Source organism: Garra rufa, chromosome 12 (genome assembly GCF_049309525.1).
Source record: "Garra rufa chromosome 12, GarRuf1.0, whole genome shotgun sequence".
NCBI classification, from domain to species: Eukaryota; Metazoa; Chordata; class Actinopteri; order Cypriniformes; family Cyprinidae; genus Garra; species Garra rufa.
The window spans coordinates 23,493,624-23,565,712 of NC_133372.1; positions in this window are offsets into that span (position 1 = coordinate 23,493,624).

Below are 72,089 nucleotides of genomic sequence, written 5' to 3' on the forward strand. Positions count from 1 at the left end.
AATGCAGTAATGCACATCTGAAGGTGTTAGAAGAGTTTTGCATGAATTATTATGTTAGAGTCTCAAAGCTCTGAAAACAGCGTTTCTGCTCCGGACAAACCTGGTTTGATGCAATGTTACTGAAACTATGTCAAACATTAAAAGTTTGTCATGTGCATGAATAAAATGCTGTTTGCAATGCAGTAATGCACATCTGAAGGTGTTAGAAGAGTTTTGCATGGATTATTATGTTAGAGTCTCAAAGCTCTGAAAACAGCGTTTCTGCTAAGGACAAACCTGGTTTGATGCAATGTTACTGAAACTATGTCAAACATTAAAAGTTTGTCATGTGCATGAATAAAATGCTGTTTGCAATGCAGTAATGCACATCTGAAGGTGTTAGAAGAGTTTTGCATGAATTATTATGTTAGAGTCTCAAAGCTCTGAAAACAGCGTTTATGCTCCGGACAAACCTGGTTTGATGCAATGTTACTGAAACTATGTCAAACATTAAAAGTTTGTCATGTGCATGAATAAAATGCTGTTTGCAATGCAGTAATGCACATCTGAAGGTGTTAGAAGAGTTTTGCATGAATTATTATGTTAGGATCTCAAAGCTCTGAAAACAGCGTTTATGCTCCGGACAAACCTGGTTTGATGCAATGTTACTGAAACTATGTCAAACATTAAAAGTTTGTCATGTGCATGAATAAAATGCTGTTTGCAATGCAGTATTGCACATCTGAAGGTGTTAGAAGAGTTTTGCATGAATTATTATGTTAGAGTCTCAAAGCTCTGAAAACAGCGTTTCTGCTCCGGACAAACCTGGTTTGATGCAATGTTACTGAAACTCTGTCAAACATTAAAAAATTGTCAAGTGCATGAATAAAATGCTGTTTGCAATGCAGTAATGCACATCTGAAGGTGTTAGAAGAATTTTGCATGAATTATTATGTTAGAGTCTCAAAGCTCTGAAAACAGCGTTTCTGCTCCGGACAAACCTGGTTTGATGCAATGTTACTGAAACTCTGTCAAACATTAAAAAATTGTCAAGTGCATGAATAAAATGCTGTTTGTAATGCAGTAATGCACATCTGAAGGTGTTAGAAGAGTTTTGCATGAATTATTATGTTAGAGTCTCAAAGCTCTGAAAACAGCGTTTCTGCTTCGGACAAACCTGGTTTGATGCAATGTTACTGAAACTCTGTCAAACATTAAAAGTTTGTCATGTGCATGAATAAAATGCTGTTTGCAATGCAGTAATGCACATCTGAAGGTGTTAGAAGAGTTTTGCATGAAATATTATGTTAGAGTCTCAAAGCTCTGAAAACAGCGTTTCTGCTCCGGACAAACCTGGTTTGATGCAATGTTACTGAAACTCTGTCAAACATTAAAAAATTGTCAAGTGCATGAATAAAATGCTGTTTGCAATGCAGTAATGCACATCTGAAGGTGTTAGAAGAATTTTGCATGAATTATTATGTTAGAGTCTCAAAGCTCTGAAAACAGCGTTTCTGGTCCGGACAAACCTGGTTTGATGCAATGTTACTGAAACTCTGTGAAACATTAAAAGTTTGTCATGTGCATGAATAAAATGCTGTTTGCAATGCAGTAATGCACATCTGAAGGTGTTAGAAGAGTTTTGCATGAATTATTATGTTAGAGTCTCAAAGCTCTGAAAACAGCGTTTCTGCTCCGGACAAACCTGGTTTGATGCAATGTTACTGAAACTCTGTCAAACATTAAAAAATTGTCAAGTGCATGAATAAAATGCTGTTTGCAATGCAGTAATGCACATCTGAAGGTGTTAGAAGAATTTTGCATGAATTATTATGTTAGAGTCTCAAAGCTCTGAAAACAGCGTTTCTGGTCCGGACAAACCTGGTTTGATGCAATGTTACTGAAACTCTGTGAAACATTAAAAGTTTGTCATGTGCATGAATAAAATGCTGTTTGCAATGCAGTAATGAACATCTGAAGGTGTTAGAAGAGTTTTGCATGAATTATTATGTTAGAGTCTCAAAGCTCTGAAAACAGCGTTTCTGCTCCGGACAAACCTGGTTTGATGCAATGTTACTGAAACTCTGTCAAACATTAAAAGTTTGTCATGTGCATGAATAAAATGCTGTTTGCAATGCAGTAATGCACATCTGAAGGTGTTAGAAGAGTTTTGCATGAATTATTATGTTAGAGGCTCAAAGCTCTGAAAACAGCGTTTCTGCTCCGGACAAACCTGGTTTGATGCAATGTTACTGAAACTATGTCAAACATTAAAAGTTTGTCATGTGCATGAATAAAATGCTGTTTGCAATGCAGTAATGCACATCTGAAGGTGTTAGAAGAGTTTTGCATGGATTATTATGTTAGAGTCTCAAAGCTCTGAAAACAGCGTTTCTGCTAAGGACAAACCTGGTTTGATGCAATGTTACTGAAACTATGTCAAACATTAAAAGTTCGTCATGTGCATGAATAAAATGCTGTTTGCAATGCAGTAATGCACATCTGAAGGTGTTAGAAGAGTTTTGCATGAATTATTATGTTAGAGTCTCAAAGCTCTGAAAACAGCGTTTATGCTCCGGACAAACCTGGTTTGATGCAATGTTACTGAAACTCTGTCAAACATTAAAAGTTTGTCATGTGCATGAATAAAATGCTGTTTGCAATGCAGTAATGCACATCTGAAGGTGTTAGAAGAGTTTTGCATGAATTATTATGTTAGAGTCTCAAAGCTCTGAAAACAGCGTTTCTGCTCCGGACAAACCTGGTTTGATGCAATGTTACTGAAACTCTGTCAAACATTAAAAAATTGTAAAGTGCATGAATAAAATGCTGTTTGTAATGCAGTAATGCACATCTAAAGGTGTTAGAAGAGTTTTGCATGAATTATTATGTTAGAGTTTCAAAGCTCTGAAAACAGCTTTTCTGCTCCGGACGAACCTGGTTTGATGCAATGTTACTGAAACTCTGTCAAACATTAAAAGTTTGTCATGTGCATGAATAAAATGCTGTTTGCAATGCAGTAATGCACATCTGAAGGTGTTAGAAGAGTTTTGCATGAATTATTATGTTAGAGTCTCAAAGCTCTGAAAACAGCGTTTCTGCTCCGGACAAACTTGGTTTGATGCATTGTTACTGAAACTCTGTCAAACATTAAAAGTTTGTCATGTGCATGAATAAAATGCTGCTTGCAATGCAGTAATGCACATCTGAAGGTGTTAGAAGAGTTTTGCATGAATTATTATGTTAGAGTCTCAAAGCTCTGAAAACAGCGTTTCTGCTCCGGACAAACCTGGTTTGATGCAATGTTACTGAAACTCTGTCAAACATTAAAAAATTGTCAAGTGCATGAATAAAATGCTGTTTGCAATGCAGTAATGCACATCTGAAGGTGTTAGAAGAATTTTGCATGAATTATTATGTTAGAGTCTCAAAGCTCTGAAAACAGCGTTTCTGCTCCAGACAAACCTGGTTTGATGCAATGTTACTGAAACTCTGTCAAACATTAAAAAATTGTCAAGTGCATGAATAAAATGCTGTTTGCAATGCAGTAATGCACATCTGAAGGTGTTAGAAGAATTTTGCATGAATTATTATGTTAGAGTCTCAAAGCTCTGAAAACAGCGTTTCTGGTCCGGACAAACCTGGTTTGATGCAATGTTACTGAAACTCTGTGAAACATTAAAAGTTTGTCATGTGCATGAATAAAATGCTGTTTGCAATGCAGTAATGAACATCTGAAGGTGTTAGAAGAGTTTTGCATGAATTATTATGTTAGAGTCTCAAAGCTCTGAAAACAGCGTTTCTGCTCCGGACAAACCTGGTTTGATGCAATGTTACTGAAACTCTGTCAAACATTAAAAGTTTGTCATGTGCATGAATAAAATGCTGTTTGCAATGCAGTAATGCACATCTGAAGGTGTTAGAAGAGTTTTGCATGAATTATTATGTTAGAGTCTCGAAGCTCTGAAAACAGCGTTTCTGCTCCGGACAAACCTGGTTTGATGCAATGTTACTGAAACTATGTCAAACATTAAAAGTTTGTCATGTGCATGAATAAAATGCTGTTTGCAATGCAGTAATGCACATCTGAAGGTGTTAGAAGAGTTTTGCATGGATTATTATGTTAGAGTCTCAAAGCTCTGAAAACAGCGTTTCTGCTAAGGACAAACCTGGTTTGATGCAATGTTACTGAAACTATGTCAAACATTAAAAGTTCGTCATGTGCATGAATAAAATGCTGTTTGCAATGCAGTAATGCACATCTGAAGGTGTTAGAAGAGTTTTGCATGAATTATTATGTTAGAGTCTCAAAGCTCTGAAAACAGCGTTTCTGCTCCGGACAAACCTGGTTTGATGCAATGTTACTGAAACTATGTCAAACATTAAAAGTTTGTCATGTGCATGAATAAAATGCTGTTTGCAATGCAGTAATGCACATCTGAAGGTGTTAGAAGAGTTTTGCATGGATTATTATGTTAGAGTCTCAAAGCTCTGAAAACAGCGTTTCTGCTAAGGACAAACCTGGTTTGATGCAATGTTACTGAAACTATGTCAAACATTAAAAGTTTGTCATGTGCATGAATAAAATGCTGTTTGCAATGCAGTAATGCACATCTGAAGGTGTTAGAAGAGTTTTGCATGAATTATTATGTTAGAGTCTCAAAGCTCTGAAAACAGCGTTTATGCTCCGGACAAACCTGGTTTGATGCAATGTTACTGAAACTATGTCAAACATTAAAAGTTTGTCATGTGCATGAATAAAATGCTGTTTGCAATGCAGTAATGCACATCTGAAGGTGTTAGAAGAGTTTTGCATGAATTATTATGTTAGGATCTCAAAGCTCTGAAAACAGCGTTTATGCTCCGGACAAACCTGGTTTGATGCAATGTTACTGAAACTATGTCAAACATTAAAAGTTTGTCATGTGCATGAATAAAATGCTGTTTGCAATGCAGTATTGCACATCTGAAGGTGTTAGAAGAGTTTTGCATGAATTATTATGTTAGAGTCTCAAAGCTCTGAAAACAGCGTTTCTGCTCCGGACAAACCTGGTTTGATGCAATGTTACTGAAACTCTGTCAAACATTAAAAAATTGTCAAGTGCATGAATAAAATGCTGTTTGCAATGCAGTAATGCACATCTGAAGGTGTTAGAAGAATTTTGCATGAATTATTATGTTAGAGTCTCAAAGCTCTGAAAACAGCGTTTCTGCTCCGGACAAACCTGGTTTGATGCAATGTTACTGAAACTCTGTCAAACATTAAAAAATTGTCAAGTGCATGAATAAAATGCTGTTTGTAATGCAGTAATGCACATCTGAAGGTGTTAGAAGAGTTTTGCATGAATTATTATGTTAGAGTCTCAAAGCTCTGAAAACAGCGTTTCTGCTTCGGACAAACCTGGTTTGATGCAATGTTACTGAAACTCTGTCAAACATTAAAAGTTTGTCATGTGCATGAATAAAATGCTGTTTGCAATGCAGTAATGCACATCTGAAGGTGTTAGAAGAGTTTTGCATGAAATATTATGTTAGAGTCTCAAAGCTCTGAAAACAGCGTTTCTGCTCAGGACAAACCTGGTTTGATGCAATGTTACTGAAACTCTGTCAAACATTAAAAAATTGTCAAGTGCATGAATAAAATGCTGTTTGCAATGCAGTAATGCACATCTGAAGGTGTTAGAAGAATTTTGCATGAATTATTATGTTAGAGTCTCAAAGCTCTGAAAACAGCGTTTCTGGTCCGGACAAACCTGGTTTGATGCAATGTTACTGAAACTCTGTGAAACATTAAAAGTTTGTCATGTGCATGAATAAAATGCTGTTTGCAATGCAGTAATGCACATCTGAAGGTGTTAGAAGAGCTTTGCATGAATTATTATGTTAGAGTCTCAAAGCTCTGAAAACAGCGTTTCTGCTCCGGACAAACCTGGTTTGATGCAATGTTACTGAAACTCTGTCAAACATTAAAAAATTGTCAAGTGCATGAATAAAATGCTGTTTGCAATGCAGTAATGCACATCTGAAGGTGTTAGAAGAATTTTGCATGAATTATTATGTTAGAGTCTCAAAGCTCTGAAAACAGCGTTTCTGGTCCGGACAAACCTGGTTTGATGCAATGTTACTGAAACTCTGTGAAACATTAAAAGTTTGTCATGTGCATGAATAAAATGCTGTTTGCAATGCAGTAATGAACATCTGAAGGTGTTAGAAGAGTTTTGCATGAATTATTATGTTAGAGTCTCAAAGCTCTGAAAACAGCGTTTCTGCTCCGGACAAACCTGGTTTGATGCAATGTTACTGAAACTCTGTCAAACATTAAAAGTTTGTCATGTGCATGAATAAAATGCTGTTTGCAATGCAGTAATGCACATCTGAAGGTGTTAGAAGAGTTTTGCATGAATTATTATGTTAGAGGCTCAAAGCTCTGAAAACAGCGTTTCTGCTCCGGACAAACCTGGTTTGATGCAATGTTACTGAAACTATGTCAAACATTAAAAGTTCGTCATGTGCATGAATAAAATGCTGTTTGCAATGCAGTAATGCACATCTGAAGGTGTTAGAAGAGTTTTGCATGAATTATTATGTTAGAGTCTCAAAGCTCTGAAAACAGCGTTTATGCTCCGGACAAACCTGGTTTGATGCAATGTTACTGAAACTCTGTCAAACATTAAAAGTTTGTCATGTGCATGAATAAAATGCTGTTTGCAATGCAGTAATGCACATCTGAAGGTGTTAGAAGAGTTTTGCATGAATTATTATGTTAGAGTCTCAAAGCTCTGAAAACAGCGTTTCTGCTCCGGACAAACCTGGTTTGATGCAATGTTACTGAAACTCTGTCAAACATTAAAAAATTGTAAAGTGCATGAATAAAATGCTGTTTGTAATGCAGTAATGCACATCTAAAGGTGTTAGAAGAGTTTTGCATGAATTATTATGTTAGAGTTTCAAAGCTCTGAAAACAGCTTTTCTGCTCCGGACGAACCTGGTTTGATGCAATGTTACTGAAACTCTGTCAAACATTAAAAGTTTGTCATGTGCATGAATAAAATGCTGTTTGCAATGCAGTAATGCACATCTGAAGGTGTTAGAAGAGTTTTGCATGAATTATTATGTTAGAGTCTCAAAGCTCTGAAAACAGCGTTTCTGCTCCGGACAAACTTGGTTTGATGCATTGTTACTGAAACTCTGTCAAACATTAAAAGTTTGTCATGTGCATGAATAAAATGCTGCTTGCAATGCAGTAATGCACATCTGAAGGTGTTAGAAGAGTTTTGCATGAATTATTATGTTAGAGTCTCAAAGCTCTGAAAACAGCGTTTCTGCTCCGGACAAACCTGGTTTGATGCAATGTTACTGAAACTCTGTCAAACATTAAAAAATTGTCAAGTGCATGAATAAAATGCTGTTTGCAATGCAGTAATGCACATCTGAAGGTGTTAGAAGAATTTTGCATGAATTATTATGTTAGAGTCTCAAAGCTCTGAAAACAGCGTTTCTGCTCCAGACAAACCTGGTTTGATGCAATGTTACTGAAACTCTGTCAAACATTAAAAAATTGTCAAGTGCATGAATAAAATGCTGTTTGCAATGCAGTAATGCACATCTGAAGGTGTTAGAAGAATTTTGCATGAATTATTATGTTAGAGTCTCAAAGCTCTGAAAACAGCGTTTCTGGTCCGGACAAACCTGGTTTGATGCAATGTTACTGAAACTCTGTGAAACATTAAAAGTTTGTCATGTGCATGAATAAAATGCTGTTTGCAATGCAGTAATGAACATCTGAAGGTGTTAGAAGAGTTTTGCATGAATTATTATGTTAGAGTCTCAAAGCTCTGAAAACAGCGTTTCTGCTCCGGACAAACCTGGTTTGATGCAATGTTACTGAAACTCTGTCAAACATTAAAAGTTTGTCATGTGCATGAATAAAATGCTGTTTGCAATGCAGTAATGCACATCTGAAGGTGTTAGAAGAGTTTTGCATGAATTATTATGTTAGAGTCTCGAAGCTCTGAAAACAGCGTTTCTGCTCCGGACAAACCTGGTTTGATGCAATGTTACTGAAACTATGTCAAACATTAAAAGTTTGTCATGTGCATGAATAAAATGCTGTTTGCAATGCAGTAATGCACATCTGAAGGTGTTAGAAGAGTTTTGCATGGATTATTATGTTAGAGTCTCAAAGCTCTGAAAACAGCGTTTCTGCTAAGGACAAACCTGGTTTGATGCAATGTTACTGAAACTATGTCAAACATTAAAAGTTCGTCATGTGCATGAATAAAATGCTGTTTGCAATGCAGTAATGCACATCTGAAGGTGTTAGAAGAGTTTTGCATGAATTATTATGTTAGAGTCTCAAAGCTCTGAAAACAGCGTTTATGCTCCGGACAAACCTGGTTTGATGCAATGTTACTGAAACTATGTCAAACATTAAAAGTTTGTCATGTGCATGAATAAAATGCTGTTTGCAATGCAGTAATGCACATCTGAAGGTGTTAGAAGAGTTTTGCATGAATTATTATGTTAGAGTCTCAAAGCTCTGAAAACAGCGTTTCTGCTCCGGACAAACCTGGTTTGATGCAATGTTACTGAAACTCTGTCAAACATTAAAAAATTGTAAAGTGCATGAATAAAATGCTGTTTGTAATGCAGTAATGCACATCTAAAGGTGTTAGAAGAGTTTTGCATGAAATATTATGTTAGAGTTTCAAAGCTCTGAAAACAGCGTTTCTGCTCCGGACGAACCTGGTTTGATGCAATCTTACTGAAACTCTGTCAAACATTAAAAGTTTGTCATGTGCATGAATAAAATGCTGTTTGCAATGCAGTAATGCACATCTGAAGGTGTTAGAAGAGTTTTGCATGAGTTATTACGTTAGAGTCTCAAAGCTCTGAAAACAGCGTTTCTGCTCCGGACAAACCTGGTTTGATGCAATGTTACTGAAACTCTGTCAAACATTAAAAGTTTGTCATGTGCATGAATAAAATGCTGTTTGCAATGCAGTATTGCACATCTGAAGGTGTTAGAAGAGTTTTGCATGAATTATTATGTTAGAGTCTCAAAGCTCTGAAAACAGCGTTTCTGCTCCGGACAAACCTGGGTTGATGCAATGTTACTGAAACTCTGTCAAACATTAAAAAATTGTAAAGTGCATGAATAAAATGCTGTTTGTAATGCAGTAATGCACATCTAAAGGTGTTAGAAGAGTTTTGCATGAATTATTATGTTAGAGTTTCAAAGCTCTGAAAACAGCGTTTCTGCTCCGGACGAACCTGGTTTGATGCAATGTTACTGAAACTCTGTCAAACATTAAAAGTTTGGCATGTGCATGAATAAAATGCTGTTTGCAATGCAGTAATGCACATCTGAAGGTGTTAGAAGAGTTTTGCATGAATTATTATGTTAGAGTCTCAAAGCTCTGAAAACAGCGTTTCTGCTCCGGACAAACCTGGTTTGATGCATTGTTACTGAAACTCTGTCAAACATTAAAAGTTTGTCATGTGCATGAATAAAATGCTGTTTGCAATGCAGTAATGCACATCTGAAGGTGTTAGAAGAGTTTTGCATGAATTATTATGTTAGAGTCTCAAAGCTCTGAAAACAGCGTTTCTGCTCCGGACAAACCTGGTTTGATGCAATGTTACTGAAACTCTGTGAAACATTAAAAGTTTGTCATGTGCATGAATAAAATGCTGTTTGCAATGCAGTAATGCACATCTGAAGGTGTTAGAAGAGTTTTGCATGAATTATTATGTTAGAGTCTCAAAGCTCTGAAAACAGCGTTTCTGCTCCGGACAAACCTGGTTTGATGCAATGTTACTGAAACTCTGTCAAACATTAAAAAATTGTCAAGTGCATGAATAAAATGCTGTTTGCAATGCAGTAATGCACATCTGAAGGTGTTAGAAGAATTTTGCATGAATTATTATGTTAGAGGCTCAAAGCTCTGAAAACAGCGTTTCTGCTCCGGACAAACCTGGTTTGATGCAATGTTACTGAAACTATGTCAAACATTAAAAGTTTGTCATGTGCATGAATAAAATGCTGTTTGCAATGCAGTAATGCACATCTGAAGGTGTTAGAAGAGTTTTGCATGGATTATTATGTTAGAGTCTCAAAGCTCTGAAAACAGCGTTTCTGCTAAGGACAAACCTGGTTTGATGCAATGTTACTGAAACTATGTCAAACATTAAAAGTTCGTCATGTGCATGAATAAAATGCTGTTTGCAATGCAGTAATGCACATCTGAAGGTGTTAGAAGAGTTTTGCATGAATTATTATGTTAGAGTCTCAAAGCTCTGAAAACAGCGTTTATGCTCCGGACAAACCTGGTTTGATGCAATGTTACTGAAACTCTGTCAAACATTAAAAGTTTGTCATGTGCATGAATAAAATGCTGTTTGCAATGCAGTAATGCACATCTGAAGGTGTTAGAAGAGTTTTGCATGAATTATTATGTTAGAGTCTCAAAGCTCTGAAAACAGCGTTTCTGCTCCGGACAAACCTGGTTTGATGCAATGTTACTGAAACTCTGTCAAACATTAAAAAATTGTAAAGTGCATGAATAAAATGCTGTTTGTAATGCAGTAATGCACATCTAAAGGTGTTAGAAGAGTTTTGCATGAATTATTATGTTAGAGTTTCAAAGCTCTGAAAACAGCTTTTCTGCTCCGGACGAACCTGGTTTGATGCAATGTTACTGAAACTCTGTCAAACATTAAAAGTTTGTCATGTGCATGAATAAAATGCTGTTTGCAATGCAGTAATGCACATCTGAAGGTGTTAGAAGAGTTTTGCATGAATTATTATGTTAGAGTCTCAAAGCTCTGAAAACAGCGTTTCTGCTCCGGACAAACTTGGTTTGATGCATTGTTACTGAAACTCTGTCAAACATTAAAAGTTTGTCATGTGCATGAATAAAATGCTGCTTGCAATGCAGTAATGCACATCTGAAGGTGTTAGAAGAGTTTTGCATGAATTATTATGTTAGAGTCTCAAAGCTCTGAAAACAGCGTTTCTGCTCCGGACAAACCTGGTTTGATGCAATGTTACTGAAACTCTGTCAAACATTAAAAAATTGTCAAGTGCATGAATAAAATGCTGTTTGCAATGCAGTAATGCACATCTGAAGGTGTTAGAAGAATTTTGCATGAATTATTATGTTAGAGTCTCAAAGCTCTGAAAACAGCGTTTCTGCTCCAGACAAACCTGGTTTGATGCAATGTTACTGAAACTCTGTCAAACATTAAAAAATTGTCAAGTGCATGAATAAAATGCTGTTTGCAATGCAGTAATGCACATCTGAAGGTGTTAGAAGAATTTTGCATGAATTATTATGTTAGAGTCTCAAAGCTCTGAAAACAGCGTTTCTGGTCCGGACAAACCTGGTTTGATGCAATGTTACTGAAACTCTGTGAAACATTAAAAGTTTGTCATGTGCATGAATAAAATGCTGTTTGCAATGCAGTAATGCACATCTGAAGGTGTTAGAAGAGTTTTGCATGGATTATTATGTTAGAGTCTCAAAGCTCTGAAAACAGCGTTTCTGCTAAGGACAAACCTGGTTTGATGCAATGTTACTGAAACTCTGTCAAACATTAAAAAATTGTAAAGTGCATGAATAAAATGCTGTTTGTAATGCAGTAATGCACATCTAAAGGTGTTAGAAGAGTTTTGCATGAATTATTATGTTAGAGTTTCAAAGCTCTGAAAACAGCGTTTCTGCTCCGGACGAACCTGGTTTGATGCAATGTTACTGAAACTCTGTCAAACATTAAAAGTTTGTCATGTGCATGAATAAAATGCTGTTTGCAATGCAGTAATGCACATCTGAAGGTGTTAGAAGAGTTTTGCATGGATTATTATGTTAGAGTCTCAAAGCTCTGAAAACAGCGTTTCTGCTAAGGACAAACCTGGTTTGATGCAATGTTACTGAAACTCTGTCAAACATTAAAAAATTGTAAAGTGCATGAATAAAATGCTGTTTGTAATGCAGTAATGCACATCTAAAGGTGTTAGAAGAGTTTTGCATGAATTATTATGTTAGAGTTTCAAAGCTCTGAAAACAGCGTTTCTGCTCCGGACGAACCTGGTTTGATGCAATGTTACTGAAACTCTGTCAAACATTAAAAGTTTGTCATGTGCATGAATAAAATGCTGTTTGCAATGCAGTAATGCACATCTGAAGGTGTTAGAAGAGTTTTGCATGAATTATTATGTTAGAGTCTCAAAGCTCTGAAAACAGCGTTTCTGCTCCGGACAAACCTGGTTTGATGCATTGTTACTGAAACTCTGTCAAACATTAAAAGTTTGTCATGTGCATGAATAAAATGCTGTTTGCAATGCAGTAATGCACATCTGAAGGTGTTAGAAGAGTTTTGCATGAATTATTATGTTAGAGTCTCAAAGCTCTGAAAACAGCGTTTCTGCTCCGGACAAACCTGGTTTGATGCAATGTTACTGAAACTCTGTGAAACATTAAAAGTTTGTCATGTGCATGAATAAAATGCTGTTTGCAATGCAGTAATGCACATCTGAAGGTGTTAGAAGAGTTTTGCATGAATTATTATGTTAGAGTCTCAAAGCTCTGAAAACAGCGTTTCTGCTCCGGACAAACCTGGTTTGATGCAATGTTACTGAAACTCTGTCAAACATTAAAAAATTGTCAAGTGCATGAATAAAATGCTGTTTGCAATGCAGTAATGCACATCTGAAGGTGTTAGAAGAATTTTGCATGAATTATTATGTTAGAGGCTCAAAGCTCTGAAAACAGCGTTTCTGCTCCGGACAAACCTGGTTTGATGCAATGTTACTGAAACTATGTCAAACATTAAAAGTTTGTCATGTGCATGAATAAAATGCTGTTTGCAATGCAGTAATGCACATCTGAAGGTGTTAGAAGAGTTTTGCATGGATTATTATGTTAGAGTCTCAAAGCTCTGAAAACAGCGTTTCTGCTAAGGACAAACCTGGTTTGATGCAATGTTACTGAAACTATGTCAAACATTAAAAGTTCGTCATGTGCATGAATAAAATGCTGTTTGCAATGCAGTAATGCACATCTGAAGGTGTTAGAAGAGTTTTGCATGAATTATTATGTTAGAGTCTCAAAGCTCTGAAAACAGCGTTTATGCTCCGGACAAACCTGGTTTGATGCAATGTTACTGAAACTCTGTCAAACATTAAAAGTTTGTCATGTGCATGAATAAAATGCTGTTTGCAATGCAGTAATGCACATCTGAAGGTGTTAGAAGAGTTTTGCATGAATTATTATGTTAGAGTCTCAAAGCTCTGAAAACAGCGTTTCTGCTCCGGACAAACCTGGTTTGATGCAATGTTACTGAAACTCTGTCAAACATTAAAAAATTGTAAAGTGCATGAATAAAATGCTGTTTGTAATGCAGTAATGCACATCTAAAGGTGTTAGAAGAGTTTTGCATGAATTATTATGTTAGAGTTTCAAAGCTCTGAAAACAGCTTTTCTGCTCCGGACGAACCTGGTTTGATGCAATGTTACTGAAACTCTGTCAAACATTAAAAGTTTGTCATGTGCATGAATAAAATGCTGTTTGCAATGCAGTAATGCACATCTGAAGGTGTTAGAAGAGTTTTGCATGAATTATTATGTTAGAGTCTCAAAGCTCTGAAAACAGCGTTTCTGCTCCGGACAAACTTGGTTTGATGCATTGTTACTGAAACTCTGTCAAACATTAAAAGTTTGTCATGTGCATGAATAAAATGCTGCTTGCAATGCAGTAATGCACATCTGAAGGTGTTAGAAGAGTTTTGCATGAATTATTATGTTAGAGTCTCAAAGCTCTGAAAACAGCGTTTCTGCTCCGGACAAACCTGGTTTGATGCAATGTTACTGAAACTCTGTCAAACATTAAAAAATTGTCAAGTGCATGAATAAAATGCTGTTTGCAATGCAGTAATGCACATCTGAAGGTGTTAGAAGAATTTTGCATGAATTATTATGTTAGAGTCTCAAAGCTCTGAAAACAGCGTTTCTGCTCCAGACAAACCTGGTTTGATGCAATGTTACTGAAACTCTGTCAAACATTAAAAAATTGTCAAGTGCATGAATAAAATGCTGTTTGCAATGCAGTAATGCACATCTGAAGGTGTTAGAAGAATTTTGCATGAATTATTATGTTAGAGTCTCAAAGCTCTGAAAACAGCGTTTCTGGTCCGGACAAACCTGGTTTGATGCAATGTTACTGAAACTCTGTGAAACATTAAAAGTTTGTCATGTGCATGAATAAAATGCTGTTTGCAATGCAGTAATGAACATCTGAAGGTGTTAGAAGAGTTTTGCATGAATTATTATGTTAGAGTCTCAAAGCTCTGAAAACAGCGTTTCTGCTCCGGACAAACCTGGTTTGATGCAATGTTACTGAAACTCTGTCAAACATTAAAAGTTTGTCATGTGCATGAATAAAATGCTGTTTGCAATGCAGTAATGCACATCTGAAGGTGTTAGAAGAGTTTTGCATGAATTATTATGTTAGAGTCTCAAAGCTCTGAAAACAGCGTTTCTGCTCCGGACAAACCTGGTTTGATGCAATGTTACTGAAAATATGTCAAACATTAAAAGTTTGTCATGTGCATGAATAAAATGCTGTTTGCAATGCAGTAATGCACATCTGAAGGTGTTAGAAGAGTTTTGCATGGATTATTATGTTAGAGTCTCAAAGCTCTGAAAACAGCGTTTCTGCTAAGGACAAACCTGGTTTGATGCAATGTTACTGAAACTATGTCAAACATTAAAAGTTCGTCATGTGCATGAATAAAATGCTGTTTGCAATGCAGTAATGCACATCTGAAGGTGTTAGAAGAGTTTTGCATGAATTATTATGTTAGAGTCTCAAAGCTCTGAAAACAGCGTTTATGCTCCGGACAAACCTGGTTTGATGCAATGTTACTGAAACTATGTCAAACATTAAAAGTTTGTCATGTGCATGAATAAAATGCTGTTTGCAATGCAGTAATGCACATCTGAAGGTGTTAGAAGAGTTTTGCATGAATTATTATGTTAGAGTCTCAAAGCTCTGAAAACAGCGTTTCTGCTCCGGACAAACCTGGTTTGATGCAATGTTACTGAAACTCTGTCAAACATTAAAAAATTGTAAAGTGCATGAATAAAATGCTGTTTATAATGCAGTAATGCACATCTAAAGGTGTTAGAAGAGTTTTGCATGAAATATTATGTTAGAGTTTCAAAGCTCTGAAAACAGCGTTTCTGCTCCGGACGAACCTGGTTTGATGCAATCTTACTGAAACTCTGTCAAACATTAAAAGTTTGTCATGTGCATGAATAAAATGCTGTTTGCAATGCAGTAATGCACATCTGAAGGTGTTAGAAGAGTTTTGCATGAATTATTATGTTAGAGTCTCAAAGCTCTGAAAACAGCGTTTCTGCTCCGGACAAACCTGGTTTGATGCAATGTTACTGAAACTCTGTCAAACATTAAAAAATTGTAAAGTGCATGAATAAAATGCTGTTTGTAATGCAGTAATGCACATCTAAAGGTGTTAGAAGAGTTTTGCATAAATTATTATGTTAGAGTTTCAAAGCTCTGAAAACAGCGTTTCTGCTCCGGACGAACCTGGTTTGATGCAATGTTACTGAAACTCTGTCAAACATTAAAAGTTTGTTATGTGCATGAATAAAATGCTGTTTGCAATGCAGTAATGCACATCTGAAGGTGTTAGAAGAGTTTTGCATGAATTATTATGTTAGAGTCTCAAAGCTCTGAAAACAGCGTTTCTGCTTCGGACAAACCTGGTTTGATGCAATGTTACTGAAACTCTGTCAAACATTGAAAGTTTGTCATGTGCATGAATAAAATGCTGTTTGCAATGCAGTAATGCACATCTGAAGGTGTTAGAAGAGTTTTGCATGAATTATTATGTTAGAGTCTCAAAGCTCTGAAAACAGCGTTTCTGCTCCGGATAAACCTGGGTTGAAGCAATGTTACTGAAACTCTGTCAAACATTAAAAGTTTGTCATGTGCATGAATAAAATGCTGTTTGCAATGCAGTAATGCACATCTGAAGGTGTTAGAAGAGTTTTGCATGAATTATTATGTTAGAGTCTCAAAGCTCTGAAAACAGCGTTTCTGCTCCGGACAAACCTGGTTTGATGCAATGTTACTGAAACTCTGTCAAACATTAAAAAATTGTAAAGTGCATGAATAAAATGCTGTTTGTAATGCAGTAATGCACATCTAAAGGTGTTAGAAGAGTTTTGCATGAATTATTATGTTAGAGTTTCAAAGCTCTGAAAACAGCTTTTCTGCTCCGGACGAACCTGGTTTGATGCAATGTTACTGAAACTCTGTCAAACATTAAAAGTTTGTCATGTGCATGAATAAAATGCTGTTTGCAATGCAGTAATGCACATCTGAAGGTGTTAGAAGAGTTTTGCATGAATTATTATGTTAGAGTCTCAAAGCTCTGAAAACAGCGTTTCTGCTCCGGACAAACTTGGTTTGATGCATTGTTACTGAAACTCTGTCAAACATTAAAAGTTTGTCATGTGCATGAATAAAATGCTGCTTGCAATGCAGTAATGCACATCTGAAGGTGTTAGAAGAGTTTTGCATGAATTATTATGTTAGAGTCTCAAAGCTCTGAAAACAGCGTTTCTGCTCCGGACAAACCTGGTTTGATGCAATGTTACTGAAACTCTGTCAAACATTAAAAAATTGTCAAGTGCATGAATAAAATGCTGTTTGCAATGCAGTAATGCACATCTGAAGGTGTTAGAAGAATTTTGCATGAATTATTATGTTAGAGTCTCAAAGCTCTGAAAACAGCGTTTCTGCTCCAGACAAACCTGGTTTGATGCAATGTTACTGAAACTCTGTCAAACATTAAAAAATTGTCAAGTGCATGAATAAAATGCTGTTTGCAATGCAGTAATGCACATCTGAAGGTGTTAGAAGAATTTTGCATGAATTATTATGTTAGAGTCTCAAAGCTCTGAAAACAGCGTTTCTGGTCCGGACAAACCTGGTTTGATGCAATGTTACTGAAACTCTGTGAAACATTAAAAGTTTGTCATGTGCATGAATAAAATGCTGTTTGCAATGCAGTAATGAACATCTGAAGGTGTTAGAAGAGTTTTGCATGAATTATTATGTTAGAGTCTCAAAGCTCTGAAAACAGCGTTTCTGCTCCGGACAAACCTGGTTTGATGCAATGTTACTGAAACTCTGTCAAACATTAAAAGTTTGTCATGTGCATGAATAAAATGCTGTTTGCAATGCAGTAATGCACATCTGAAGGTGTTAGAAGAGTTTTGCATGAATTATTATGTTAGAGTCTCAAAGCTCTGAAAACAGCGTTTCTGCTCCGGACAAACCTGGTTTGATGCAATGTTACTGAAACTATGTCAAACATTAAAAGTTTGTCATGTGCATGAATAAAATGCTGTTTGCAATGCAGTAATGCACATCTGAAGGTGTTAGAAGAGTTTTGCATGGATTATTATGTTAGAGTCTCAAAGCTCTGAAAACAGCGTTTCTGCTAAGGACAAACCTGGTTTGATGCAATGTTACTGAAACTATGTCAAACATTAAAAGTTCGTCATGTGCATGAATAAAATGCTGTTTGCAATGCAGTAATGCACATCTGAAGGTGTTAGAAGAGTTTTGCATGAATTATTATGTTAGAGTCTCAAAGCTCTGAAAACAGCGTTTATGCTCCGGACAAACCTGGTTTGATGCAATGTTACTGAAACTATGTCAAACATTAAAAGTTTGTCATGTGCATGAATAAAATGCTGTTTGCATTGCAGTAATGCACATCTGAAGGTGTTAGAAGAGTTTTGCATGAATTATTATGTTAGAGTCTCAAAGCTCTGAAAACAGCGTTTCTGCTCCGGACAAACCTGGTTTGATGCAATGTTACTGAAACTCTGTCAAACATTAAAAAATTGTAAAGTGCATGAATAAAATGCTGTTTGTAATGCAGTAATGCACATCTAAAGGTGTTAGAAGAGTTTTGCATGAAATATTATGTTAGAGTTTCAAAGCTCTGAAAACAGCGTTTCTGCTCCGGACGAACCTGGTTTGATGCAATCTTACTGAAACTCTGTCAAACATTAAAAGTTTGTCATGTGCATGAATAAAATGCTGTTTGCAATGCAGTAATGCACATCTGAAGGTGTTAGAAGAGTTTTGCATGAATTATTACGTTAGAGTCTCAAAGCTCTGAAAACAGCGTTTCTGCTCCGGACAAACCTGGTTTGATGCAATGTTACTGAAACTCTGTCAAACATTAAAAAATTGTAAAGTGCATGAATAAAATGCTGTTTGTAATGCAGTAATGCACATCTAAAGGAGTTAGAAGAGTTTTGCATGAATTATTATGTTAGAGTTTCAAAGCTCTGAAAACAGCTTTTCTGCTCCGGACGAACCTGGTTTGATGCAATGTTACTGAAACTCTGTCAAACATTAAAAGTTTGTCATGTGCATGAATAAAATGCTGTTTGCAATGCAGTAATGCACATCTGAAGGTGTTAGAAGAGTTTTGCATGAATTATTATGTTAGAGTCTCAAAGCTCTGAAAACAGCGTTTCTGCTCCGGACAAACCTGGTTTGATGCAATGTTACTGAAACTCTGTCAAACATTAAAAAATTGTAAAGTGCATGAATAAAATGCTGTTTGCAATGCAGTAATGCACATCTGAAGGTGTTAGAAGAATTTTGCATGAATTATTATGTTAGAGTCTCAAAGCTCTGAAAACAGCGTTTCTGCTCCGGACAAACCTGGTTTGATGCAATGTTACTGAAACTCTGTCAAACATTAAAAGTTTGTCATGTGCATGAATAAAATGCTGTTTGCAATGCAGTATTGCACATCTGAAGGTGTTAGAAGAATTTTGCATGAATTATTATGTTAGAGTCTCAAAGCTCTGAAAACAGCGTTTCTGCTCCGGACAAACCTGGTTTGATGCAATGTTACTGAAACTCTGTCAAACATTAAAAGTTTGTCATGTGCATGAATAAAATGCTGTTTGCAATGCAGTAATGCACATCTGAAGGTGTTAGAAGAGTTTTGCATGAATTATTATGTTAGACTCTCAAAGCTCTGAAAACAGCGTTTCTGCTCCGGACAAACCTGGTTTGATGCAATGTTACTGAAACTCTGTCAAACATTAAAAAATTGTAAAGTGCATGAATAAAATGCTGTTCGTAATGCAGTAATGCACATCTAAAGGTGTTAGAAGAGTTTTGCATGAATTATTATGTCAGAGTTTCAAAGCTCTGAAAACAGCGTTTCTGCTCCGGACGAACCTGGTTTGATGCAATGTTACTGAAACTCTGTCAAACATTAAAAGTTTGTCATGTGCATGAATAAAATGCTGTTTGCAATGCAGTAATGCACATCTGAAGGTGTTAGAAGAGTTTTGCATGAATTATTATGTTAGAGTCTCAAAGCTCTGAAAACAGCGTTTCTGCTCCGGACAAACCTGGTTTGATGCATTGTTACTGAAACTCTGTCAAACATTAAAAGTTTGTCATGTGCATGAATAAAATGCTGTTTGCAATGCAGTAATGCACATCTGAAGGTGTTAGAAGAGTTTTGCATGAATTATTATGTTAGAGTCTCAAAGCTCTGAAAACAGCGTTTCTGCTCCGGACAAACCTGGTTTGATGCAATGTTACTGAAACTCTGTCAAACTTAAAAAAATTGTCAAGTGCATGAATAAAATGCTGTTTGCAATGCAGTAATGCACATCTGAAGGTGTTAGAAGAATTTTGCATGAATTATTATGTTAGAGTCTCAAAGCTCTGAAAACAGCGTTTCTGCTCCGGACAAACCTGGTTTGATGCAATGTTACTGAAACTCTGTCAAACATTAAAAGTTTGTCATGTGCATGAATAAAATGCGGTTTGCAATGCAGTAATGCACATCTGAAGGTGTTAGAAGAGTTTTGCATGAATTATTATGTTAGAGTCTCAAAGCTCTGAAAACAGCGTTTCTGCTCCGGACAAACCTGGTTTGATGCAATGTTACTGAAACTATGTCAAACATTAAAAGTTTGTCATGTGCATGAATAAAATGCTGTTTGCAATGCAGTAATGCACATCTGAAGGTGTTAGAAGAGTTTTGCATGGATTATTATGTTAGAGTCTCAAAGCTCTGAAAACAGCGTTTCTGCTAAGGACAAACCTGGTTTGATGCAATGTTACTGAAACTCTGTCAAACATTAAAAAATTGTAAAGTGCATGAATAAAATGCTGTTTGTAATGCAGTAATGCACATCTAAAGGTGTTAGAAGAGTTTTGCATGAAATATTATGTTAGAGTTTCAAAGCTCTGAAAACAGCGTTTCTGCTCCGGACGAACCTGGTTTGATGCAATCTTACTGAAACTCTGTCAAACATTAAAAGTTTGTCATGTGCATGAATAAAATGCTGTTTGCAATGCAGTAATGCACATCTGAAGGTGTTAGAAGAGTTTTGCATGAATTATTATGTTAGAGTCTCAAAGCTCTGAAAACAGCGTTTCTGCTCCGGACAAACCTGGTTTGATGCAATGTTACTGAAACTCTGTCAAACATTAAAAAATTGTAAAGTGCATGAATAAAATGCTGTTTGTAATGCAGTAATGCACATCTAAAGGTGTTAGAAGAGTTTTGCATGAATTATTATGTTAGAGTTTCAAAGCTCTGAAAACAGCGTTTCTGCTCCGGACGAACCTGGTTTGATGCAATGTTACTGAAACTCTGTCAAACATTAAAAGTTTGTTATGTGCATGAATAAAATGCTGTTTGCAATGCAGTAATGCACATCTGAAGGTGTTAGAAGAGTTTTGCATGAATTATTATGTTAGAGTCTCAAAGCTCTGAAAACAGCGTTTCTGCTTCGGACAAACCTGGTTTGATGCAATGTTACTGAAACTCTGTCAAACATTGAAAGTTTGTCATGTGCATGAATAAAATGCTGTTTGCAATGCAGTAATGCACATCTGAAGGTGTTAGAAGAGTTTTGCATGAATTATTATGTTAGAGTCTCAAAGCTCTGAAAACAGCGTTTCTGCTCCGGATAAACCTGGGTTGAAGCAATGTTACTGAAACTCTGTCAAACATTAAAAGTTTGTCATGTGCATGAATAAAATGCTGTTTGCAATGCAGTAATGCACATCTGAAGGTGTTAGAAGAGTTTTGCATGAATTATTATGTTAGAGTCTCAAAGCTCTGAAAACAGCGTTTCTGCTCCGGACAAACCTGGTTTGATGCAATGTTACTGAAACTCTGTCAAACATTAAAAAATTGTAAAGTGCATGAATAAAATGCTGTTTGTAATGCAGTAATGCACATCTAAAGGTGTTAGAAGAGTTTTGCATGAATTATTATGTTAGAGTTTCAAAGCTCTGAAAACAGCTTTTCTGCTCCGGACGAACCTGGTTTGATGCAATGTTACTGAAACTCTGTCAAACATTAAAAGTTTGTCATGTGCATGAATAAAATGCTGTTTGCAATGCAGTAATGCACATCTGAAGGTGTTAGAAGAGTTTTGCATGAATTATTATGTTAGAGTCTCAAAGCTCTGAAAACAGCGTTTCTGCTCCGGACAAACTTGGTTTGATGCATTGTTACTGAAACTCTGTCAAACATTAAAAGTTTGTCATGTGCATGAATAAAATGCTGCTTGCAATGCAGTAATGCACATCTGAAGGTGTTAGAAGAGTTTTGCATGAATTATTATGTTAGAGTCTCAAAGCTCTGAAAACAGCGTTTCTGCTCCGGACAAACCTGGTTTGATGCAATGTTACTGAAACTCTGTCAAACATTAAAAAATTGTCAAGTGCATGAATAAAATGCTGTTTGCAATGCAGTAATGCACATCTGAAGGTGTTAGAAGAATTTTGCATGAATTATTATGTTAGAGTCTCAAAGCTCTGAAAACAGCGTTTCTGCTCCAGACAAACCTGGTTTGATGCAATGTTACTGAAACTCTGTCAAACATTAAAAAATTGTCAAGTGCATGAATAAAATGCTGTTTGCAATGCAGTAATGCACATCTGAAGGTGTTAGAAGAATTTTGCATGAATTATTATGTTAGAGTCTCAAAGCTCTGAAAACAGCGTTTCTGGTCCGGACAAACCTGGTTTGATGCAATGTTACTGAAACTCTGTGAAACATTAAAAGTTTGTCATGTGCATGAATAAAATGCTGTTTGCAATGCAGTAATGAACATCTGAAGGTGTTAGAAGAGTTTTGCATGAATTATTATGTTAGAGTCTCAAAGCTCTGAAAACAGCGTTTCTGCTCCGGACAAACCTGGTTTGATGCAATGTTACTGAAACTCTGTCAAACATTAAAAGTTTGTCATGTGCATGAATAAAATGCTGTTTGCAATGCAGTAATGCACATCTGAAGGTGTTAGAAGAGTTTTGCATGAATTATTATGTTAGAGTCTCAAAGCTCTGAAAACAGCGTTTCTGCTCCGGACAAACCTGGTTTGATGCAATGTTACTGAAACTATGTCAAACATTAAAAGTTTGTCATGTGCATGAATAAAATGCTGTTTGCAATGCAGTAAAGCACATCTGAAGGTGTTAGAAGAGTTTTGCATGGATTATTATGTTAGAGTCTCAAAGCTCTGAAAACAGCGTTTCTGCTAAGGACAAACCTGGTTTGATGCAATGTTACTGAAACTATGTCAAACATTAAAAGTTCGTCATGTGCATGAATAAAATGCTGTTTGCAATGCAGTAATGCACATCTGAAGGTGTTAGAAGAGTTTTGCATGAATTATTATGTTAGAGTCTCAAAGCTCTGAAAACAGCGTTTATGCTCCGGACAAACCTGTGTTGTGAACTTTTTCTCAGAGACCAGGAGACGTTTTGGATATCTTGAAGCAGAAGTTTCTCTTTATTGAGATCCTAGCTGTTCGTTCGCTGCAGTCATCAAAATTCGTCTACTAAGGCATATACATTACAGTTTATATACCTTTCCAGGGGGAGAGGAAAACATAGAGGTGGAGTCAATCTAAACAAAGCATGCAAATGCAGTACAGATAGTCAGCCTAGTAGGATTTTCCCGGCTTTGATCTATTTAGCATTCAAATGCAAAGGGAATAAACAAAAGGACACAGTTGTACTTTGAGCTTAGATTTCACACTTACTAAGAGAAACCTGCCAGATGTTCAGGAACTGCTTAAAGACATAAGGTTCCTGTCTCAGGGTCTGGTTTGTCTGCTCTTAGAAATCACAATATACCTTACTTTTCTGTTTAGGCAGTTATATTGGAATCTATGTTTAACCTTTTATAAATTTGTAATCCTACAATCCCCTCTTTGAGAGTTCTAATAACTCTCACATAATACAAATTTAAACATTTAAAAGTTCGTTCTTGTAACCTTTGATTGTTACAGGCACATAGTACTTGCTCTGTGGGGATTGTTTGTAACGGCATGTTGACACAGAAACTAACATGCAGCTAGGGCCCGTTAAGTTCTTACGGGTAATAGTCTTTTCTGGTTGGACCAGTAATTTCCTTGTGATGGTCGTGGGTCATTTGCTGAATGAAACACTTGATACTGTGGACGCATAGATAGTACACCAGTAGGAGAATCAATAGCAGAACTGCTATTTCCTTGATCCACAGCCAGGGTTTCCCTAACAAGTTTCCAAACCATGAAGAACTATTTTCAGTCATATGGTGTAATTTTGCTGAAAGATCAAGAATGTCTTGTTGGATTCTGTTGCAATGTTCATGGTGATTACTAGAATGGCAATCTTGATCATGTTGATGGATGACTGAAGTTCTCTCATGTGATTCTCTGCGTTTTCATAAGTCCATTCTATAGCTTACGTTGGTTAACATAAGCCCCATCTTGCAGTCATGTAACTTGAAAAAGTTACAGGCACATACAACTTATTCTGTGTCTTGTCCTAGATTTACGTAGGTGTAATAGTTCTTTTCAGAACCATAACTGTTGACACATAAAATGTCGTACAAACTACATGATGTCACAGAAAATCATGTAGCGTAAGAGTGGAAGTCTTGAAGTCTATGGCGCCTGAATAGCTGTGAAGCTGTCTGTTTTCTGTAGTCCGTTTCCCACGTAGATTCACTCAGATGACTCTTTCTCCTCATGAAGCTTGTTCATGGATGTCTGAAGTGATGCTTCACACCAGGGTTTCTCTTATGAAGATGACTTGGCATACACACCTGAAACACAAGAAAACAAAGAAACAGCAGACCAGCAGTATTCATGCATAGACATTTTTAGACTTCTGTTGATCGTATAGTGGTTTTATTTATTACATTAAAATTCTAGTGATCGTATAGTGTTTATTCTTCTTAACCTAATCTTAATTTGACACCTAATAGACCAGTGAGGTGGGGATTGAAAGTACTAATGGGGAAAAACCTATGAGGAAATGTTCACCGCAGGATTGGCCCCCGAGGCTTATTGCACTTCGGTTCTTTCCTGGGCTCCTCACTGGTTTGTGTGTCCTAATCTGTCCCTTTAAGTGTTGTGCACACTGTATAGTGTGAGACATAAGTTCCTAATGCAGAACAAAAATACATGTATTTCCAAAACAATGCAATCACTACATTTCAGTCCTCTAATTAAACATCAGTCCTGGTAGACATCATAACAGAGGATGGGTGACTGAATAAAATATTCTGGTATGGCTGTGAATGTTCTTAACCAAGTGTCCCCAAGTTTGGGGAGAGTGATATTCAACTTCCCTTTGTTCTGTTAACAAAGAGTCTTTCATCTTTGTTGTAGATTACTGGGGTAATTAAGAATTCACAGCCTTAGCAGTTAGCACCTCAGCAAGCTGCCCAGTGAGTTTGGTGTAGTGGGGAGGTGCTGTTTTAGCATTGCTAGCAGACTGTGTAAAAGCTGATTTACATTGTTCATTTCTTTTACGTATTTTTTGTTTTTCCTGCATTCTTTCATCAAGTGTCCAGGTTTACCGCAGTAATGACAACTACCCTCTCTCTTAGGACATTTACTTTCCTGTCGGTTCTCTGTTTTCAACTTAAAGGAAGCTGCTGCAATCTTTACTCTGGCTTTAACATCAGAGTTTCTTTCCCAAATAGCTAACCTGTCCAAGTTGCTTTGCAGGGTTCTATTGGACCATGTGAGATCTAAGAAAGGCAGTGCATTTCTATATTCAATTAAAAGACCATCAAACCATGTACGAGCTAGTGGTCCTTTATCATCTAGCACCTTCTCTGGAGTGTCAGCTATTCCACTGTATGCTGCAGCTGACTGACAAAACCTTTCAGTGTACTCACTTACAGTTTCATCCTTCTTTTGCACACAGTTAGTGATTCTGGACCAGTCTGTTTTGGGTCCTATGATATTCTTTAGAATTTTTAAAACACCTTCTCTCAAGTCGCCTTTACTGGCATGTTGTAGTTCAGAAGTAACAGCAGACTCAAAACTGTTGAATTCAGATTCAGTTAGAATTTGTGACATCAGCTGTGTGACTTCTGCTAACGACATGTCATAAAGACGCATTTTGCTGTTCAATGTTCTTCTAAATTCTGAAAAACCTGTGCGTGCTGAAGGTAAGCTCTGGGACAATCTCTCTATGTCTTTAGGTCCAAGCATTCTTGCAATTGCTTGTACCTGAACAACAGAAGAGTTGGGAGGAACATTTTCAATTCCCTGAGATCTTCTCCTAGCACCACAAACCTTCACTGAATTTACTGCATTTTCCTCCATCGTTATAGTATTGCTACTGTCTTGTCTACATGAAGACTGTAAGTCAGGATAGCTTTCATCTGACTGTTGGTCTTTTGAATCACTTTTGGTTGAAGCCTGGTTATAGCCCACCTTTTTAGTGAAACGGGACAATCTAGTGTGCAGCTGTTGGTTTTGTTCTTTCAACTTAGTGATACACTGAGCTTGTTCTTGTGCTAATGATAGTGTAAATTCTCTGTGGCAGCAGATAATGCCTTTTAGGTTTTTCTTTCGGATACATGTTCCGAGTACCTTTTTGCATTCTTCAATTGACCAAACTTTATCTGGATCAATACCAAATTTCTTTGTCAAATTAAATTTTACTGACTCAGTCACTATTGAGTCCATATGCTCTCCTAACAATGATTTAAACTCATCGTCTGTCCATAATGGCGTAGCTAGTCCACCTTTCTCTGTGGTTGGAATTAGCCTAGCATTCTTTCTAACCATTTTTCAAGTTTCTTTGCTACCACGCAATCACAACACTAAAACTTCTCTGATCAACAGAGGGTACGCTTGTTAACACAGATCAACTATTGTTAACCTTCCCTGAACTAACAGAGGACAACACAAACTACTAGCACTCAATGCTAAACTTCTCTGCCAAAACAGAGGATAACAAATTTTAGCATTTTAAGGCTAAACTTCCCTGCTTAAAACAGAGGATAACAGATATTAGCACGTAATGCTAAACTTCCCTGGTTGAACAGAGGATAAACAACTCTTCTCTAAAAGAACAACTTTAGAGGGTAACTTAGTTAACTAAACTGTAATAGCTGTAGTTAACCTTCCCTGAATAAACAGAGGATAAACTATTTTAGCACGTAATGCTAAACTTCCCTGGGTGAACAGAGGATAACCAATTCTTCCCTGCCAAAAAAACAGAGGGTGAACAAATATTAACGTAATGTTAACCTTCCCTGAGTGAACAGAGGATAAACAACTTTAGCACGTAATGCTAAACTTCCCTGAATTAACAGAGGGTAACTTTTCATCTCTAAAAGAACACCTTTAGAGGATAACTTAGTTAACTAAACCCTACAGCTGTCTGTTAACTCTTCTCTGACGGCGCAGAGGATAACTATATGTACTGGTCTTTGGCGGTTCTTTTGGATAGAGTAGCACTCACCAACCCTTGGTTGTAAAGGAAGATTCATGGAAATCTTTGTTCAGCTGGAAGTTTCGCTCTGGATTCCAAAAGATGCAGTCTTGAAAGCAGATGTTCTGTTGAGCTTGCTGTTTCAATCTGGATTCAGGTGAAGGAGCTGGAACTCTATCCGGGTCACGGCACCAAAACTGTTGTGAACTTTTTCTCAGAGACCAGGAGACGTTTTGGATATCTTGAAGCAGAAGTTTCTCTTTATTGAGATCCTAGCTGTTCGTTCGCTGCAGTCATCAAAATTCGTCTACTAAGGCATATACATTACAGTTTATATACCTTTCCAGGGGGAGAGGAAAACATAGAGGTGGAGTCAATCTAAACAAAGCATGCAAATGCAGTACAGATAGTCAGCCTAGTAGGATTTTCCCGGCTTTGATCTATTTAGCATTCAAATGCAAAGGGAATAAACAAAAGGACACAGTTGTACTTTGAGCTTAGATTTCACACTTACTAAGAGAAACCTGCCAGATGTTCAGGAACTGCTTAAAGACATAAGGTTCCTGTCTCAGGGTCTGGTTTGTCTGCTCTTAGAAATCACAATATACCTTACTTTTCTGTTTAGGCAGTTATATTGGAATCTATGTTTAACCTTTTATAAATTTGTAATCCTACACCTGGTTTGATGCAATGTTACTGAAACTATGTCAAACATTAAAAGTTTGTCATGTGCATGAATAAAATGCTGTTTGCATTGCAGTAATGCACATCTGAAGGTGTTAGAAGAGTTTTGCATGAATTATTATGTTAGAGTCTCAAAGCTCTGAAAACAGCGTTTCTGCTCCGGACAAACCTGGTTTGATGCAATGTTACTGAAACTCTGTCAAACATTAAAAAATTGTAAAGTGCATGAATAAAATGCTGTTTGTAATGCAGTAATGCACATCTAAAGGTGTTAGAAGAGTTTTGCATGAAATATTATGTTAGAGTTTCAAAGCTCTGAAAACAGCGTTTCTGCTCCGGACGAACCTGGTTTGATGCAATCTTACTGAAACTCTGTCAAACATTAAAAGTTTGTCATGTGCATGAATAAAATGCTGTTTGCAATGCAGTAATGCACATCTGAAGGTGTTAGAAGAGTTTTGCATGAATTATTACGTTAGAGTCTCAAAGCTCTGAAAACAGCGTTTCTGCTCCGGACAAACCTGGTTTGATGCAATGTTACTGAAACTCTGTCAAACATTAAAAAATTGTAAAGTGCATGAATAAAATGCTGTTTGTAATGCAGTAATGCACATCTAAAGGAGTTAGAAGAGTTTTGCATGAATTATTATGTTAGAGTTTCAAAGCTCTGAAAACAGCTTTTCTGCTCCGGACGAACCTGGTTTGATGCAATGTTACTGAAACTCTGTCAAACATTAAAAGTTTGTCATGTGCATGAATAAAATGCTGTTTGCAATGCAGTAATGCACATCTGAAGGTGTTAGAAGAGTTTTGCATGAATTATTATGTTAGAGTCTCAAAGCTCTGAAAACAGCGTTTCTGCTCCGGACAAACCTGGTTTGATGCAATGTTACTGAAACTCTGTCAAACATTAAAAAATTGTAAAGTGCATGAATAAAATGCTGTTTGCAATGCAGTAATGCACATCTGAAGGTGTTAGAAGAATTTTGCATGAATTATTATGTTAGAGTCTCAAAGCTCTGAAAACAGCGTTTCTGCTCCGGACAAACCTGGTTTGATGCAATGTTACTGAAACTCTGTCAAACATTAAAAGTTTGTCATGTGCATGAATAAAATGCTGTTTGCAATGCAGTATTGCACATCTGAAGGTGTTAGAAGAGTTGTGCATGAATTATTATGTTAGAGTCTCAAAGCTCTGAAAACAGCGTTTCTGCTCCGGACAAACCTGGTTTGATGCAATATTACTGAAACTCTGTCAAATATTAAAAAATTGTCAAGTGCATGAATAAAATGCTGTTTGTAATGCAGTAATGCACATCTGAAGGTGTTAGAAGAGTTTTGCATGAATTATTATGTTAGAGTCTCAAAGCTCTGAAAACAGCGTTTCTGCTCCGGACAAACCTGGGTTGAAGCAATGTTACTGAAACTCTGTCAAACATTAAAAGTTTGTCATGTGCATGAATAAAATGCTGTTTGCAATGCAGTAATGCACATCTGAAGGTGTTAGAAGAGTTTTGCATGGATTATTATGTTAGAGTCTCAAAGCTCTGAAAACAGCGTTTCTGCTAAGGACAAACCTGGTTTGATGCAATGTTACTGAAACTCTGTCAAACATTAAAAAATTGTAAAGTGCATGAATAAAATGCTGTTTGTAATGCAGTAATGCACATCTAAAGGTGTTAGAAGAGTTTTGCATGAAATATTATGTTAGAGTTTCAAAGCTCTGAAAACAGCGTTTCTGCTCTGGACGAACCTGGTTTGATGCAATCTTACTGAAACTCTGTCAAACATTAAAAGTTTGTCATGTGCATGAATAAAATGCTGTTTGCAATGCAGTAATGCACATCTGAAGGTGTTAGAAGAGTTTTGCATGAATTATTATGTTAGAGTCTCAAAGCTCTGAAAACAGCGTTTCTGCTACGGACAAACCTGGTTTGATGCAATGTTACTGAAACTCTGTCAAACATTAAAAAATTGTAAAGTGCATGAATAAAATGCTGTTTGTAATGCAGTAATGCACATCTAAAGGTGTTAGAAGAGTTTTGCATGAATTATTATGTTAGAGTTTCAAAGCTCTGAAAACAGCGTTTCTGCTCCGGACGAACCTGGTTTGATGCAATGTTACTGAAACTCTGTCAAACATTAAAAGTTTGTTATGTGCATGAATAAAATGCTGTTTGCAATGCAGTAATGCACATCTGAAGGTGTTAGAAGAGTTTTGCATGAATTATTATGTTAGAGTCTCAAAGCTCTGAAAACAGCGTTTCTGCTTCGGACAAACCTGGTTTGATGCAATGTTACTGAAACTCTGTCAAACATTGAAAGTTTGTCATGTGCATGAATAAAATGCTGTTTGCAATGCAGTAATGCACATCTGAAGGTGTTAGAAGAGTTTTGCATGAATTATTATGTTAGAGTCTCAAAGCTCTGAAAACAGAGTTTCTGCTCCGGATAAACCTGGGTTGAAGCAATGTTACTGAAACTCTGTCAAACATTAAAAATGTGTCATGTGCATGGATAAAATGCTGTTTGCACTGCAGTAATGCACATCTGAAGGTGTTAGAAGAGTTTTGCATGAATTATTATGTTAGAGTCTCAAAGCTCTGAAAACAGCGTTTCTGCTCCGGACAAACCTGGTTTGATGCAATGTTACTGAAACTATGTCAAACATTAAAAGTTTGTCATGTGCATGAATAAAATGCTGTTTGCAATGCAGTAATGCACATCTGAAGGTGGTAGAAGAATTTTGCATGAATTATTATGTTAGAGTCTTAAAGCTCTGAAAACAGCGTTTCTGCTCCGGACAAACCTGGTTTGATGCAATGTTACTGAAACTCTGTCAAACATTAAAAGTTTGTCATGTGCATGAATAAAATGCTGTTTGCAATGCAGTATTGCACATCTGAAGGTGTTAGAAGAGTTTTGCATGAATTATTATGTTAGAGTCTCAAAGCTCTGAAAACAGCGTTTCTGCTCCGGACAAACCTGGTTTGATGCAATGTTACTGAAACTCTGTCAAACATTAAAAAATTGTCAAGTGCATGAATAAAATGCTGTTTGCAATGCAGTAATGCACATCTGAAGGTGTTAGAAGAATTTTGCATGAATTATTATGTTAGAGTCTCAAAGCTCTGAAAACAGCGTTTCTGCTCCGGACAAACCTGGTTTGATGCAATGTTACTGAAACTCTGTCAAACATTAAAAAATTGTCAAGTGCATGAATAAAATGCTGTTTGTAATGCAGTAATGCACATCTGAAGGTGTTAGAAGAGTTTTGCATGAATTATTATGTTAGAGTCTCAAAGCTCTGAAAACAGCGTTTCTGCTTCGGACAAACCTGGTTTGATGCAATGTTACTGAAACTCTGTCAAACATTAAAAGTTTGTCATGTGCATGAATAAAATGCTGTTTGCAATGCAGTAATGCACATCTGAAGGTGTTAGAAGAGTTTTGCATGAAATATTATGTTAGAGTCTCAAAGCTCTGAAAACAGCGTTTCTGCTCAGGACAAACCTGGTTTGATGCAATTTTACTGAAACTCTGTCAAACATTAAAAAATTGTCAAGTGCATGAATAAAATGCTGTTTGCAATGCAGTAATGCACATCTGAAGGTGTTAGAAGAATTTTGCATGAATTATTATGTTAGAGTCTCAAAGCTCTGAAAACAGCGTTTCTGGTCCGGACAAACCTGGTTTGATGCAATGTTACTGAAACTCTGTGAAACATTAAAAGTTTGTCATGTGCATGAATAAAATGCTGTTTGCAATGCAGTAATGCACATCTGAAGGTGTTAGAAGAGTTTTGCATGGATTATTATGTTAGAGTCTCAAAGCTCTGAAAACAGCGTTTCTGCTAAGGACAAACCTGGTTTGATGCAATGTTACTGAAACTATGTCAAACATTAAAAGTTTGTCATGTGCATGAATAAAATGCTGTTTGCAATGCAGTAATGCACATCTGAAGGTGTTAGAAGAGTTTTGCATGAATTATTATGTTAGAGTCTCAAAGCTCTGAAAACAGCGTTTCTGCTCAGGACAAACCTGGTTTGATGCAATGTTACTGAAACTATGTCAAACATTAAAAGTTTGTCATGTGCATGAATAAAATGCTGTTTGCAATGCAGTATTGCACATCTGAAGGTGTTAGAAGAGTTGTGCATGAATTATTATGTTAGAGTCTCAAAGCTCTGAAAACAGCGTTTCTGCTCCGGACAAACCTGGTTTGATGCAATATTACTGAAACTCTGTCAAATATTAAAAAATTGTCAAGTGCATGAATAAAATGCTGTTTGTAATGCAGTAATGCACATCTGAAGGTGTTAGAAGAGTTTTGCATGAATTATTATGTTAGAGTCTCAAAGCTCTGAAAACAGCGTTTCTGCTCCGGACAAACCTGGGTTGAAGCAATGTTACTGAAACTCTGTCAAACATTAAAAGTTTGTCATGTGCATGAATAAAATGCTGTTTGCAATGCAGTAATGCACATCTGAAGGTGTTAGAAGAGTTTTGCATGGATTATTATGTTAGAGTCTCAAAGCTCTGAAAACAGCGTTTCTGCTAAGGACAAACCTGGTTTGATGCAATGTTACTGAAACTCTGTCAAACATTAAAAAATTGTAAAGTGCATGAATAAAATGCTGTTTGTAATGCAGTAATGCACATCTAAAGGTGTTAGAAGAGTTTTGCATGAAATATTATGTTAGAGTTTCAAAGCTCTGAAAACAGCGTTTCTGCTCTGGACGAACCTGGTTTGATGCAATCTTACTGAAACTCTGTCAAACATTAAAAGTTTGTCATGTGCATGAATAAAATGCTGTTTGCAATGCAGTAATGCACATCTGAAGGTGTTAGAAGAGTTTTGCATGAATTATTATGTTAGAGTCTCAAAGCTCTGAAAACAGCGTTTCTGCTACGGACAAACCTGGTTTGATGCAATGTTACTGAAACTCTGTCAAACATTAAAAAATTGTAAAGTGCATGAATAAAATGCTGTTTGTAATGCAGTAATGCACATCTAAAGGTGTTAGAAGAGTTTTGCATGAATTATTATGTTAGAGTTTCAAAGCTCTGAAAACAGCGTTTCTGCTCCGGACGAACCTGGTTTGATGCAATGTTACTGAAACTCTGTCAAACATTAAAAGTTTGTTATGTGCATGAATAAAATGCTGTTTGCAATGCAGTAATGCACATCTGAAGGTGTTAGAAGAGTTTTGCATGAATTATTATGTTAGAGTCTCAAAGCTCTGAAAACAGCGTTTCTGCTTCGGACAAACCTGGTTTGATGCAATGTTACTGAAACTCTGTCAAACATTGAAAGTTTGTCATGTGCATGAATAAAATGCTGTTTGCAATGCAGTAATGCACATCTGAAGGTGTTAGAAGAGTTTTGCATGAATTATTATGTTAGAGTCTCAAAGCTCTGAAAACAGAGTTTCTGCTCCGGATAAACCTGGGTTGAAGCAATGTTACTGAAACTCTGTCAAACATTAAAAATGTGTCATGTGCATGGATAAAATGCTGTTTGCACTGCAGTAATGCACATCTGAAGGTGTTAGAAGAGTTTTGCATGAATTATTATGTTAGAGTCTCAAAGCTCTGAAAACAGCGTTTCTGCTCCGGACAAACCTGGTTTGATGCAATGTTACTGAAACTATGTCAAACATTAAAAGTTTGTCATGTGCATGAATAAAATGCTGTTTGCAATGCAGTAATGCACATCTGAAGGTGGTAGAAGAATTTTGCATGAATTATTATGTTAGAGTCTTAAAGCTCTGAAAACAGCGTTTCTGCTCCGGACAAACCTGGTTTGATGCAATGTTACTGAAACTCTGTCAAACATTAAAAGTTTGTCATGTGCATGAATAAAATGCTGTTTGCAATGCAGTATTGCACATCTGAAGGTGTTAGAAGAGTTTTGCATGAATTATTATGTTAGAGTCTCAAAGCTCTGAAAACAGCGTTTCTGCTCCGGACAAACCTGGTTTGATGCAATGTTACTGAAACTCTGTCAAACATTAAAAAATTGTCAAGTGCATGAATAAAATGCTGTTTGCAATGCAGTAATGCACATCTGAAGGTGTTAGAAGAATTTTGCATGAATTATTATGTTAGAGTCTCAAAGCTCTGAAAACAGCGTTTCTGCTCCGGACAAACCTGGTTTGATGCAATGTTACTGAAACTCTGTCAAACATTAAAAAATTGTCAAGTGCATGAATAAAATGCTGTTTGTAATGCAGTAATGCACATCTGAAGGTGTTAGAAGAGTTTTGCATGAATTATTATGTTAGAGTCTCAAAGCTCTGAAAACAGCGTTTCTGCTTCGGACAAACCTGGTTTGATGCAATGTTACTGAAACTCTGTCAAACATTAAAAGTTTGTCATGTGCATGAATAAAATGCTGTTTGCAATGCAGTAATGCACATCTGAAGGTGTTAGAAGAGTTTTGCATGAAATATTATGTTAGAGTCTCAAAGCTCTGAAAACAGCGTTTCTGCTCAGGACAAACCTGGTTTGATGCAATTTTACTGAAACTCTGTCAAACATTAAAAAATTGTCAAGTGCATGAATAAAATGCTGTTTGCAATGCAGTAATGCACATCTGAAGGTGTTAGAAGAATTTTGCATGAATTATTATGTTAGAGTCTCAAAGCTCTGAAAACAGCGTTTCTGGTCCGGACAAACCTGGTTTGATGCAATGTTACTGAAACTCTGTGAAACATTAAAAGTTTGTCATGTGCATGAATAAAATGCTGTTTGCAATGCAGTAATGCACATCTGAAGGTGTTAGAAGAGTTTTGCATGGATTATTATGTTAGAGTCTCAAAGCTCTGAAAACAGCGTTTCTGCTAAGGACAAACCTGGTTTGATGCAATGTTACTGAAACTATGTCAAACATTAAAAGTTTGTCATGTGCATGAATAAAATGCTGTTTGCAATGCAGTAATGCACATCTGAAGGTGTTAGAAGAGTTTTGCATGAATTATTATGTTAGAGTCTCAAAGCTCTGAAAACAGCGTTTCTGCTCAGGACAAACCTGGTTTGATGCAATGTTACTGAAACTATGTCAAACATTAAAAGTTTGTCATGTGCATGAATAAAATGCTGTTTGCAATGCAGTAATGCACATCTGAAGGTGTTAGAAGAGTTTTGCATGAATTATTATGTTAGAGTCTCAAAGCTCTGAAAACAGCGTTTATGCTCCGGACAAACCTGGTTTGATGCAATGTTACTGAAACTATGTCAAACATTAAAAGTTTGTCATGTGCATGAATAAAATGCTGTTTGCAATGCAGTAATGCACATCTGAATGTGTTAGAAGAATTTTGCATGAATTATTATGTTAGAGTCTCAAAGCTCTGAAAACAGCGTTTCTGCTCCGGACAAACCTGGTTTGATGCAATGTTACTGAAACTCTGTCAAACATTAAAAGTTTGTCATGTGCATGAATAAAATGCTGTTTGCAATGCAGTATTGCACATCTGAAGGTGTTAGAAGAGTTTTGCATGAATTATTATGTTAGAGTCTCAAAGCTCTGAAAACAGCGTTTCTGCTCCGGACAAACCTGGTTTGATGCAATGTTACTGAAACTCTGTCAAACATTAAAAAATTGTCAAGTGCATGAATAAAATGCTGTTTGCAATGCAGTAATGCACATCTGAAGGTGTTAGAAGAATTTTGCATGAATTATTATGTTAGAGTCTCAAAGCTCTGAAAACAGCGTTTCTGCTCCGGACAAACCTGGTTTGATGCAATGTTACTGAAACTCTGTCAAACATTAAAAAATTGTCAAGTGCATGAATAAAATGCTGTTTGTAATGCAGTAATGCACATCTGAAGGTGTTAGAAGAGTTTTGCATGAATTATTATGTTAGAGTCTCAAAGCTCTGAAAACAGCGTTTCTGCTTCGGACAAACCTGGTTTGATGCAATGTTACTGAAACTCTGTCAAACATTAAAAGTTTGTCATGTGCATGAATAAAATGCTGTTTGCAATGCAGTAATGCACATCTGAAGGTGTTAGAAGAGTTTTGCATGAAATATTATGTTAGAGTCTCAAAGCTCTGAAAACAGCGTTTCTGCTCAGGACAAACCTGGTTTGATGCAATGTTACTGAAACTCTGTCAAACATTAAAAAATTGTCAAGTGCATGAATAAAATGCTGTTTGCAATGCAGTAATGCACATCTGAAGGTGTTAGAAGAATTTTGCATGAATTATTATGTTAGAGTCTCAAAGCTCTGAAAACAGCGTTTCTGGTCCGGACAAACCTGGTTTGATGCAATGTTACTGAAACTCTGTGAAACATTAAAAGTTTGTCATGTGCATGAATAAAATGCTGTTTGCAATGCAGTAATGCACATCTGAAGGTGTTAGAAGAGTTTTGCATGAATTATTATGTTAGAGTCTCAAAGCTCTGAAAACAGCGTTTCTGCTCCGGACAAACCTGGTTTGATGCAATGTTACTGAAACTCTGTCAAACATTAAAATTTTGTCATGTGCATGAATAAAATGCTGTTTGCAATGCAGTAATGCACATCTGAAGGTGTTAGAAGAGTTTTGCATGAATTATTATGTTAGAGTCTCAAAGCTCTGAAAACAGCGTTTCTGCTCCGGACAAACCTGGTTTGATGCAATGTTACTGAAACTATGTCAAACATTAAAAGTTTGTCATGTGCATGAATAAAATGCTGTTTGCAATGCAGTAATGCACATCTGAAGGTGTTAGAAGAGTTTTGCATGGATTATTATGTTAGAGTCTCAAAGCTCTGAAAACAGCGTTTCTGCTAAGGACAAACCTGGTTTGATGCAATGTTACTGAAACTATGTCAAACATTAAAAGTTTGTCATGTGCATGAATAAAATGCTGTTTGCAATGCAGTAATGCACATCTGAAGGTGTTAGAAGAGTTTTGCATGAATTATTATGTTAGAGTCTCAAAGCTCTGAAAACAGCGTTTCTGCTCCGGACAAACCTGGTTTGATGCAATGTTACTGAAACTATGTCAAACATTAAAAGTTTGTCATGTGCATGAATAAAATGCTGTTTGCAATGCAGTAATGCACATCTGAAGGTGTTAGAAGAGTTTTGCATGAATTATTATGTTAGAGTCTCAAAGCTCTGAAAACAGCGTTTATGCTCCGGACAAACCTGGTTTGATGCAATGTTACTGAAACTATGTCAAACATTAAAAGTTTGTCATGTGCATGAATAAAATGCTGTTTGCAATGCAGTAATGCACATCTGAATGTGTTAGAAGAATTTTGCATGAATTATTATGTTAGAGTCTCAAAGCTCTGAAAACAGCGTTTCTGCTCCGGACAATCCTGGTTTGATGCAATGTTACTGAAACTCTGTCAAACATTAAAAAATTGTCAAGTGCATGAATAAAATGCTGTTTGTAATGCAGTAATGCACATCTGAAGGTGTTAGAAGAGTTTTGCATGAATTATTATGTTAGAGTCTCAAAGCTCTGAAAACAGCGTTTCTGCTAAGGACAAACCTAGTTTGATGCAATGTTACTGAAACTATGTCAAACATTAAAAGTTTGTCATGTGCATGAATAAAATGCTGTTTGCAATGCAGTAATGCACATCTGAAGGTGTTAGAAGAGTTTTGGATGAATTATTATGTTAGAGTCTCAAAGCTCTGAAAACAGCGTTTATGCTCCGGACAAACCTGGTTTGATGCAATGTTACTGAAACTATGTCAAACATTAAAAGTTTGTCATGTGCATGAATAAAATGCTGTTTGCAATGCAGTAATGCACATCTGAAAGTGTTAGAAGAGTTTTGCATGAATTATTATGTTAGAGTCTCAAAGCTCTGAAAACAGCGTTTCTGCTCCGGACAAACCTGGTTTGATGCAATGTTACTGAAACTCTGTCAAACATTAAAAAATTGTAAAGTGCATGAATAAAATGCTGTTTGTAATGCAGTAATGCACATCTAAAGGTGTTAGAAGAGTTTTGCATGAAATATTATGTTAGAGTTTCAAAGCTCTGAAAACAGCGTTTCTGCTCCGGACGAACCTGGTTTGATGCAATCTTACTGAAACTCTGTCAAACATTAAAAGTTTGTCATGTGCATGAATAAAATGCTGTTTGCAATGCAGTAATGCACATCTGAAGGTGTTAGAAGAACTTTGCATGAATTATTATGTTAGAGTCTCAAAGCTCTGAAAACAGCGTTTCTGCTCCGGACATACCTGGTTTGATGCAATGTTACTGAAACTCTGTCAAACATTAAAAGTTTGTCATGTGCATGAATAAAATGCTGTTTGCAATGCAGTATTGCACATCTGAAGGTGTTAGAAGAGTTTTGCATGAATTGTTATGTTAGAGTCTCAAAGCTCTGAAAACAGCGTTTCTGCTCCGGACAAACCTGGTTTGATGCAATGTTACTGAAACTCTGTCAAACATTAAAATATTGTCAAGTGCATGAATAAAATGCTGTTTGTAATACAGTAATGCACATCTGAAGGTGTTAGAAGAGTTTTGCATGAATTATTATGTTAGAGTTTCAAAGCTCTGAAAACAGCGTTTCTGCTCCGGACAAAACTGGTTTGATGCAATGTTACTGAAACTCTGTCAAACATTAAAAGTTTGTCATGTGCATGAATAAAATGCTGTTTGCAATGCAGTAATGCACATCTGAAGGTGTTAGAAGAGTTTTGCATGAATTATTATGTTAGAGTCTCAAAGCTCTGAAAACAGCGTTTCTGCTCCGGACAAACCTGGGTTGAAGCAATGTTACTGAAACTCTGTCAAACATTAAACATTTGTCATGTGCATGAATAAAATGCTGTTTGCAATGCAGTAATGCACATCTGAAGGTGTTAGAAGAGTTTTGCATGAATTATTATGTTAGAGTCTCAAAGCTCTGAAAACAGCGTTTCTGCTCAGGACAAACCTGGTTTGATGCAATGTTACTGAAACTCTGTCAAACATTAAAAGTTTGTCATGTGCATGAATAAAATGCTGTTTGCAATGCAGTAATGCACATCTGAAGGTGTTAGAAGAGTTTTGCATGAATTATTATTTTAGAGTCTCAAAGCTCTGAAAACAGCGTTTCTGCTCCGGACAAACCTGGTTTGATGCAATGTTACTGAAACTCTGTCAAACATTAAAAGTTTGTCATGTGCATGAATAAAATGCTGTTTGCAATGCAGTAATGCACATCTGAAGGTGTTAGAAGAGTTTTGCATGAATTATTATGTTAGAGTCTCAAAGCTCTGAAAACAGCGTTTCTGCTCCGGACAAACCTGGTTTGATGCAATGTTACTGAAACTATGTCAAACATTAAAAGTTTGTCATGTGCATGAATAAAATGCTGTTTGCAATGCAGTAATGCACATCTGAAGGTGTTAGAAGAGTTTTGCATGAATTATTATGTTAGAGTCTCACAGCTCTGAAAACAGCGTTTCTGCTAAGGACAAACCTGGTTTGATGCAATGTTACTGAAACTATGTCAAACATTAAAAGTTTGTCATGTGCATGAATAAAATGCTGTTTGCAATGCAGTAATGCACATCTGAAGTTGTTAGAAGAGTTTTGCATGAATTATTCACTAGTTCGCTTTTGCATATAATAAACAGCGTAAAAGTTAAGCGTGTTTGGCATGCTGTCCGGGAGAGGGCTCCGAGCTCGGTGGTCATTCCCGAGCCCGGGGCACTCCCCCTGCCCAGGGAGAGGGGTCCGAGCTCGGCCTTGGCCCGAACCCAATAGCGCTCCCCCCCTTTGCTGGAGGTGAAGATAAATAAAAAAGGGGGGGGTGGGAGGGATGCTGGAATCAGAGATAGCTGAAGGTAGGACTGCTTGGTTATTTAAAGGGACTGTAGTAATTGGATAGGGAGAGTGATTGGATAGGGAGTGATTGCTGATGATGAATTGGCCGTGTTAATTATCTGCGCGAGCTCCTCCTGAAATTTGTTAATGAAACATCATTTCACTAGTTTGCTTTTGCATATAATAAACAGCGTAAAAGTTAAGCGTGTTTGGCATGCTGTCCGGGAGAGGGCTCCGAGCTCGGTGGTCATTCCCGAGCCCGGGGCACTCCCCCTGCCCAGGGAGAGGGGTCCGAGCTTGGCCTTGGCCCGAACCCAATAGCGCTCCCCAAAGTGCAAGATAACTGCAGGACAGCAGCCAGGTGGCCCCCCAAAAAAGCTTAACTTGGGCTGGAAGGATGCTGGACGATTAGCGGCGGAGAAGCGCGGGAGGAGCTGCTGCGGGCCCTGCTGGGGAAGGAAAAGCAAAGAAAACCTTATATGGGGGAATGAAGAATGGCGTTGTCTTGGGGGTGAGTACTGCTGCGGCGTAGGGGAAAACATGCTAGGTGCTCTGGGATGAGTGGGCTTGCTGTGCTAAAGGGGACTGAGCGGGGGCTGCCGCGTCAGCGGGTATTGCTGCGTGAAAGGGAAATAAGCGGGGCGCTCTAGTCAGAGCGGGCATTGCTGTTGCATGGGAAAATAAGCAGGGCGCTCTAGTCAGAGCGGGCATTGCTGCTGTATGGGAAAATGAGCGGGGCGCTCTAGTCAGAACGGGCGTTGCTGTGAGAAAGGGGAATAAGCGGGGCACTCTAGTTAGAGCGGGCATTGCTGTGGCGTGGAAAAATAAGCAGGGGCTGCAGCGAGAGCGGGCATTGTAGTGCGTAAGCGGGGTGCTCGAGCGTGGGCGGGCATTGCTGCGGCATGGGGAAATAAGCGGGGCGCTCGAGCGTGAGCGGGCATTGCTGCGGCATGGGGGAATAAGCAGGGGCTGCAGCGAGAGCGGGCGTTGCAGTGCGTAAGCGGGGCGCTCGAGCGTGAGCGGGTATTGCTGCGGCGTGGGGAAAAAGCGGGGCGCTCAAGCGTGAGCGAGTACTGCTGCGGCGTGGAAAAAATAAGGGGGGGCTGCAGCGAGAGTGGGCATTGCAGTGCGTAAAGGGAATAGGCGGGGTGCTCGAGCATGAGTGGGCATTGCTGGGGCATGGGAAAATAAGCGGGGTGCTCGAGCGTGAGCGGGCACTGCTGCGGCGTGGGGGAATAAGCAGGGGCTGCAGCGAGAGCGAGCATTGCAGTGCGTAAGCGGGGCGCTCGAGCGTGAGCGGGCACTGCTGCGGCGTGGGAAAATAAGCGGGGGCTGTAGCGAGAGCGGGCATTGCAGTGTGTAAAGGGAATAGGCGGGGTGCTCGAGCATGAGTGGGCATTGCTGGGGCATGGGAAAATAAGCGGGGTGCTCGAGCGTGAGCGGGCAATGTTGCGGCATGGGGAAATAAGCGGGGCGCTCGAGCGTGAGCGGACACTGCTGCGGCGTGGGAAAATAAGCGGGGGCTGCGGCGAGAGCGGGCATTGCAGTGCGTAAAGGGAATAGGCAGGGCACTCGAGTGTGAGCGGGCATTGCTGTGGCATAGGGAAATAAGCGGGGCGCTCTAGCAAGAGCGGGCATTGTTGCAGCGTGGGAGATTAAGCGGGGGTTGCAGCAAGACCGGGCATTGCAGTGTGTAAAAGGAATAAGCGGGGCGCTCGAGCGTGAGCGGGCACTGCTTTGGCGTGGGGGAATAAGCGGGGCGCTCTAGCAAGAGCGGGCATTGCTGCAGCGTGGGAAAATAAGCGGGGACTGCAGCAAGAGCGGGCATTGCAGTGCGTAAAAGGAATAAGCAGGGCGCTCGAGCGTGAGCGGGCACTGCTGTGGCATGGGGGAATAAGCGGGGCGCTCTAGCAAGAGCGGGCGCTGCTGCAGCGTGGGAAAATAAGCGGGGGCTGCAGCAAGAGCGGGCATTGCAGTGCGTAAAAGGAATAAGCAGGGCGCTCGAGCGTGGGCGGGCACTGCTGTGGCATGGGGGGATAAGCGGGGCGCTCTAGTAAGAGCGAGCATAGCTGCGGCGTGGGGAAAATAAGCGGGGCGCTCGAGCGTGAGCGGGCGCTGCTGTGGCGTGGGGGAATGGGCGGGGCGCTCTAGCAAGAGCGGGCATTGCTGCAGCATGGGAGAATAAGCGGGGGCTGCGGCGAGAGCGGGTGTTGCTGTTCTGTAAGGGGAATAAAACGGGATGTTTCTAGCGTGGGCGGGCTTTGCTATGCTTTGGGAAAAAAGCGGGGGCTCCGGAGGGAGTGGGCGCTGCGGCGGCAGTGGGAAAAAAAGAAGAGGAGGCGAGGGGTCCCGCAGGGATGGGGCGCGGGGGGGGGAAGGTTGGGGCGGGCTAGGGATATGGGCTGGCCGATTAGGGTTTGGTGCGTTTCTCTGAAGAGCGATCTGCTCGAATGTAGCTCTTGAAAGCTTCAGATGACCAGCGGCCGAGCGCTTGGATCTGCTGCTGGGAGAGACCTTTTTGGGCGGCTGTAGTTGCTGCGCCTATGCGAAATGAATGGCTGGAGAAGTTATCGGTTGGGATACCAGAGAGAAGCAGGACGGACTTCAGGTGCTTTTGGAACCAGAAGCGTGTGGCAGGGCGGTTGGCATCATCTGTAAAGAGGGGGTCAGAGGGGAGGGAGGATTGGGATTTCCTGTGGCAAAGGAAGGCTAGGAGGGTTTGGAATGGTTGGAGGGGAGTTTGGAGGTTAAAAATATAAATGAAATGGCCCTTCTTTATTTGGTCTGTCTTACTTTGTTTTATAAAGTAAGAGATGGTTTCACCATCTAGAACTGCTAGATCAGAGATGGTGGGGTGAATGGCTGGGTTAAAACTGGATGTAATGGCGAGCTCAGAGCATCTGAGGAAGCCGAAAAAAGCCAGGATGAACATGGCGTCCAGTGTGCGGGCAGTGTGGACAGAATGGTAGCCTTTGCGGAGGGAGGAGATGCATTTGGTCAAAATATTTAAGGTGATAGGTTGTCTGGGGTCTGGGCGGTTGGGCTGGGTTTTTTGGATGCCTTTGATGAGAAGGGAGGTCTGGGAATTAGCTATATGAGGGGAAGGCGAGCCGTGTAACAGTTTGTGAAAAAACTGAATACCGCTAAGGTATGCTTTGATGGAGCTAGCTTGGAGGTTTTTATGGGAATTGAGGTGGGAAATAAAGGAGGTGATGGTGAGCAGGGAAAAATCAGGGAAAGGTAGGCTATATGTATAGTGGAAATTTTTAAAACATTTCCATGCAGTGAGGTAGGATTGGAGGGTCCTAGGGGAGACGGCTTGAAGAATGGAGCTGATTGATGCTTCGAGGAGATGTCTCAGGGGGTGGTTTACGGGAATATCAGTTCTGAATAGGGAGGAACTGGAGTTGGGAGCGGGTCCGCCTCTGGAGCCAGCGATCTGAATTTCTGGAAAGCAAAGCGAGAAAGAGAGTCAGCGATTTGGTTCTTAGAACCGGGGATGTGTTTAGCAGTTATTATGAACTGGTCACTAGCCGAAATCCAAATCAAGCGTCTTAGCAAAGGCATGAGGGCGGGGGAATGAGAACGACCCTTATTGATGCAGTACACCGTAGCTTCGTTGTTGCAGTGAACGAGAATGCTGGTGGCGGACCACTCTTTTCCCCATAGGGAAGCAGCGACCACTAGCGGATAAAGCTCAAAAAGCGCAAAGGACGATAGCTGCTGGGGCAAATGGGCCAGCTCGGGGGGCTATGTGGAGGCGAACCAGCGACCTTGGAGAAAACCTCCAAAGCCGACGGAGGGGGCGGCGTCTGTGTATAATTGGATATCGATAGGGGAAGATATCAGGTTGGTGTAAAAGAAAGATAGGCCGTTCCATTGCTTGAGGAAGGAGATCCATAAACTGAGCTCGTTGCGACACGAGTCAGTTAAGGAAATCTGGTCCTCGAGGGAGTGGGCAGAGGAAGCGAGGGAGAGGAGATGAGAGATGAAGGGGCGGCCTTGGGGGATGATGCGCATGGCAAAATTTAGGTGGCCCAGGACGGATAACAGCTCGCGTTTTGAACACCTAGAGCTGGTTATCAGGGTGGAGGCTACCAGAATTGTTCTGTCAATTTTTTCCTTAGGAAGGGAGGCCTGGAATTTTTGGGAATCTAAATTGATACCCAAAAATTCGATAGAAGTGGCAGGGCCCTCTGTTTTTTCCTTAGCGAGGGGAATCCCAAGCTCAGAAAACAGCTTTTGGGTTGTCAAGAGGTGGGCGGCTGTTTTCAGAGCTTTGAAACTCTACCATAATAATTCATGCAAATCTCTACTAACACCTTCAGATGTGCATTACTGCATTGCAAACAGCATTTTATTCATGCACATGACAAACTTTTAATGTTTGACAGAGTTTCAGTAATATTGCATCAAACCAGGTCTGTCCGGAGCAGAAACGCTGTTTTCAGAGCTTTGAGACTCTAACATAATAATTCATGCAAAACTCTTCTAACACCTTCAGATGTGCATTACTGCATTGCAAACAGCATTTTATTCATGCACATGACAAACTTTTAATGTTTGACAGAGTTTCAGTAACATTGCATCAAACCAGGTTTGTCCGGAGCAGAAACGCTGTTTTCAGAGCTTTGAAACTCTAACATAATAATTCATGCAAAACTCTTCTAACACCTTCAGATGTGCATTACTGCATTGCAAACAGCATTTTATTCATGCACATGACAAATTTTTAATGTTTGACAGAGTTTCAGTAACATTGCATCAAACCAGGTTTGTCCGGAGCAGAAACGCTGTTTTCAGAGCTTTGAGACTCTAACATAATAATTCATGCAAAACTCTTCTAACACCTTCAGATGTGCATTACTGCATTACAAATAGCATTTTATTCATGCACTTGACAATTTTTTAATGTTTGACAGAGTTTCAGTAACATTGCATCAAACCAGGTTTGTCCGGAGCAGAAACGCTGTTTTCAGAGCTTTGAGACTCTAACATAATAATTCATGCAAAACTCTTCTAACACCTTCAGATGTGCATTACTGCATTGCAAATAGCATTTTATTCATGCACATGACAAACTTTTAATGTTTGACAGAGTTTCAGTAACATTGCATCAAACCAGGTTTGTCCGGAGCAGAAACGCTGTTTTCAGAGCTTTGAAACTCTAACATAATAATTCATGCAAAACTCTTCTAACACCTTCAGATGTGCACTACTGCATTGCAAACAGCATTTTATTCATGCACATGACAAACTTTTAATGTTTGACAGAGTTTCAGTAATATTGCATCAAACCAGGTCTGTCCGGAGCAGAAACGCTGTTTTCAGAGCTTTGAGACTCTAACATAATAATTCATGCAAAACTCTTCTAACACCTTCAGATGTGCATTACTGCATTGCAAACAGCATTTTATTCATGCACATGACAAACTTTTAATGTTTGACAGAGTTTCAGTAACATTGCATCAAACCAGGTTTGTCCTGAGCAGAAATGCTGTTTTCAGAGCTTTGAGACTCTAACATAATAATTCATGCAAAACTCTTCTAACACCTTCAGATGTGCATTACTGCATTGCAAACAGCATTTTATTCATGCACATGACAAACTTTTAATGTTTGACAGAGTTTCAGTAACATTGCATCAAACCAGGTTTGTCCGGAGCAGAAACGCTGTTTTCAGAGCTTTGAGACTCTAACATAATAATTCATGCAAAACTCTTCTAACACCTTCAGATGTGCACCTTCAGATGTGCAAGCTGCAAACAGCATTTTATTCATGCACATGACAAACTTTTAATGTTTGACAGAGTTTCAGTAATATTGCATCAAACCAGGTCTGTCCGGAGCAGAAACGCTGTTTTCAGAGCTTTGAGACTCTAACATAATAATTCATGCAAAACTCTTCTAACACCTTCAGATGTGCATTACTGCATTGCAAACAGCATTTTATTCATGCACATGACAAACTTTTAATGTTTGACAGAGTAGAGTTGGGGTACTCGGACTTGTACTCGGACTCGAGTCCGGTCTCGAGTACAATTTTTAGCGGACTCGGACTTGTCACGGACTCGGATGCATTTTGACTCGGACTTGACTCGGACTCGAGCTTTTCGGACTCGGGAATTATTGCCGAGTCCAGCCGAGTCCAGGGACAGTTGATGGAAATTTTACTGACTCGATGCATTATTACGAAAGTGACATTCAGTATTATTGGCATGTGTTTTAAAGTCTTGCCGGTACTTGAAAGCCTGCCTCTCAGTCAGCGCACAATGCTGAATTAAACTCTTTCTCTATTGCTACACACTTACACGAAAGGTAATGTCAAAATGCATCGTCTTGGAGAGCATTCATGTAAATGCTATCGGTTTTGTGTTGAGTTAGAAATACAGATGTGTCAAAATATATGATCTGTGCGTCCGGTCTTAAAGCGACAGCAGTGTAAACCTGCCACAGACTGCGTCATAATCAAACAACAAAATAAAAAGAGAAAATCACTCACTGCTCTTGATTGAAGCAGTTTAGCAATTTTAATAAGAATCATCTATATTTATTATATACGGTGAAGATTGTAGAGAGTTTTATTTTTACATTTATTACTTCATTAAATGTTTGTAGTACACTATTTCTGTGGTATACTTTACTATATAGATCAATCTGAAAAACGTATAAAACTATTTCATTTGTATTTTGATTATTATATTTATTTATGCTTTTGCTTGTAATTAATTATTAGACTGTTTATTTTCCTTCAGTAAGCTTGAGAATGTTTTACTTACTTACTTGGGTGTGCATTATTTTCTAATAATTCAATGGCCCGTTGTCAATAGACCAATTTGGAGTAGACGTTACAGTTATGTCAGTAAAAAAATACTATTTAAACCTATAACATTTTACATTTACCTATTTTATCTCAGAATTCAGAATTTTTTTATGTCGTTTATATGTTGTATTTAAGACTTTAGAACTCAATTTAACGCAGCAATAGCAAGTTTGTCAGTTCTGAGGGAAAAAATAAACTCATGACTTTAGCTGAGAGGAAAAGGGAGAATGTATTTTCTTATCAGAATTGTGAGATATAATCTCGAAATTGAGAAAATAAAGTCAGAATTTTATTCTTTTATTCCATGACTTCCATGTCATTAACCCTCACAGCCTCATTTTCATCTAAGAAAAATATGTCACTAGCTGTCCATCTCTTCACCTACCCCTCCCTTTATCACAGATTCATTCTTTTACTCGTAGGTACAGTCCTGTCCTTCCCTTATAATTCCCACATTGTCCTTCCCACATTCTAAAAGCTGTTTCACTCTGAAATATGTCATAATATCAAGTCAGTCATAACTTCTGTTACTTGACTTTAAGTTTGCTGAGCAGGACACTAATGAGATGGTGTGAAATAAAAAAATCAAAATGGCAATATGCAACAGAGGTTTCCTTTTGTTACATTTAAATTGTCATTGCCTTATTGTAGTTGTACAAATTAAAACAAGGTTAAGATACTGACAAACAGTAGTTTTTAGTTGGACTCGGTCGGACTCGACTCGGACTCGACCCATTTGGACTCGGACTTGAGTCCGACTCGCCCCATTTTGGACTCGGACTTGACTCGGACTCGACTGGTTAAAGACTCGGACTCGACTCGGACTCGACTTACGTGGACTCGACCCAACACTATGACAGAGTTTCAGTAACATTGCATCAAACCAGGTTTGTCCGGAGCAGAAACGCTGTTTTCTGAGCTTTGAGACTCTAACATAATAATTCATGCAAAACTCTTCTAACACCTTCAGATGTGCATTACTGCATTGCAAACAGCATTTTATTCATGCACATGACAAACTTTTAATGTTTGACAGAGTTTCAGTAACATTGCATCAAACCAGGTTTGTCCGTAGCAGAAACGCTGTTTTCAGAGCTTTGAAACTCTAACATAATAATTCATGCAAAACTCTTCTAACACCTTCAGATGTGCATTACTGCATTGCAAACAGCATTTTATTCATGCACATGACAAACTTTTAATGTTTGACAGAGTTTCAGTAATATTGCATCAAACCAGATCTGTCCGGAGCAGAAACGCTGTTTTCAGAGCTTTGAGACTCTAACATAATAATTCATGCAAAACTCTTCTAACACCTTCAGATGTGCATTACTGCATTGCAAACAGCATTTTATTCATGCACATGACAAACTTTTAATGTTTGACAGAGTTTCAGTAACATTGCATCAAACCAGGTTTGTCCGGAGCAGAAACGCTGTTTTCAGAGCTTTGAAACTCTAACATAATAATTCATGCAAAACTCTTCTAACACCTTCAGATGTGCATTACTGCATTGCAAACAGCATTTTATTCATGCACATGACAAACTTTTAATGTTTGACAGAGTTTCAGTAATATTGCATCAAACCAGGTCTGTCCGGAGCAGAAACGCTGTTTTCAGAGCTTTGAGACTCTAACATAATAATTCATGCAAAACTCTTCTAACACCTTCAGATGTGCATTACTGCATTGCAAACAGCATTTTATTCATGCACATGACAAACTTTTAATGTTTGACAGAGTTTCAGTAACATTGCATCAAACCAGGTTTGTTCGGAGCAGAAACGTTGTTTTCAGAGCTTTGAAACTCTACCATAATAATTCATGCAAAACTCTACTAACACCTTCAGATGTGCATTACTGCATTGCAAACAGAATTTTATTCATGCACATGACAAACTTTTAATGTTTGACAGAGTTTCAGTAACATTGCATCAAACCAGGTTTGTCCGGAGCAGAAACGCTGTTTTCAGAGCTTTGAAACTCTAACATAATAATTCATGCAACACTCTTCTAACACCTTCAGATGTGCATTACTGCATTGCAAACAGCATTTTATTCATGCACATGACAAACTTTTAATGTTTGACAGAGTTTCAGTAATATTGCATCAAACCAGTTCTGTCCGGAGCAGAAACGCTGTTTTCAGAGCTTTGAGACTCTAACATAATAATTCATGCAAAACTCTTCTAACACTTTCAGATGTGCATTACTGCATTGCAAACAGCATTTTATTCATGCACATGACACATTTTTAATGTTTGACAGAGTTTCAGTAACATTGCATCAAACCAGGTTTGTCCGGAGCAGAAACGCTGTTTTCAGAGCTTTGAGACTCTAACATAATAATTCATGCAAAACTCTTCTAACACCTTCAGATGTGCAATACTGCATTGCAAACAGCATTTTATTCATGCACATGACAAACTTTTAATGTTTGACAGAGTTTCAGTAACATTGCATCAAACCAGGTTTGTCCGGAGCAGAAACGCTGTTTTCAGAGCTTTGAGACTCTAACATAATAATTCATGCAAAATTCTTCTAACACCTTCAGATGTGCATTACTGCATTGCAAACAGCATTTTATTCATGCACTTGACAATTTTTTAATGTTTGACAGAGTTTCAGTAACATTGCATCAAACCAGGTTTGTCCGGAGCAGAAACGCTGTTTTCAGAGCTTTGAGACTCTAACATAATAATTCATGCAAAACTCTTCTAACACCTTCAGATGTGCATTACTGCATTGCAAACAGCATTTTATTCATGCACATGACAAACTTTTAATGTTTGACAGAGTTTCAGTAACATTGCATCAAACCAGGTTTGTCCGGAGCAGAAACGCTGTTTTCAGAGCTTTGAAACTCTAACATAATAATTCATGCAAAACGTACTCGGTTACTAACGTAACATCGGTTCTCTCAGAGAGGGAACGAGTACTGCGTAGCTTACGCTAGGGGAAAATCCTTTCCGCGAGAGATATTGAAGCCAAAAAATTATCCTTAATTTTGTATTAATGTAAAACGCGTTGCCGCGGTGAGCAGACATAGGCGAGGCGTACTGCGTGCCTATTGGCTGCTCCGCAGCAACTGCAGCACCTATCGAGCGAGGCTTGGCGCGATGTCAGCTCCAATGAGAGCATTTCGCGCCTGATACGTCATCTCCCGCCGAAAGTGGTGTGATCCCAGCCTATAAATATCGCTCGCAGGTAGCTACACTCTGGTTTTTTCATCATAAAAGCGCCCAGAGCACACGCTTGCACGGCAAGGTACGCAGTACTCGTTCCCTCTCTGAGAGAACCGAGGTTACGTTAGTAACCGAGTACGTTCTCTTACGAGAGGTCTCTCCTACTGCGTAGCTTACGCTAGGGGAACGCCCTGTAAAACGCCGTGCATGCCAAGATCTGATACCATAGACCCTAGGGCCGTAGCCCGGGGTTCATACAGTGCTTAAACGTATAAGGGGATTAGTGCCCTAAACACACTGGCTCCTGGTGTATCCGGGCAGGTAAACGGCCTGGATAAACTTGGAACGTGGGTCTAGATATCTGCTAATATCTAGACCGACAGCAATTTGGCCTGTAGGGCAGGAACCTCCAGGTTGTAGAATCTTATAAATGTAGATGGAGAGGCCCAGCCTGCCGCCGTACAAAAATCTTGCAAGTCGATCCCACTCGACCAAGCACACGACGAGGCCACGCCCCTCGTGGAATGTGCTCTGACACCCAGCGGGCATTGCATGCCCTTGGACTCGTACGCCAGTGCAATAGCATCCACTATCCATCTGGATAAAGTCTGTTTTGACGCAGCCATTCCCTTAGAATGCCCGTAAAACGAAACAAACAGCTGTTCTGTCTGTCTAAAAGCAGACGTGCGTGACACATAGACTCTTAGCGCTCTAACTGGACATAAGAGTCTCGCGTCAGCCTCTTCATCCACAGCCGGTAGAGCAGACAGTGCGATGACCTGTGCTCGAAACGGTGTGTTAATAGACTTTGGCACGTATCCGTGCTTGGGTTTGAGTATGACTTTTGAGTCGTTGGGTCCAAACTCCATGCATGTCGCGCCCACGGAAAGCGCATGCAAGTCTCCCACGCGCTTCACTGAAGCGAGCGCTAGTAGGAATATAGCCTTAAGAGACAGATATTTTAATTCAGCCGCCTGTAGTGGTTCAAATGGTTCGCTCTTCATAGCGTCCAACACCACAGAAAGGTCCCATGTTGGGACTGAAGGCGGTCTGGGTGGATTTAACCTCTTGGCTCCTTTAAGGAAGCGTATGATTAAATCGTTCCTCCCTATTGACTGACCTAGCGTTGTCCTCGAGAACGCTGCTATGGCCGCCACATAAACTTTGAGCGTGGACGGGGACCTGCCCTTGTCCAGTAGCTCTTGTAGGAAGGAAAGTACATCTGTCACACCACAGTCTGTGGGTGTGGATCCGCGGGCTGTGCACCAGTCCGCAAATATCGACCACTTCGATGCATAGAGCCGTCTAGTAGATGGAGCTCTAGCCTGTGTGATCGTTGATATCACTCCTGTGGGGAGTTCATCATATATTCCCTGGTGACCCATACATGAAGGGACCACAGCTCGGGATGGGGGTGCCAGATCGCACCGCCCGCCTGCGAGAGGAGGTCTCTCCTCACAGGTATTGGCCACGGTGCGATGCTCGTCATCTGCATCAGCGCTGGGAACCAAGTCTGGTTTCCCCAAAACGGCGCTATCAGCAGTATTGCACACCTTTCCTCTTTCACCCTCTCTATCACCTGAGGTAGGAGAGAGACTGGGGGAAAAGCATAAAGAGGACGGCGGGGCCACGTATGGGCTAGCGCGTCCTTGGCTTTGGAAAAGAATTCTGGGCAATGAGCGTTGTCCAATGAGCATTGTCCTGAGATGCAAATAGATCTATCTCCGCTCTGCCGAATGTTTTCCATAATAGCTGCACCGTCTGAGGGTGCAGCGACCATTCGTCCGCCGGAACATTTATTTATGGTTTACATTTATATTTATTTATGTAAGCCACTACCGATGTGTTGTCGGAGCGGACTAAAACATGACTTCCCTTCAATAGGGGAAGAAAGTATGTCAGCGCATTTTCCACTGCTATCATTTCGAGGCAGTTGATGTGCAGTGACTTCTCTCGTTCTGACCATAGGCCGAACGCCGGTCTGCCCTCTAGCAGTGCCCCCCATCCCAAGGTGGACGCGTCCGTGGACACTACTTTCACCCTCGAGGGTCTCTCTAGAGTGACACCTTTTCGGTACCAGTCGGCTGCTCTCCACGGCATCAGGGCTGTAACGCAACTCTGATCGATCGTGAGACGGAGTCGACCGGACGCCCACGCTCGGCGCGGCACGCGCCCTTTCAGCCAGAGCTGCAGTGGGCGCATGCAAAGCACCCCTAACTGTAGAACTGATGATGCTGAAGCCATAAGACCTAACACTCTTTGAAAGGTCTTGAGCGGGGCAGACTTGCTGCGGCAGAGCGCGCTCACTGCGCTCTGAACGCTCAGCGCGCGCACTGACGAAAGCTTCGCTTTCATTGCCAGCGAGTCTAATTCTATGCCCAGGAAGGAGATATTCTGGCTGGGGTTCAGCGAGCTTTTCTCCCAGTTGACTTTCAAACCCAAGTTCTCGAGGTGATCGAGTAACATGGTCGTGTGTTCCCTGAGCATTGAGTGAGATTGCGCTAAAATCAGCCAGTCGTCCAAATAATTCAGTATTCGCACGCCTTTCTGTCTGAGCGGGGCGAGCGCTGCATCCATGCACTTCGTAAATATACGGGGTGCTAGGGACAAACCGAATGGCAGGACTGTGTACTGATAAGCTTGGCCCTCGAAGGCGAATCTCAAAAATCGCCTGTGACGCGACGCTATCTGTATTTGAAAATACGCGTCTTTCAGATCCACTGACACAAACCAGTCTCCTCGGCACACTTGCGCGAGGATTTTCCTGGTTGTGAGCATTCTGAACTTTCGCTTCACTAGCGCTTTGTTCAGTTGCCTTAGATCTAGTGGTCACTTCGGCTCGTAGCAGGTGTGCATCTGCCTTTATCGTGGTCTCGACGCGCGCCGTGTAACGGCGAGGGCGTCGTCGAAACTGGAGCGAATAGCCTCTCTTTATAATGTCCAGCACCCATTTTGAGACCCCTGGGAGTTTTTCCCATGCATCTGCATGTAATGCGAGGGGGTAGGTGCGAAGCGCGCTCCGATCTGTTACTAACGGAGCCGCTTCGGTGTCTGTGACATGCAAGGCTCGGGGTACGCTGACCGCGGGGACTGCTTTCTCTGTGTGTATATGTGGTTGCGTGGTAACGGGCACATTTAACACACTCGATGCAGCTTTTAGCCGCGTAGACTGGGCGTCGTCCGGTTTACAGAAACCGTAAGACCTGCCTGATGTAATATGTGTGGGCACTCTGGGGTGGGCACATATACCACATGCGAAGTCGGTGAAACTGTAGCGAATAGCCTCCTTTAATAATGTCCAGCACCCATTGTGAAACCCCTGGGAGCTTTTCCCATGCATTTACCTGTAACGCAAGGGGGTAGGTGCGAAGCGCGCTCCGATCTGTCAATAACGGAGTCGCTTCGGTGCGTTGTGACGCACGAGTGACTGTGACATTCGAGGCTCGGGGTACACTGACCGTGGGGACTGCTATCTTTGTGTATATATGTGGTTGCGTAGTAACGGGCACATTCAACACACTCAGCGCAGCCTTTAGCCGTGTAGACGGGGCGTCGTCCGGTTCGTTTTTACAGAAACCGTAAGACCTGCCTGATGTGATATGTGTGGGCACTCTGGGGTGGGCACATTTATCACATGTGAAGCGCAGCCGATTCGGGTCGACTTTATGTGCGCGGGTTTTGTATGACAGGATGTGCTCATGTGTATGCGCATGCGAGCTACACACAAAACACCTTCGGCTATGGCCGGAATACCCGAAAATACACTCCTTTGAGGATTTAATTGGGTAGCCGTGAGAACGGCTCTTGAGTGCAGACAAGCAGGCTGCAGCGCCGGCTTGACGACTGCGGATAACGCTGGAACAGCCACATTTCTTGGAGCTGAGCGAGCGAATACTTTCGGTGGGAGTCTGGCAGCCGCGGGACTCGCGCACCGGCGTTCAACACTCCAAACAGCGTTCGCCTGCATAGAGCGAACGCACTCCTGGTTTCGTTTTTACAGAAACCGGTTGACGTGCATAATGAGGTGTCTGTGAGCACTGTGAAGCGGGCACATTTAACACTCCAAAGCATAGAGTTAATGCACTGTTGGTTTCGTTTTTACAGAAACCAACAGTGCATAATGTGGTGTCTGTAGGCACTGTGAAGCGGGCACATTTACCACGTGTGACGCGCAATCGATCTGAGTCGATTTTATGTGCGCTGTGCTTGTGTGTAGAGATGAGCACTGGTTAGTGGGCATATTCTTACAACACGTGAAACACCATCGGCCGTGGCCGGGACACCAGATAATACACTTTATTGGGAGTTTATCTGTGTAGCCGTGGGAACGACTTTTGTGTGCAGGCAAACGGGCGACGGAGCCGGTTTGTTGGCTGCAGAAAACACTGGAACAGTCACATTTCCTGGGACTGGACGAGCGAATAACTTTGGTGGGGGACCGGCAACAGCGGGACTCGTACACCGTCGTTTTCCTAGTTGCTAGGACGATTTCGGAGGCTCAGGTTTCAACTCAATCCTGGGCCGCGTCTGGCGGGGCGGCGGCCGGACGAGAAAAACATCAGAAACCGTTAACCACGGGTGCCTCTCAGCAACGGTGAGAGGCCATGCTACGCAGCGCTGCGTCTGAGCAGAATGCGCGTTCCCGCTCTGGCGGGAAACGGAAATCCTCTTCCTCCTTCATGGCCCCCCTCGTCAGCGGCGTCGATGGAAGCGGTGGCATACAGCGGCCGCTTTACGTCCGGAACAGAGGCTGACGAGGTCGATGAAGCAGGCGGGCGAACCGGCGAGCTTTGTCGGCTGGAGGAAGGGTCCGGGGCCCGCTGGGCACAGCGCTTTTTACGGCGCGACACCGCGCGGGCGGGGGAGCAGTCTCAGTGAAGAAGGCAAGGCAAGTCCTCAGAGTCGCCATTGGCATCTGCACGAGCCGTATGAAAGCATCTTTAAAAAGACACTTTGCTCTCTTAGAGAAACAGTGTGTATCGCAGCGGCGACACACACTGTAGATTATAAAAGATTATAAAGGATATAGGCGCCGGAAAGCGCAGCAGGAAGGCACGGAAGGCGGCGTGGCCAGCAGCTCCAATGGCTCGTCCCGCTGAGATGCTTGCAGTCGACGGCGGCTTCTTCTCCGGCTCCAGCGATGCGTGAGCTTCGCTTGAAGGATGAAAAAATCAGAGTGTAGCTACCTGCGAGCGATATTTATAGGCTGGGATCACGCCACTTTCGGCGGGAGATGACGTATCAGGCGCGAAATGCTCTCATTGGAGCTGACATCGCGCCTGATACGTCATCTCCCGCCAAAAGTGGCGTGATCGCAGCCTATAAATATCGCTCGCAGGTAGCTACACTCTGGTTTTTTCATCATAAAAGCGCCCAGAGCACACGCTTGCACGGCAAGGTACGCAGTACTCGTTCCCTCTCTGAGAGAACCGAGGTTACGTTAGTAACCGAGTACGTTCTCTTACGAGAGGTCTCTCCTACTGCGTAGCTTACGCTAGGGGAACGCCCTGTAAAACGCCGTGCATGCCAAGATCTGATACCATAGACCCTAGGGCCGTAGCCCGGGGTTCATACAGTGCTTAAACGTATAAGGGGATTAGTGCCCTAAACACACTGGCTCCTGGTGTATCCGGGCAGGTAAACGGCCTGGATAAACTTGGAACGTGGGTCTAGATATCTGCTAATATCTAGACCGACAGCAATTTGGCCTGTAGGGCAGGAACCTCCAGGTTGTAGAATCTTATAAATGTAGACGGAGAGGCCCAGCCTGCCGCCGTACAAAAATCTTGCAAGTCGATCCCACTCGACCAAGCCCACGACGAGGCCACGCCCCTCGTGGAATGTGCTCTGACACCCAGCGGGCATTGCATGCCCTTGGACTCGTACGCCAGTGCAATAGCATCCACTATCCATCTGGATAAAGTCTGTTTTGACGCAGCCATTCCCTTAGAATGCCCGTAAAACGAAACAAACAGCTGTTTTGTCTGTCTAAAAGCAGACGTGCGTGACACATAGACTCTTAGCGCTCTAACTGGACATAAGAGTCTCGCGTCAGCCTCTTCATCCACAGCCGGTAGAGCAGACAGTGCGATGACCTGTGCTCGAAACGGTGTGTTAATAGACTTTGGCACGTATCCGTGCTTGGGTTTGAGTATGACTTTTGAGTCGTTGGGTCCAAACTCCATGCATGTCGCGCCCACGGAAAGCGCATGCAAGTCTCCCACGCGCTTCACTGAAGCGAGCGCTAGTAGGAATATAGCCTTAAGAGACAGACATTTTAATTCAGCCGCCTGTAGTGGTTCAAATGGTTCGCTCTTCATAGCGTCCAACACCACAGAAAGGTCCCATGTTGGGACTGAAGGCGGTCTGGGTGGATTTAACCTCTTGGCTCCTTTAAGGAAGCGTATGATTAAATCGTTCCTCCCTATTGACTGACCTAGCGTTGTCCTCGAGAACGCTGCTATGGCCGCCACATAAACTTTGAGCGTGGACGGGGACCTGCCCTTGTCCAGTAGCTCTTGTAGGAAGGAAAGTACATCTGTCACACCACAGTCTGTGGGTGTGGATCCGCGGGCTGTGCACCAGTCCGCAAATATCGACCACTTCGATGCATAGAGCCGTCTAGTAGATGGAGCTCTAGCCTGTGTGATCGTTGATATCACTCCTGTGGGGAGTTCATCATATATTCCCTGGTGACCCAGACATGAAGGGACCACAGCTCGGGATGGGGGTGCCAGATCGCACCGCCCGCCTGCGAGAGGAGGTCTCTCCTCACAGGTATTGGCCACGGTGCGATGCTCGTCATCTGCATCAGCGCTGGGAACCAAGTCTGGTTTCCCCAAAACGGCGCTATCAGCAGTATTGCACACCTTTCCTCTTTCACCCTCTCTATCACCTGAGGTAGGAGAGAGACTGGGGGAAAAGCATAAAGAGGACGGCGGGGCCACGTATGGGCTAGCGCGTCCTTGGCTTTGGAAAAGAATTCTGGGCAATGAGCGTTGTCCAATGAGCGTTGTCCTGAGATGCAAATAGATCTATCTCCGCTCTGCCGAATGTTTTCCATAATAGCTGCACCGTCTGAGGGTGCAGCGACCATTCGTCCGCCGGAACATTTATTTATGGTTTACATTTATATTTATTTATGTAAGCCACTACCGATGTGTTGTCGGAGCGGACTAAAACATGACTTCCCTTCAATAGGGGAAGAAAGTATGTCAGCGCATTCTCCACTGCTATCATTTCGAGGCAGTTGATGTGCAGTGACTTCTCTCGTTCTGACCATAGGCCGAACGCCGGTCTGCCCTCTAGCAGTGCCCCCCATCCCAAGGTGGACGCGTCCGTGGACACTACTTTCACCCTCGAGGGTCTCTCTAGAGTGACACCTTTTCGGTACCAGTCGGCTGCTCTCCACGGCATCAGGGCTGTAACGCAACTCTGATCGATCGTGAGACGGAGTCGACCGGACGCCCATGCTCGGCGCGGCACGCGCGCTTTCAGCCAGAGCTGCAGTGGGCGCATGCAAAGCACCCCTAACTGTAGAACTGATGATGCTGAAGCCATAAGACCTAACACTCTTTGAAAGGTCTTGAGCGGGGCAGACTTGCTGCGGCAGAGCGCGCTCACTGCGCTCTGAACGCTCAGCGCGCGCACTGACGAAAGCTTCGCTTTCATTGCCAGCGAGTCTAATTCTATGCCCAGGAAGGAGATATTCTGGCTGGGGTTCAGCGAGCTTTTCTCCCAGTTGACTTTCAAACCCAAGTTCTCGAGGTGATCGAGTAACATGGTCGTGTGTTCCCTGAGCATTGAGTGAGATTGCGCTAAAATCAGCCAGTCGTCCAAATAATTCAGTATTCGCACGCCTTTCTGTCTGAGCGGGGCGAGCGCTGCATCCATGCACTTCGTAAATATACGGGGTGCTAGGGACAAACCGAATGGCAGGACTGTGTACTGATAAGCTTGGCCCTCGAAGGCGAATCTCAAAAATCGCCTGTGACGCGACGCTATCTGTATTTGAAAATACGCGTCTTTCAGATCCACTGACACAAACCAGTCTCCTCGGCACACTTGCGCGAGGATTTTCCTGGTTGTGAGCATTCTGAACTTTCGCTTCACTAGCGCTTTGTTCAGTTGCCTTAGATCTAGTGGTCACTTCGGCTCGTAGCAGGTGTGCATCTGCCTTTATCGTGGTCTCGACGCGCGCCGTGTAACGGCGAGGGCGTCGTCGAAACTGGAGCGAATAGCCTCTCTTTATAATGTCCAGCACCCATTTTGAGACCCCTGGGAGTTTTTCCCATGCATCTGCATGTAATGCGAGGGGGTAGGTGCGAAGCGCGCTCCGATCTGTTACTAACGGAGCCGCTTCGGTGTCTGTGACATGCAAGGCTCGGGGTACGCTGACCGCGGGGACTGCTTTCTCTGTGTGTATATGTGGTTGCGTGGTAACGGGCACATTTAACACACTCGATGCAGCTTTTAGCCGCGTAGACTGGGCGTCGTCCGGTTTACAGAAACCGTAAGACCTGCCTGATGTAATATGTGTGGGCACTCTGGGGTGGGCACATATACCACATGCGAAGTCGGTGAAACTGGAGCGAATAGCCTCTCTTTATAATGTCCAGCACCCATTTTGAGACCCCTGGGAGTTTTTCCCATGCATCTGCATGTAATGCGAGGGGGTAGGTGCGAAGCGCGCTCCGATCTGTTACTAACGGAGCCGCTTCGGTGTCTGTGACATGCAAGGCTCGGGGTACGCTGACCGCGGGGACTGCTTTCTCTGTGTGTATATGTGGTTGCGTGGTAACGGGCACATTTAACACACTCGATGCAGCTTTTAGCCGCGTAGACTGGGCGTCGTCCGGTTTACAGAAACCGTAAGACCTGCCTGATGTAATATGTGTGGGCACTCTGGGGTGGGCACATATACCACATGCGAAGTCGGTGAAACTGTAGCGAATAGCCTCCTTTAATAATGTCCAGCACCCATTGTGAAACCCCTGGGAGCTTTTCCCATGCATTTACCTGTAACGCAAGGGGGTAGGTGCGAAGCGCGCTCCGATCTGTCAATAACGGAGTCGCTTCGGTGCGTTGTGACGCACGAGTGACTGTGACATTCGAGGCTCGGGGTACACTGACCGTGGGGACTGCTATCTTTGTGTATATATGTGGTTGCGTAGTAACGGGCACATTCAACACACTCAGCGCAGCCTTTAGCCGTGTAGACGGGGCGTCGTCCGGTTCGTTTTTACAGAAACCGTAAGACCTGCCTGATGTGATATGTGTGGGCACTCTGGGGTGGGCACATTTATCACATGTGAAGCGCAGCCGATTCGGGTCGACTTTATGTGCGCGGGTTTTGTATGACAGGATGTGCTCATGTGTATGCGCATGCGAGCTACACACAAAACACCTTCGGCTATGGCCGGAATACCCGAAAATACACTCCTTTGAGGATTTAATTGGGTAGCCGTGAGAACGGCTCTTGAGTGCAGACAAGCAGGCTGCAGCGCCGGCTTGACGACTGCGGATAACGCTGGAACAGCCACATTTCTTGGAGCTGAGCGAGCGAATACTTTCGGTGGGAGTCTGGCAGCCGCGGGACTCGCGCACCGGCGTTCAACACTCCAAACAGCGTTCGCCTGCATAGAGCGAACGCACTCCTGGTTTCGTTTTTACAGAAACCGGTTGACGTGCATAATGAGGTGTCTGTGAGCACTGTGAAGCGGGCACATTTAACACTCCAAAGCATAGAGTTAATGCACTGTTGGTTTCATTTTTACAGAAACCAACAGTGCATAATGTGGTGTCTGTAGGCACTGTGAAGCGGGCACATTTACCACGTGTGACGCGCAATCGATCTGAGTCGATTTTATGTGCGCTGTGCTTGTGTGTAGAGATGAGCACTGGTTAGTGGGCATATTCTTACAACACGTGAAACACCATCGGCCGTGGCCGGGACACCAGATAATACACTTTATTGGGAGTTTATCTGTGTAGCCGTGGGAACGACTTTTGTGTGCAGGCAAACGGGCGACGGAGCCGGTTTGTTGGCTGCAGAAAACACTGGAACAGTCACATTTCCTGGGACTGGACGAGCGAATAACTTTGGTGGGGGACCGGCAACAGCGGGACTCGTACACCGTCGTTTTCCTAGTTGCTAGGACGATTTCGGAGGCTCAGGTTTCAACTCAATCCTGGGCCGCGGGCCGCGTCTGGCGGGGCGGCGGCCGGACGAGAAAAACATCAGAAACCGTTAACCACGGGTGCCTCTCAGCAACGGTGAGAGGCCATGCTACGCAGCGCTGCGTCTGAGCAGAATGCGCGTTCCCGCTCTGGCGGGAAACGGAAATCCTCTTCCTCCTTCATGGCCCCCCTCGTCAGCGGCGTCGATGGAAGCGGTGGCATACAGCGGCCGCTTTACGTCCGGAACAGAGGCTGACGAGGTCGATGAAGCAGGCGGGCGAACCGGCGAGCTTTGTCGGCTGGAGGAAGGGTCCGGGGCCCGCTGGGCACAGCGCTTTTTACGGCGCGACACCGCGCGGGCGGGGGAGCAGTCTCAGTGAAGAAGGCAAGGCAAGTCCTCAGAGTCGCCATTGGCATCTGCACGAGCCGTATGAAAGCATCTTTAAAAAGACACTTTGCTCTCTTAGAGAAACAGTGTGTAAAGCAGCGGCGACACACACTGTAGATTATAAAAGATTATAAAGGATATAGGCGCCGGAAAGCGCAGCAGGAAGGCACGGAAGGCGGCGTGGCCAGCAGCTCCAATGGCTCGTCCCGCTGAGATGCATGCAGTCGACGGCGGCTTCTTCTCCGGCTCCAGCGATGCGTGAGCTTCGCTTGAAGGATGAAAAAATCAGAGTGTAGCTACCTGCGAGCGATATTTATAGGCTGGGATCACGCCACTTTCGGCGGGAGATGACGTATCAGGCGCGAAATGCTCTCATTGGAGCTGACATCGCGCCAAGCCTCGCTCGATAGGTGCTGCAGTTGCTGCGGAGCAGCCAATAGGCACGCAGTACGCCTCGCCTATGTCTGCTCACCGCGGCAACGCGTTTTACATTAATACAAAATTAAGGATAATTTTTTGGCTTCAATATCTCTCGCGGAAAGGATTTTCCCCTAGCGTAAGCTACGCAGTAGGAGAGACCTCTCGTAAGAGAACTCTTCTAACACCTTCAGATGTGCATTACTGCATTGCAAACAGCATTTTATTCATGCACATGACAAACTTTTAATGTTTGACAGAGTTTCAGTAATATTGCATCAAACCAGGTCTGTCCGGAGCAGAAACGCTGTTTTCAGAGCTTTGAGACTCTAACATAATAATTCATGCAAAACTCTTCTAACACCTTCAGATGTGCATTACTGCATTGCAAACAGCATTTTATTCATGCACATGAGAAACTTTTAATGTTTGACAGAGTTTCAGTAACATTGCATCAAACCAGGTTTGTCCGGAGCAGAAACGCTGTTTTCAGAGCTTTGAGACTCTAACATAATAATTCATGCAAAACTCTTCTAACACCTTCAGATGTGCATTACTGCATTGCAAACAGCATTTTATTCATGCACATGAGAAACTTTTAATGTTTGACAGAGTTTCAGTAACATTGCATCAAACAAGTTTTGTTCGGAGCAGAAACGCTGTTTTCAGAGCTTTGAGATTCTAACATAATAATTCATGCAAAACTCTTCTAACACCTTCAGATGTGCATTACTGCATTGCAAACAGCATTTTATTCATGCACATGACAAACTTTTAATGTTTGACAGAGTTTCAGTAACATTGCATCAAACCAGGTTTGTCCGGAGCAGAAACGCTGTTTTCAGAGCTTTGAAACTCTACCATAATAATTCATGCAAATCTCTACTAACACCTTCAGATGTGCATTACTGCATTGCAAACAGCATTTTATTCATGCACATGACAAACTTTTAATGTTTGACAGAGTTTCAGTAATATTGCATCAAACCAGGTCTGTCCGGAGCAGAAACGCTGTTTTCAGAGCTTTGAGACTCTAACATAATAATTCATGCAAAACTCTTCTAACACCTTCAGATGTGCATTACTGCATTGCAAACAGCATTTTATTCATGCACATGACAAACTTTTAATGTTTGACAGAGTTTCAGTAACATTGCATCAAACCAGGTTTGTCCGGAGCAGAAACGCTGTTTTCTGAGCTTTGAGACTCTAACATAATAATTCATGCAAAACTCTTCTAACACCTTCAGATGTGCATTACTGCATTGCAAACAGCATTTTATTCATGCACATGACAAACTTTTAATGTTTGACAGAGTTTCAGTAACATAGCATCAAACCAGGTTTGTCCGTAGCAGAAACGCTGTTTTCAGAGCTTTGAAACTCTAACATAATAATTCATGCAAAACTCTTCTAACACCTTCAGATGTGCATTACTGCATTGCAAACAGCATTTTATTCATGCACATGACAAACTTTTAATGTTTGACAGAGTTTCAGTAATATTGCATCAAACCAGATCTGTCCGGAGCAGAAACGCTGCTTTCAGAGCTTTGAGACTCTAACATAATAATTCATGCAAAACTCTTCTAACACCTTCAGATGTGCATTACTGCATTGCAAACAGCATTTTATTCATGCACATGACAAACTTTTAATGTTTGACAGAGTTTCAGTAACACTGCATCAAACCAGGTTTGTCCGGAGCAGTAACGCTGTTTTCAGAGCTTTGAAACTCTAACATAATAATTAATGCAAAACTCTTCTAACACCTTCAGATGTGCATTACTGCATTGCAAACAGCATTTTATTCATGCACATGACAAACTTTTAATGTTTGACAGAGTTTCAGTAATATTGCATCAAACCAGGTCTGTCCGGAGCAGAAACGCTGTTTTCAGAGCTTTGAGACTCTAACATAATAATTCATGCAAAACTCTTCTAACACCTTCAGATGTGCACCTTCAGATGTGCATGCTGCAAACAGCATTTTATTCATGCACATGACAAACTTTTAATGTTTGACAGAGTTTCAGTAATATTGCATCAAACCAGGTCTGTCCGGAGCAGAAACGCTGTTTTCAGAGCTTTGAGACTCTAACATAATAATTTATGCAAAACTCTTCTAACACCTTCAGATGTGCATTACTGCATTGCAAACAGCATTTTATTCATGCACATGACAAACTTTTAATGTTTGACAGAGTTTCAGTAACATTGCATCAAACCAGGTTTGTCCGGAGCAGAAACGCTGTTTTCAGAGCTTTGAGATTCTAACATAATAATTCATGCAAAACTCTTCTAACACCTTCAGATGTGCATTACTGCATTGCAAACAGCATTTTATTCATGCACATGACAAACTTTTAATGTTTGACAGAGTTTCAGTAACATTGCATCAAACCAGGTTTGTCCGGAGCAGAAACGCTGTTTTCAGAGCTTTGAAACTCTACCATAATAATTCATGCAAATCTCTACTAATACCTTCAGATGTGCATTACTGCATTGCAAACAGCATTTTATTCATGCACATGACAAACTTTTAATGTTTGACAGAGTTTCAGTAATATTGCATCAAACCAGGTCTGTCCGGAGCAGAAACGCTGTTTTCAGAGCTTTGAGACTCTAACATAATAATTCATGCAAAACTCTTCTAACACCTTCAGATGTGCATTACTGCATTGCAAACAGCATTTTATTCATGCACATGACAAACTTTTAATGTTTGACAGAGTTTCAGTAACATTGCATCAAACCAGGTTTGTCCGGAGCAGAAACGCTGTTTTCAGAGCTTTGAGATTCTAACATAATAATTCATGCAAAACTCTTCTAACACCTTCAGATGTGCATTACTGCATTGCAAACAGCATTTTATTCATGCACATGACAAACTTTTAATGTTTGACAGAGTTTCAGTAACATTGCATCAAACCAGGTTTGTCCGGAGCAGAAACGCTGTTTTCAGAGCTTTGAAACTCTACCATAATAATTCATGCAAATCTCTACTAATACCTTCAGATGTGCATTACTGCATTGCAAACAGCATTTTATTCATGCACATGACAAACTTTTAATGTTTGACAGAGTTTCAGTAATATTGCATCAAACCAGGTCTTTCCGGAGCAGAAACGCTGTTTTCAGAGCTTTGAGACTCTAACATAATAATTCATGCAAAACTCTTCTAACACCTTCAGATGTGCATTACTGCATTGCAAACAGCATTTTATTCATGCACATGACAAACTTTTAATGTTTGACAGAGTTTCAGTAACATTGCATCAAACCAGGTTTGTCCGGAGCAGAAACGCTGTTTTCAGAGCTTTGAGATTCTAACATAATAATTCATGCAAAACTCTTCTAACACCTTCAGATGTGCATTACTGCATTGCAAACAGCATTTTATTCATGCACATGACAAACTTTTAATGTTTGACAGAGTTTCAGTAACATTGCATCAAACCAGGTTTGTCCGGAGCAGAAACGCTGTTTTCAGAGCTTTGAAACTCTACCATAATAATTCATGCAAATCTCTACTAATACCTTCAGATGTGCATTACTGCATTGCAAACAGCATTTTATTCATGCACATGACAAACTTTTAATGTTTGACAGAGTTTCAGTAATATTGCATCAAACCAGGTCTTTCCGGAGCAGAAACGCTGTTTTCAGAGCTTTGAGACTCTAACATAATAATTCATGCAAAACTCTTCTAACACCTTCAGATGTGCATTACTGCATTGCAAACAGCATTTTATTCATGCACATGACAAACTTTTAATGTTTGACAGAGTTTCAGTAACATTGCATCAATCCAGGTTTGTCCTGAGCAGAAACGCTGTTTTCAGAGCTTTGAGACTCTAACATAATAATTCATGCAAAACTCTTCTAACACATTCAGATGTGCATTACTGCATTGCAAACAGCATTTTATTCATGCACATGACAAACTTTTAATGTTTGACAGAGTTTCAGTAACATTGCATCAAACCAGGTTTGTCCGGAGCAGAAACGCTGTTTTCAGAGCTTTGAGACTCTAACATAATAATTCATGCAAAACTCTTCTAACACCTTCAGATGTGCACCTTCAGATGTGCATGCTGCAAACAGCATTTTATTCATGCACATGACAAACTTTTAATGTTTGACAGAGTTTCAGTAATATTGCATCAAACCAGGTCTGTCCGGAGCAGAAACGCTGTTTTCAGAGCTTTGAGACTCTAACATAATAATTCATGCAAAACTCTTCTAACACCTTCAGATGTGCATTACTGCATTGCAAACAGCATTTTATTCATGCACATAACAAACTTTTAATGTTTGACAGAGTTTCAGTAACATTGCATCAAACCAGGTTTGTCCGGAGCAGAAACGCTGTTTTCTGAGCTTTGAGACTCTAACATAATAATTCATGCAAAACTCTTCTAACACCTTCAGATGTGCATTACTGCATTGCAAACAGCATTTTATTCATGCACATGACAAACTTTTAATGTTTGACAGAGTTTCAGTAACATTGCATCAAACCAGGTTTGTCCGTAGCAGAAACGCTGTTTTCAGAGCTTTGAAACTCTAACATAATAATTCATGCAAAACTCTTCTAACACCTTCAGATGTGCATTACTGCATTGCAAACAGCATTTTATTCATGCACATGACAAACTTTTAATGTTTGACAGAGTTTCAGTAATATTGCATCAAACCAGATCTGTCCGGAGCAGAAACGCTGTTTTCAGAGCTTTGAGACTCTAACATAATAATTCATGCAAAACTCTTCTAACACCTTCAGATGTGCATTACTGCATTGCAAACAGCATTTTATTCATGCACATGACAAACTTTTAATGTTTGACAGAGTTTCAGTAACATTGCATCAAACCAGGTTTGTCCGGAGCAGAAACGCTGTTTTCAGAGCTTTGAAACTCTAATATAATAATTCATGCAAAACTCTTCTAACACCTTCAGATGTGCATTACTGCATTGCAAACAGCATTTTATTCATGCACATGACAAACTTTTAATGTTTGACAGAGTTTCAGTAATATTGCATCAAACCAGGTCTGTCCGGAGCAGAAACGCTGTTTTCAGAGCTTTGAGACTCTAACATAATAATTCATGCAAAACTCTTCTAACACCTTCAGATGTGCATTACTGCATTGCAAACAGCATTTTATTCATGCACATGACAAACTTTTAATGTTTGACAGAGTTTCAGTAACATTGCATCAAACCAGGTTTGTCCGGAGCAGAAACGCTGTTTTCTGAGCTTTGAGACTCTAACATAATAATTCATGCAAAACTCTTCTAACACCTTCAGATGTGCATTACTGCATTGCAAACAGCATTTTATTCATGCACATGACAAACTTTTAATGTTTGACAGAGTTTCAGTAACATTGCATCAAACCAGGTTTGTCCGTAGCAGAAACGCTGTTTTCAGAGCTTTGAAACTCTAACATAATAATTCATGCAAAACTCTTCTAACACCTTCAGATGTGCATTACTGCATTGCAAACAGCATTTTATTCATGCACATGACAAACTTTTAATGTTTGACAGAGTTTCAGTAACATTGCATCAAACCAGGTTTGTCCGTAGCAGAAACGCTGTTTTCAGAGCTTTGAAACTCTAACATAATAATTCATGCAAAACTCTTCTAACACCTTCAGATGTGCATTACTGCATTGCAAACAGCATTTTATTCATGCACATGACAAACTTTTAATGTTTGACAGAGTTTCAGTAATATTGCATCAAACCAGATCTGTCCGGAGCAGAAACGCTGTTTTCAGAGCTTTGAGACTCTAACATAATAATTCATGCAAAACTCTTCTAACACCTTCAGATGTGCATTACTGCATTGCAAACAGCATTTTATTCATGCACATGACAAACTTTTAATGTTTGACAGAGTTTCAGTAACATTGCATCAAACCAGGTTTGTCCGGAGCAGAAACGCTGTTTTCAGAGCTTTGAAACTCTAACATAATAATTCATGCAAAACGTACTCGGTTACTAACGTAACATCGGTTCTCTCAGAGAGGGAACGAGTACTGCGTAGCTTACGCTAGGGGAAAATCCTTTCCGCGAGAGATATTGAAGCCAAAAAATTATCCTTAATTTTGTATTAATGTAAAACGCGTTGCCGCGGTGAGCAGACATAGGCGAGGCGTACTGCGTGCCTATTGGCTGCTCCGCAGCAACTGCAGCACCTATCGAGCGAGGCTTGGCGCGATGTCAGCTCCAATGAGAGCATTTCGCGCCTGATACGTCATCTCCCGCCGAAAGTGGCGTGATCCCAGCCTATAAATATCGCTCGCAGGTAGCTACACTCTGGTTTTTTCATCATAAAAGCGCCCAGAGCACACGCTTGCACGGCAAGGTACGCAGTACTCGTTCCCTCTCTGAGAGAACCGAGGTTACGTTAGTAACCGAGTACGTTCTCTTACGAGAGGTCTCTCCTACTGCGTAGCTTACGCTAGGGGAACGCCCTGTAAAACGCCGTGCATGCCAAGATCTGATACCATAGACCCTAGGGCCGTAGCCCGGGGTTCATACAGTGCTTAAACGTATAAGGGGATTAGTGCCCTAAACACACTGGCTCCTGGTGTATCCGGGCAGGTAAACGGCCTGGATAAACTTGGAACGTGGGTCTAGATATCTGCTAATATCTAGACCGACAGCAATTTGGCCTGTAGGGCAGGAACCTCCAGGTTGTAGAATCTTATAAATGTAGATGGAGAGGCCCAGCCTGCCGCCGTACAAAAATCTTGCAAGTCGATCCCACTCGACCAAGCACACGACGAGGCCACGCCCCTCGTGGAATGTGCTCTGACACCCAGCGGGCATTGCATGCCCTTGGACTCGTACGCCAGTGCAATAGCATCCACTATCCATCTGGATAAAGTCTGTTTTGACGCAGCCATTCCCTTAGAATGCCCGTAAAACGAAACAAACAGCTGTTCTGTCTGTCTAAAAGCAGACGTGCGTGACACATAGACTCTTAGCGCTCTAACTGGACATAAGAGTCTCGCGTCAGCCTCTTCATCCACAGCCGGTAGAGCAGACAGTGCGATGACCTGTGCTCGAAACGGTGTGTTAATAGACTTTGGCACGTATCCGTGCTTGGGTTTGAGTATGACTTTTGAGTCGTTGGGTCCAAACTCCATGCATGTCGCGCCCACGGAAAGCGCATGCAAGTCTCCCACGCGCTTCACTGAAGCGAGCGCTAGTAGGAATATAGCCTTAAGAGACAGATATTTTAATTCAGCCGCCTGTAGTGGTTCAAATGGTTCGCTCTTCATAGCGTCCAACACCACAGAAAGGTCCCATGTTGGGACTGAAGGCGGTCTGGGTGGATTTAACCTCTTGGCTCCTTTAAGGAAGCGTATGATTAAATCGTTCCTCCCTATTGACTGACCTAGCATTGTCCTCGAGAACGCTGCTATGGCCGCCACATAAACTTTGAGCGTGGACGGGGACCTGCCCTTGTCCAGTAGCTCTTGTAGGAAGGAAAGTACATCTGTCACACCACAGTCTGTGGGTGTGGATCCGCGGGCTGTGCACCAGTCCGCAAATATCGACCACTTCGATGCATAGAGCCGTCTAGTAGATGGAGCTCTAGCCTGTGTGATCGTTGATATCACTCCTGTGGGGAGTTCATCATATATTCCCTGGTGACCCATACATGAAGGGACCACAGCTCGGGATGGGGGTGCCAGATCGCACCGCCCGCCTGCGAGAGGAGGTCTCTCCTCACAGGTATTGGCCACGGTGCGATGCTCGTCATCTGCATCAGCGCTGGGAACCAAGTCTGGTTTCCCCAAAACGGCGCTATCAGCAGTATTGCACACCTTTCCTCTTTCACCCTCTCTATCACCTGAGGTAGGAGAGAGACTGGGGGAAAAGCATAAAGAGGACGGCGGGGCCACGTATGGGCTAGCGCGTCCTTGGCTTTGGAAAAGAATTCTGGGCAATGAGCGTTGTCCAATGAGCATTGTCCTGAGATGCAAATAGATCTATCTCCGCTCTGCCGAATGTTTTCCATAATAGCTGCACCGTCTGAGGGTGCAGCGACCATTCGTCCGCCGGAACATTTATTTATGGTTTACATTTATATTTATTTATGTAAGCCACTACCGATGTGTTGTCGGAGCGGACTAAAACATGACTTCCCTTCAATAGGGGAAGAAAGTATGTCAGCGCATTTTCCACTGCTATCATTTCGAGGCAGTTGATGTGCAGTGACTTCTCTCGTTCTGACCATAGGCCGAACGCCGGTCTGCCCTCTAGCAGTGCCCCCCATCCCAAGGTGGACGCGTCCGTGGACACTACTTTCACCCTCGAGGGTCTCTCTAGAGTGACACCTTTTCGGTACCAGTCGGCTGCTCTCCACGGCATCAGGGCTGTAACGCAACTCTGATCGATCGTGAGACGGAGTCGACCGGACGCCCACGCTCGGCGCGGCACGCGCGCTTTCAGCCAGAGCTGCAGTGGGCGCATGCAAAGCGCCCCTAACTGTAGAACTGATGATGCTGAAGCCATAAGACCTAACACTCTTTGAAAGGTCTTGAGCGGGGCAGACTTGCTGCGGCAGAGCGCGCTCACTGCGCTCTGAACGCTCAGCGCGCGCACTGACGAAAGCTTCGCTTTCATTGCCAGCGAGTCTAATTCTATGCCCAGGAAGGAGATATTCTGGCTGGGGTTCAGCGAGCTTTTCTCCCAGTTGACTTTCAAACCCAAGTTCTCGAGGTGATCGAGTAACATGGTCGTGTGTTCCCTGAGCATTGAGTGAGATTGCGCTAAAATCAGCCAGTCGTCCAAATAATTCAGTATTCGCACGCCTTTCTGTCTGAGCGGGGCGAGCGCTGCATCCATGCACTTCGTAAATATACGGGGTGCTAGGGACAAACCGAATGGCAGGACTGTGTACTGATAAGCTTGGCCCTCGAAGGCGAATCTCAAAAATCGCCTGTGACGCGACGCTATCTGTATTTGAAAATACGCGTCTTTCAGATCCACTGACACAAACCAGTCTCCTCGGCACACTTGCGCGAGGATTTTCCTGGTTGTGAGCATTCTGAACTTTCGCTTCACTAGCGCTTTGTTCAGTTGCCTTAGATCTAGTGGTCACTTCGGCTCGTAGCAGGTGTGCATCTGCCTTTATCGTGGTCTCGACGCGCGCCGTGTAACGGCGAGGGCGTCGTCGAAACTGGAGCGAATAGCCTCTCTTTATAATGTCCAGCACCCATTTTGAGACCCCTGGGAGTTTTTCCCATGCATCTGCATGTAATGCGAGGGGGTAGGTGCGAAGCGCGCTCCGATCTGTTACTAACGGAGCCGCTTCGGTGTCTGTGACATGCAAGGCTCGGGGTACGCTGACCGCGGGGACTGCTTTCTCTGTGTGTATATGTGGTTGCGTGGTAACGGGCACATTTAACACACTCGATGCAGCTTTTAGCCGCGTAGACTGGGCGTCGTCCGGTTTACAGAAACCGTAAGACCTGCCTGATGTAATATGTGTGGGCACTCTGGGGTGGGCACATATACCACATGCGAAGTCGGTGAAACTGTAGCGAATAGCCTCCTTTAATAATGTCCAGCACCCATTGTGAAACCCCTGGGAGCTTTTCCCATGCATTTACCTGTAACGCAAGGGGGTAGGTGCGAAGCGCGCTCCGATCTGTCAATAACGGAGTCGCTTCGGTGCGTTGTGACGCACGAGTGACTGTGACATTCGAGGCTCGGGGTACACTGACCGTGGGGACTGCTATCTTTGTGTATATATGTGGTTGCGTAGTAACGGGCACATTCAACACACTCAGCGCAGCCTTTAGCCGTGTAGACGGGGCGTCGTCCGGTTCGTTTTTACAGAAACCGTAAGACCTGCCTGATGTGATATGTGTGGGCACTCTGGGGTGGGCACGATTCGGGTCGACTTTATGTGCGCGGGTTTTGTATGACAGGATGTGCTCATGTGTATGCGCATGCGAGCTACACACAAAACACCTTCGGCTATGGCCGGAATACCCGAAAATACACTCCTTTGAGGATTTAATTGGGTAGCCGTGAGAACGGCTCTTGAGTGCAGACAAGCAGGCTGCAGCGCCGGCTTGACGACTGCGGATAACGCTGGAACAGCCACATTTCTTGGAGCTGAGCGAGCGAATACTTTCGGTGGGAGTCTGGCAGCCGCGGGACTCGCGCACCGGCGTTCAACACTCCAAACAGCGTTCGCCTGCATAGAGCGAACGCACTCCTGGTTTCGTTTTTACAGAAACCGGTTGACGTGCATAATGAGGTGTCTGTGAGCACTGTGAAGCGGGCACATTTAACACTCCAAAGCATAGAGTTAATGCACTGTTGGTTTCGTTTTTACAGAAACCAACAGTGCATAATGTGGTGTCTGTAGGCACTGTGAAGCGGGCACATTTACCACGTGTGACGCGCAATCGATCTGAGTCGATTTTATGTGCGCTGTGCTTGTGTGTAGAGATGAGCACTGGTTAGTGGGCATATTCTTACAACACGTGAAACACCATCGGCCGTGGCCGGGACACCAGATAATACACTTTATTGGGAGTTTATCTGTGTAGCCGTGGGAACGACTTTTGTGTGCAGGCAAACGGGCGACGGAGCCGGTTTGTTGGCTGCAGAAAACACTGGAACAGTCACATTTCCTGGGACTGGACGAGCGAATAACTTTGGTGGGGGACCGGCAACAGCGGGACTCGTACACCGTCGTTTTCCTAGTTGCTAGGACGATTTCGGAGGCTCAGGTTTCAACTCAATCCTGGGCCGCGGGCCGCGTCTGGCGGGGCGGCGGCCGGACGAGAAAAACATCAGAAACCGTTAACCACGGGTGCCTCTCAGCAACGGTGAGAGGCCATGCTACGCAGCGCTGCGTCTGAGCAGAATGCGCGTTCCCGCTCTGGCGGGAAACGGAAATCCTCTTCCTCCTTCATGGCCCCCCTCGTCAGCGGCGTCGATGGAAGCGGTGGCATACAGCGGCCGCTTTACGTCCGGAACAGAGGCTGACGAGGTCGATGAAGCAGGCGGGCGAACCGGCGAGCTTTGTCGGCTGGAGGAAGGGTCCGGGGCCCGCTGGGCACAGCGCTTTTTACGGCGCGACACCGCGCGGGCGGGGGAGCAGTCTCAGTGAAGAAGGCAAGGCAAGTCCTCAGAGTCGCCATTGGCATCTGCACGAGCCGTATGAAAGCATCTTTAAAAAGACACTTTGCTCTCTTAGAGAAACAGTGTGTAAAGCAGCGGCGACACACACTGTAGATTATAAAAGATTATAAAGGATATAGGCGCCGGAAAGCGCAGCAGGAAGGCACGGAAGGCGGCGTGGCCAGCAGCTCCAATGGCTCGTCCCGCTGAGATGCATGCAGTCGACGGCGGCTTCTTCTCCGGCTCCAGCGATGCGTGAGCTTCGCTTGAAGGATGAAAAAATCAGAGTGTAGCTACCTGCGAGCGATATTTATAGGCTGGGATCACGCCACTTTCGGCGGGAGATGACGTATCAGGCGCGAAATGCTCTCATTGGAGCTGACATCGCGCCAAGCCTCGCTCGATAGGTGCTGCAGTTGCTGCGGAGCAGCCAATAGGCACGCAGTACGCCTCGCCTATGTCTGCTCACCGCGGCAACGCGTTTTACATTAATACAAAATTAAGGATAATTTTTTGGCTTCAATATCTCTCGCGGAAAGGATTTTCCCCTAGCGTAAGCTACGCAGTAGGAGAGACCTCTCGTAAGAGAACTCTTCTAACACCTTCAGATGTGCATTACTGCATTGCAAACAGCATTTTATTCATGCACATGACAAACT